The sequence below is a fragment of the Perca flavescens genome, chromosome 8 (assembly GCF_004354835.1).
Source record: "Perca flavescens isolate YP-PL-M2 chromosome 8, PFLA_1.0, whole genome shotgun sequence".
Lineage (NCBI taxonomy): Eukaryota > Metazoa > Chordata > Actinopteri > Perciformes > Percidae > Perca > Perca flavescens.
In genome coordinates this window covers 25,374,326-25,446,414 of record NC_041338.1, presented here as the reverse complement: position 1 = coordinate 25,446,414, position 72,089 = coordinate 25,374,326, and the positions used below count along the sequence as shown (strand labels likewise).

The 72,089-nt window shown below is 40.7% G+C and overlaps 2 protein-coding genes across 3 annotated transcripts in view; one reads left to right on the top strand and one right to left on the bottom strand.

Annotated features, from left to right (window-relative positions):
* The first annotated feature begins 36,292 nt into the window (after positions 1-36,292).
* On the top strand, positions 36,293-62,488 carry grm3 (glutamate receptor, metabotropic 3). Its single transcript, XM_028585098.1, has 11 exons — positions 36,293-36,704; positions 39,169-39,312; positions 42,784-43,053; positions 43,541-44,162; positions 52,127-52,369; positions 52,489-52,678; positions 55,826-56,135; positions 56,263-56,456; positions 57,439-57,571; positions 59,501-59,678; positions 60,528-62,488. Exons 1-11 carry the CDS (start codon positions 36,387-36,389, stop codon positions 60,602-60,604), a joined length of 2,679 nt encoding a protein of 892 aa, XP_028440899.1. The 5' UTR covers positions 36,293-36,386; the 3' UTR covers positions 60,605-62,488.
* Positions 62,489-66,220: 3,732 nt separating this feature from the next.
* Positions 66,221-72,089, bottom strand: part of elapor2a (endosome-lysosome associated apoptosis and autophagy regulator family member 2a) — a 19,931-nt gene continuing 14,062 nt past the window's right edge. For both annotated transcript variants that reach the window (XM_028585132.1, XM_028585133.1), the window contains 9 exons: positions 70,676-70,939; positions 69,794-69,967; positions 69,493-69,679; positions 68,556-68,652; positions 68,352-68,453; positions 68,115-68,241; positions 67,677-67,855; positions 67,074-67,242; positions 66,221-66,973 (listed from right to left, as the gene is read on the bottom strand). In XM_028585132.1, coding sequence (XP_028440933.1) covers positions 66,905-66,973; positions 67,074-67,242; positions 67,677-67,855; positions 68,115-68,241; positions 68,352-68,453; positions 68,556-68,652; positions 69,493-69,679; positions 69,794-69,967; positions 70,676-70,939 — 1,368 coding nt within the window. In that variant the 3' untranslated portion in view covers positions 66,221-66,904. The remainder of the gene's footprint in view (positions 66,974-67,073; positions 67,243-67,676; positions 67,856-68,114; positions 68,242-68,351; positions 68,454-68,555; positions 68,653-69,492; positions 69,680-69,793; positions 69,968-70,675; positions 70,940-72,089) is intronic.

Here is a 72,089-nt window from a genome sequence, read left to right as displayed (position 1 = left end):
TCTTTGTCTTTCTCTGTCCTCTTCTCTCCCTCAGTCTTTTTTATATGTAATCTCTCTGGCCCAAGTTGTCCACGGAGCAGAAAGTCATTAAATGCTGCATAGGCGACAGCGAAGTGATGGTTCAGCTTGAGAGAACACAGTCTACCTTGGCAGCCCTCACCATGGCTGCACACGGATTAGCTCATTACAGGTCGTACACTTACTCTCTGTGCAAAAGCCGAGAGGGAGTCCAAAGGGTGGCCAGGTGACGTTCTCAATGGGACCTTTTTATTTGCAAATCAGTTTGATTCTTTTCTTCATTGCTTGTACTTCTTTGTTGAGGCATCAATGATGAGTGATTTATTTTATTACACAAAAGTAAGCCTTGAAGTGTGCTGCTCAGTCCCCATTACTTATGCCTAATGTACCTACACACATGCATACACACAAACACAATTCAAGATACAAACCCAGGGGTGAACATACAAAAATAAATCCAACCCCCTCAAACTTTGCCCTGTCAAGCTTTATTAATTATACAGAAAAACACTTTTGCATACTAAAGGCCAAACAATCATTGCAGCTGAGTGTTGATTGTGTGTGTGTGTGTATATGTGTGTGTGTGTGCGTGTGTGTGTGTGTGTTTTTTTCTTGTCTTTCCTTTTCTTCCATGCCCCTCCCACCTCCCCCTTCTCTCTCCCAAACAAACACGGTCATTTGCATATTGCTTAATGGATTGCAAATCATCAGACCCCCCAAAATGAGCTTAATTGAGGTAATGCATCATATTGTCAGCTGATTTAAGAAGGATAATCATGTTTTATGTCATGTTCAAAAATTTTGCCTTTCCTTACTCATTTATTTACACTGAGCAAAGGGTCTTTCTTTAGGAGTTGAGAGCCCAGTCCTCAATGTTGCAATGCAGAACTATGAAACACAAAAATACAAAATCATTTTATTAAAGAAAATACAGCAATAAAAGATTTAAATGTGACTTTTGTTTTAATTGATGTGTTGTGGATTTCCTATTCAGACTGTGTAATTCTGTTTTCTAGGTTGGAGTGTTTTGATATGTGGCAGCATAACTCTGCCACCTATGGACACTGATATGGAAAGACATGCGTTATAGACCCCTATGTAGCTCAAAGTGTGGGGCCAGTGGCCCTCAGGGTCTTGGATACAGGTTAAGGCATGTATAGCTGCAAACTAGTTGGCAAAAACAAGTGGTGCTAATCTGCTCAGTGGAGTGTTGATACTGGGAGACAGAGCAACTGGGAGAAGAACCATGTCACACTACAACCTCTGATGTGTGTGTGCGTGTGTGTGTGTGTGTGTGTGTGTGTGTGTGTGTGTGTGTGTGTGTGTGTGTGTGTGTGTGTGTGTGTGTGTGTGTGTGGAGACCCTGAGAGAGCAGGTTCCCATGACCCATATACTCCAACTTGTGAAGACACTACTCCACCAATGAGCACACACACATAATTACACAATCATTCACACATATGCACACACACACACACACACACACACACACACACACACACACACACACAATGTGACCACAGTTCAGTCAATCCAATCAGATCTCAGGCTAATTTGGCAAACAAAATCCTCTCTATCTCGGCTCCCTTTTCATGCTGCTCCTGAAAGATTTAATCGCTCCCTGAGAATCCAGGCCTACTCATCTGCACTGCTCAAATTTAACTACACACACACACACACACACACACACACACACACACACACACACATACACAAATATACACAGGCATTTATCAAGCATTGAACAACCACAGCCCTAAACACACCAAGATTGTTGACTTAAATGCAAAGAAGTGTCTAACAAAATCATCCACCAAATCTTCAGTGCTCGATGAGATAAAGTTCAAAGAAACTTTTTAAGATATGTTACACGTCTGGACAGCAGAATCTTTGACAGAGAAGCCTTCTAGTCTGAAATCTTCTGAGGTTATCATCTGAAATGATGTGAATATTTATGAGCTGAGAGGAATGAGACACAGTCATATCTAAAATATGAATTTCCTAATCAGAGCTAATAAATATTTGACTTGTGGTGTCTATCGTGCAGATTAATAGATATTCAGGGCTAAATTCTTAATGTGAAGCAGGCCATACAGTATAGTTCCCCATTAGGACCCAAGTCATCTTTGTCACTTACTTGTGACGTTGTTTGCCTGAGCATATCATTTCAGTCTTTCAGTCCCATTTCTGTCCAAAAAAAAAGAAATCCTGGACAGCTCTTGTGTTTTACTCTTATATTAAAATCCACCAAGTTTGTGATGAATTAGTGACTTGTGAATTTAGGATTTTGCAATGCAATGAATGAAAGATTATTGGGACAGATTATTTCTCTGAATTCTAGCCTATTGTCTGGGATGCAGTGTCATTTCCTTGAATGTTACTAGAGCATCCATCCCCCTCCTTTCTCTGTATATCTTCAGTGAATAATGTGACAGCCACTAACCTTCATCCTACCATCGGTCACCTTGTAACTTCACCATGGTGAGAATTTTAACAGTCCCCTTAATGTCCTCTGGTCAGCAGAGGAACGGAGAGAAGAGATAACAGAAAACATTAGATACGATTGTATCCCTCTGTCATTATAAATTGTCAATCCTTTAGGGTGCTCTAATCAATATTTTGATATAACTGATCAAATGACCTATAATCACTTGTTAATTTGAAGGGGTTGCTCATCAAAAATAATCAACTGACTCGGCAATTCCTCTAAACTCTACAGAGCTTTTTTGTGTCTTAAACCTGTTTCTTAGGTTTTAGGATACGGTCGTTATAAGACGATTCATGTATTGTTTAGCCAATAAACAACCAAAACTGCAACCTGCACAAAGAAAAAGGCCATTTGTGACTGTCAATAGGCAAAAAGACAGTAAGCAGTAGAAATCCATGTCAAATCCCCTGGGGGTCTTCATCTTTCAAATGCCATAATTTTTTGCATGAACACATTTTAGGCTTTTCCCTGGCCAAAACAAGTGCACTCCAGCTACTTTATATTTTTAAGTCGTATATTTTAACAGCCTTTTATGATCAGCGAGGAAGGGAGAATAGCAGAGGGGAAACTAAGAAAATGTAGTCTGAGAGTATGGAGGAGGGAAAGGAAAGGTACCCAATCTCTTCGGGTCTAACAATAGAAACCCAGAGCCAGAGCGGAGTCAATTTGAATTCCCTCACAGGCTGCCTATAAACAGGACCACATGCTGAGAGAGATAAACCAGTGGATTTATTCATCCACCTCATCTTTACCACTGTAGAAGTCCACATGTTAGTATCCACCGAGTGAAGGAAACTTCAAAAACCAGAGAAGAGAGAGGCTGATAATGTAACTTAATTACTTTATAAAAATAGGCTTATTTTACTGTGTGTGTGTGTGTGTGTGTGTGTGTGTGTGTGTGTGTGTGTGTGTGTGTGTGTGTGTGTGTGTGTGTGTGTGTGTGTGTGTGTGTGTGTGTGTGTGTGTGTGTGTGTGTGTGTGTGTGTGTGTGTGAGTGTGTGTGTGTGTGTGTGTGTGTGTGTGTGTGTGTGTGTGTGCGTGCGTGCGTGCGTGAGTCCTTGCCTGCGTGTGTGTGTTTGTGTGTGTGTATACATGGTAGACACAACAGGGGGGCAAACCTCGCGTCAGTCATTTCAAAGTATGTATGTGTGTGTGTGTGTGTGTGTGTGTGTGTGTGTGTGTGTGTGTGTGTGTGTGTGTTTGTGTGTGTGTGTGTGTGTGTGTGTGTATACATGGTAGACACAACAGGGGGGCAAACCTCGCGTCAGTCATTTCAAAGTATGTATGAGTGTGTGTGTGTGTGTGTGTGTGTGTGTGTGTGTGTGTGTGTGTGTGTGTGTGTGTGTGTGTGTTGTGTGTGTGTGTGTGTGTGTGTGTGTCTAAACAAGGATGAGACCGGTGGATTGAGAGAAGCATCTTCCCTTTGCTGTCCATTTACAGTGGTATTCAACAAACTAATGTATCTTCTGTGTGTGTCTACAATCTTTGAAAGTAAAATATAAAGGAACAATTCCTTTAACCATGGATAAGTCACAAACACACAGGAAACTAAAGCTAAATTACTAATATTATCATAGTATAGAATCAGTGCTATGTTGTGGAAAATGGTGCTCAGCGCAAATTCTTGCAGGAAGACTTCTAAACGTAATCACATTTCTCTTTCTTCTAAAACTGAACAGCTGTTAGAGGCACTTTTATTTTAACCAGTCAGAAGCGGCCTTGAATTTCACGAGCCAATCACAGCATGACATCCCTGTTTTAAACCTGTCTCTCTCTGCCCCTCCGGTCTTCATCACGCACGGCTCCTGGTTCCTCCTCTGGCAAGACTGCCGTCGGCTCCTCGGTTCGGGTCTTCGGGTTCCTCACACCACCATCAGTGTCTAGACTCCATCGGGGGATCAGCTTCTGGCTTTCTAACCACCTAAATAGATATCATTCACAGTCTAATCTCCAAAGACTGTACATGTCATATCATGCATTCGTACAATAAATCTTTGCATATCTGCAACAAAGTCTCTCCTGATTGAAATGTATTTTTACCATAAAAAAGTTAAAAAAAAGTTAAAAGTTAAAAGGGTAAGATAATAAGCAAATCTGTGATGGAATTTTGACTTTTTAAATGAATGCATTGGTGGATTCAAATGAAAGTAAAATCACTGATGATCACCACATCTATAACAAATGAATTGACCCATTAGTCCCGTGTTCATATGACTTACTTTTTTAAGTTCAAGTAGGGTTATAAACCTGCACAAGGATGAAAAGAATATGCAATCAAATTAGATAAAGAAAGTGCTTGTGCAACACCTTTAGCTCTGACACACAGAGGAGTGAAGTCAGCCCTCAATCATGGATCAAGCTTACGCTAAAAGAGCCCCACTGTGCATAAAAGTGCATGCCGCCGTGGGGAAAGTAAATCAGTTGAATATGAAAGTATCTCCCCCTCACCCGAATCTTTTCATGAAGTCAAACTATAGAAAGTGCATGACTCATGTTTCCGAAAGTGATAAAAAAATTGTTGACAGGATTCTGCAATATTTTTCCTCCTGTACCTGCACATATTTTGACGTTTCTTAAAAGATGAATAGCAAATATTTTGAATGTAGCCTAATTCAAAATAGTTATGATACAAATTTGTCAAACATTTCCAGCTGTCTGGGTGTCTGAAGATGGGTACTTTTTTGTTCAGTGCTCCATCACACTGGAAAGAGAAAGTCTAGAACTGTTTAAAGGTGCAGTAAGCGATGCTGCGCAAAGATTGTTGATATTTAAACTCAGCTGCCAAACAAATACAACCCCCCCTTCAGAAGCTCCGCCGCCAGATTCACAGACAGATAACTACTGTCCGGGCGGCACATTCACAAGCTGCCTCCCCTCTCTCCCGCCCCTACCATCAACTGTCGCCGTCTGTTGCCGATTTGCTGGAATAGTGTTTTGTAGCTTGTGCGCTCTTTTCTGTTTGTTTTCCACTAAAGGCCGTTTTACACTATCCGCGCCATCGTGACGTCAAAATGATGTAGATCTTGCCAGCGCGCACCACTATTTTTTTTTCAGCGGCGTGCGACAAAGCGGAAACAGGAACCGGATGCCAGGACTCTCAGAGTGACTGCAAGTCTGTCTTGTAAACTTACTGGGTTAAGATGAGTTATTTTATGGTGAATGAAAGGCTTGATCCGACAAAGTAGGTCATCGAATCAAAGCATTGATATCAATGCTGCTGCCAGTTCTGCCGTTGTTTATCTTTTTCTTCTTCTTCTAGTCCGTAAAAAGAGCAAAGTCGATAGCCTTTCCTCATTAGTACCCCCGCTGTTCAGGAGAAGACTGCAACTAGTGTCGCGAGCACCAGCATGGGTATAAATAGTTACGGCGATCCCATGACGTCACAGCCAGCTTGGCTGCGGCTACTGTATAAGAGCCATTACACAGCCAGGGCTGTGTATTAAAATCAAAAATGTTTTGAACACAAAACCATCTGAGAAGCCGTCATTAGAAACTGTTTGGAAAAGGGCAGGCACTTAAAGTGCTCATATTATGCTTTTTGGCTTGTCCCCTTTCCTTTATTGTGTTATACAACAAAAATATGGTGTTTTTTGAAAATTAAACCATGTAAACCTATCGTGGTACATCTTCTAAATACAATTATGAATCTGAAAATGAGCATAATATGAGCACCCAATGTCTCCTTCCAGGCAGCGCTGTGACCATTGACTTCAAGGCACCTAACCATAACCATAACAATAACCATTGCCTAATCCTAGTGCCTTCCAGGCAGCGCTGCCTGGAAGGAGACGTCGGGGGCTTAAAACACAGATAAACATCTTCACTCCTCATGCAAAGGGATTTAGCGACTATTAGCCATACATAATAGCTAGTTGGGTATATACTGTATGTTTCAGTTGTTTGGTCTGGTCTTGGTCTTGTCTCGGTCTCAACCCTTCAAAGTCTCGGTCTTGTCTCGATCTCGATACACTCTGGTCTTGGTAATGACTTGGTTTTGGTCTAGTTGGTCTTGATTACAACATTGCCCGTAGCTGCCAGGTTCTCCTCTCCAGACACTGACTGGTTCGTTAGCTGTTAGTTCAGATACAAACACGATACTTGAAGCCTGGCAAGATGGATTTTTGTGTAATAAGTGATCCCGCGATTCTCGTGTGATCTCGTGATAACGCAAGAATCCAGCTGTCGTGCAAGGTAACAAAACAGTATCCTACACAAGCATTTATGCATTCGTGCACACTCAGAAATAATGACAAGGAAAGCAGCCTCTATGAAAGAAAGATATACTGTTGTTATCATTCTGACACAACATTAAAACTGCGCATTCATCTATAAGTATAATGCTTTAGCTTGGCATACTGACAGTGTTGTTTATCTGGAACTGCAGAGTTAAAGCACTCAGAAAGTTACTGTTACTTTTACCTTGACTCAAGTGTTCGGCAGAAGTTCAAGCAGTGACAATCAGGAAAGTTAAACTCCTCAGTTAAATTCTTGCTAAATTCAAAAGTGTGAGACACTGTAGGAGGGTTACTCAAGTTCAGCTCTGTCTCTCAGCTCTCTCTCTCTCTCTCTCTCTCTCTCTCTCTCTCTCTCTCTCTCTCTCTCTCTCTCTCTCTCTCTCTCTCTGTTTCATCTGGCAACAAAGCCATCCAACAGTATGCAACACTTGGCTTGGTGCTTCTGCACTTCAAACACACATCACCTTTTCCCTGAACATGTGCACAGGCACAAATGCAAAGATACATACAGATGTGCAATTGACACACACACGCACACACACAAGCCCCCAGAAATAAACTGACTCCTGTATAAAAGCTACACCTGTTTGGAAGTATGTGTTTCATTGAGACAGGAAACACATTGGTTATCTAATCCCTTCCCAAACTATGTGGGTGGACAGCTTTAAGAAAAATGTTGTCATCTGTTTGACAGGATGAAATGGTGAGTGGGGGTCAACCAGTCAGGTCACGGTCCCCTGAAAATATTTTTTACAGCAGATCTTAGGCTAAAAAGAAACACGATAAAAACGCTGCAGAGATACAAGAAATACACAAAAGGATGTGCACACATTTCAATGAAGCCTTGACAGTCCAACAGTGTACTCACAGAGATGAGTTGGCTGAGAGCTACATACTGTGTTGTGGACAGCAAAAAGAAATTATTTTGTTTGAAAGGACAAATTCAAGGCCAAATCATGGCTTTTATTCATCATTTTATCCACTGATGGCTTAATTTTGTATGAGTGCTAAATATATATATATATATATATATATATATATATATATATATATATATACACACACACACATATATATATGTATATATATATGCAGTGGTGGAAGAAGTATTCAAATGCTTTACTTAAGTAAAGGTACTAATGCCACAATGTAAAAATACTCAGTTACAAGTAAAAGTCCTGCATTGAAAATGTTACTTAAGTAAAAGTATGTAAGTATCATCAGGAAAATATACTTAAAGTATTAAAAGTAAAAGTACTCAATGCAGACAAATCCTCACATTACCAGTTCTGTCAATCAACCAAGTGTTTAATCGTCTAATAATTTCAGACCTTCATATATATATTTGAGGGTTTATAAACGATAAAAACACCCAGAGGACTTCAGAGAAACAGAAGGATGGATGGAACGAGCTTTATGCATTAATACTGATTTCTAATATTTTGAGATTTATCAGCGCTTCACGCATTGCAAGCTGCATCTTTACTTCTGCACTGACAAATATTGATATTGTGTGTATGTTATCCAGCCTGCGCTTGAACGTCAGTTTCCCCTCAAGCTATAAAGAAACACACACACACACACACACACACACACACACACACACACACCCTCACATGAAGGGTGGCCTGACAGCACAATGAGAAACTCAGTGTGTTATACCATGATAGTGAACATTCTTCTGAGGGATTTACTACTGACTGTTACAAAAACCAACAACAGATAACAAATTCTTGCGACGTATTGATTAGCAATACATGCCCAGATACACACAGATGCACATGCATGCACACACAAACACATTTGAACACAGTTGTAATGTAGCAAAAACACATCACCCTCTTCAATGCATTCTTATGAACGAGTTTGAATGACATTGTACGAAAACGTATGCATAACAATTCATATGATATCCTACGACACGACAGCGCATAACCGGTCACATGACAGTTACGTTTAGCGGTCTTTACAATTAAATTAGGCACCAAAACGACTAGTTAAGAGTTGAAAAAAGATCGTGGGGTGCCTTGGTAGCTCACCTGGGTAGCTCACCTGGTAGAGCGGGCGCCCATTTACAGAGGCTCAGTCCTTGACGCAGCGGCTCAGGATTCAAGTCGGACCTGAAGTCATTTGCTGCATGTCATCCCCCTGTCTCACCCCCCTGTTAAAGGCTAAAATGGCCAAAGAATGTATCTCTAAAAAAAAAAAAAAAGATCATGATTTGGATTAAAACACCGGTCCCCTTAAGTAGAACTCCCAGGATGTAAACATGCCTTTCCTGGGTAAAAGTCTTGTGTTTTCCCCGGAACACAAACTCCACTCCTCTGCTAAGCAAGAGTGTATGCATGCTAGGCCGCAACAGGTGGACAGACAGTGAAAGAGAGAGAAAACAAACATAGATAGACAACTCAACAGGAAGACAGGAAAACTCAGTCAGATTCCTTTATGCATTTGTTTTCTCTTTGCCCAGCTAAGCAGCATCCTTGTTGCTTGCTTTATTACCATAAGAAGATTAGCTGTAAGAGGTGACGCAACACTCCCAGATTACAGTTGTTGTGATGCTCTATTCAATATATCCTTAGGAGCCTTATTAGATTGGCACTCATCCCTCGAACATTTTACAATACCACTCTATTCATAGATCAGCTCCTGCCCTTTGAATACAGACATGCTTAATCTATAGACGGTAGAAAACCTCTCTTTTTTACACCCACAAGATGCACAAAAACATCAGAAGACGAGCATCCTCAGACACAAGCAATTAGAGTTGTTAGATTGACCGGCAGAAGAAAAATGTACTTCTGTTATCAAGCTTATTCTGGGTTACAATGCCTGCTCATTGAATTGCCTGTCACCTACAAGTTCATGCTCTCCAGCATTTGTGGTACAATTCCTGTCTGATATCATCCATACTTTATGGTACATCATTTGGATTCATACCCTGTTCCACTTGTTTATGTAAATGCTGATATGAGTATCTGTCACTCCACTCAATATCGTTATGATTAATGTATGCTGCCCCACATACTTAGCTAGCAGATCTCTAAGTCTTCGTGGCAGATGCTGCCAGCGTTTTTTTGTTTTCGTATTTAGCAGTATGCATGAGGATTGGAGGTGTTTTGCATGGAAGTCTAAAACAGAGAGATTTAGTATTCAGATGAGTCATGAGATGATTATTGCTGCTTGCAATAAAAGGGATGTTCCACTTTGACATATGGCATCTTAAAACAGTCGTTAACATGAGTTGTGTTCAAAAGTGACAAAAATGTGTGCCCCAAAGAGGACTACCTTGTGCTGGATACACCTTTTCTTTCGGATCTCCTAGTCAAGCTATATACTGTACATGCCTGGAGCATGCAATTACCTGTGTCTATGTGAATGACTGGTGGCAGTGTCATCATGGTGGTTGGAGGATATTAGCCCCAGCAGGAGTGGCTGACATCTCAGTGCTGCCATAGGGATGTCTAACAGTGCAGAAAATAAAGGCTGGGAAACTCATTAGGACTCATTTACAATGTGTTGCTACTGAGTGCTCTAATTTAGATATGAAACTGACTTCAGATATGCTCCTACAAACTGTGTGCTAGCATGCAAAACAGATTTATTTCCCAGCCCAGCTTGAACCACAAATCGTCCACTTGACTGCAGAAGAGGACAATTAAAAAGAAGAAGAAGCACATGCACCATATGTCACGGACTACATAACTCTCATTATTTGTTTTGAAGAATTGTTATTGATATGCATATTAATAAGAATAAATGTGTGAATAATAGATTTAAAAAATCGATAATACAAAGAACTTGGGGGAAAGAGGATTTTAAAAGGAATGTTTGCATAACTCTGGGTTTTTATTTTCCTGAATGAGAGCATCTCCTTACAGCAGGAAACAGCAAATTTTGGGTGCATTGAGGAATAAAAACTGAGGAAAATTCAGTTCTTTTAACGTGCTTATATTATGCTCATTTTCAGGTTCATAATTGTATTGAGAGGTTGTACCAGAATAGGTTTATGTGGTTTAATTTTCAAAAAACACTATATTTTATACAATGCTACAGCTCCTTTTTTTCCACCCTGTGTGTTGAGCTCTCTGTTTTAGCTACCGAGTGAGGCATCTCACTTCTGTTCCATCTTTGTTGGGAGTCGCACATGCACAGTACCTACAGTAGGTAAGCACTGCTAGCTAGTCAATTGCAGAGTATGAGGGCGTGCCACACTAGCAGCTAGGCGAGCATTATAACGTTCGTCACGGAAGTAAAGGCTGCACTACAACAGAGCTGTTTGGAGCAGTTTGTGAACAGTGTTTTCTGTTAGAGATGGTAAGTCCCTTTGGCGTGGACTTTGGGCTTTTTCACTTTGTAAGTCTATAACGTGCACAAAAATATATATAACACAATAAAGGAAAGGCAAAAAGCCAAAAAGCATAATATGAGCACTTTAAAACAAACTTAGAAATGTTGACACTTAGAAATAGTAAATAACAGTGGTTGTTGGTTCAAAGGTAACCATCTATTCAACATTTTGGCCCAATACCAATGCTTGGCAGCCAATACATCATGATATTTATTCACATTGGCTCGCCTGGTGCACCACAGTAACTGGCTGGTTTAACTTGATCAGTGATGAGGCCACCTTAAGGCTGCGATTTGAAATTGTACCCCCAAGGCTCTATGACACGGTACACACACACACACACACACACACACACACACCGGAAATGAAAAAAAAAATCTGAAATGGTCATGAGCAAAATGTGTGTACCCAGGCGTGCGCACACTTGACACTCATGAATAAAATAAATTCTTAGCTATATGTAGTTTGTCATCTCCAAGATTATGTGAGCAGGAAAATGTATTACCTACGTAACTGTGGTTCACTCGTGGTAGCAATCTGCTTGTGTGTTTGTGTGCTTGTGTGTGTGTGTGTGTGTGTGTGTGTGTACAGGATGCATGTACCACTTGAAAGCTTTGTTTGCATCTGTATATTAAGTGTTGTGTGTTTGAAAGTAGATGTCCATGTGTATCTTGTGTGCTTATATGCATGCAATATCATAGATGTGGCTGTTAATGAGATGCATAAATTAAAGGCAGGGTGGTAGGCCCCACGCTATTGTATTCTGTCTAAAATCAGCTTGGGATGTGTTGTAGAGACCCATACTTTCCATGACCTCAGAGGGTCTTTATCGACTCTGAGCTCCTCTAAAATTGAGGCAAACAAGGATTCCGAAGAAAGAAAAACACAGTGTTGCCCTGTGAGGTAACATCAGTCCACATTGGATCTATCCTTTGAGGGACTCGGAAAGAAAGAAAAGAGCAGCAGCTCTTGGAATTAACATTTGGTGCATTTTGGGAGCACCTCCGAAGACCTGTCAAGTGATGAGTTCACTTTTCACTACACCACATTGCCTCTCCACAGTGTCTTTGAATAGAACAGCACACATAATTAGACACACAAAATTACACACGCGCGCATATGGTCTAATCTGTAGTCTGGCTATGTTTTTACTGATTAGAAGCGGGGAGGCAAAATTAAGGGGGGATGGGAAGAGGAAACAGAAAGAGGTGGACTGAGAGAAGACATGAAGTCCAGAGAGAAAAATAAACTGTTAAAGCACTTAAGTTTGTTTTTTTCAGCTGTGTTTGAAATGGTATCAAGGGAAAGTTTCATACCAGAGCAATTGTCTTCCGCTTTTTCGTTTAGTCCAACTTGCTATTTTAATATGTGAAGGAACTGTGTGCGTGTCTGTGTGTGTGTGTGTGTGTGTGTGTGTGTGTGTGTGTGTGTGTGTGTGTGTGTGTGTGTGTGTACCTGAAAGAGTGTGCGCATATGCTTTGTGTATACAGTACTTGTGGGCATGCAGTTCTTAGTTCTGGTGTGTGTCTGATTTTAGTGTGGATTTGAGTATTATCCATAACACTGCAGGGCAATTTGAGTCTCTGAAGGGTACTCTGTGTTGTGAAAGAATAGAAAAAGCTCTGCCATTGCCAAGCTCTCACCTGGACAGCTCTTCAAAGCCCCCCTCTCAGAGAATCCATCCTGGTGCGACTGGCATGGGCAGAAATAGCAGAGTATACATAGCCAAGCGAGGGTTCCACTTAAAGAAAGGGAGAGGGGGGGTATAATCTAATGGCAGAGCTATAGAGTCATCCAATGTCACTGTCTGCTCAGGACTGATGATCTCCTGAGTTTTGGATATGTTCCCAGACATTTTTAATCAATTTGTCATAACTAAACTTCCTGTTTATATAAAGTGTTCTGTGCTACTGTCTTTTTGCCATGTTGCGAATGGCAACACAGTAAAGAAAGGAGAGGGAATGCAGAGGAAGAATAAGGGAAGCAGCAGGCAGAGGAGGTCTACTTCTGTTGAGAGGTTTGTAATTAGCAACTGTGATAATTAACCAAATGGGAGATTAATGGACAGGGATGAAATGATTCATGTGCTATTTAAAGCAAACATGCACAAACAGATAACAAAATCTCACGCTACATAATACTGATTAAGAGATAAATACATGTGGAAAAGTAAAGAACAACATGCTGCATCTCCGAGTAAACCAAAGCATAAAAAGGATGAGGCATGTACAATAGAAGTTTCAGAATCACAGTGCTGCGCTGGTTTGGATGACTCTTGTCTATCCGGGGATGGATCACCTCATTAATGAAACATCATCGTTTATCAAATCGCAAAATTAAATATTAAAACATGTGATAATGAACTGTTCTGCCTGCTTAACTGCTCTGAGTGTCAGGAGCTGAGACAGACAAGACACACTTGTATGAGCATAGGCATATAAACACATACACACACATACACATACATACACACGTACATGCACACACAGACCATCAGTTCATTTAACGGGGTGAGCTTGCCCGCTATTCATCATCGAGCACCTCTGTGAGTGGCCCCTGCCAAGTCCTGGTGAGTTTCATCAGCGCTGACAGTGGACATATCTCACTCTATTCTCCCTCTGATGAGCTCGTGCTCTGTCAGCTTGACTCCAGTAAGGAGACATCCAGCTCTTATTTTCGCTGCTAGATGTCATTATCCTAATTTTTACTCTTTGAGTGTCAGCATTAGTACTGTGAGTGTGTGTGTGTGTGTGTGTGTGTGTGTGTGTGTGTGTGTGTGTGTGTGTGTGTGTGTGTGTGTGTGTGTGTGTGTGTGTTTCAGATCCAATTTTCATATCGGCAGACATTACTACAGTGACTATGCAGCACTGTTTATAACTAAGGCATTGGTACCAAAGTTAAAACTTAATTTGTACTATTCTCACACTTTAAACTAGCCTTGTCTCTTTTGAACGTTTAATCAGGTTAATGACAGATAACTTTAATGAAACTATGTCTAACCACTTTCAATAAGAAATCCCTATCATTAGGGATGCTTGAAGGCTTTTAAGGGCCAAAACAATCAACATTTTAATGTCCTTGGCCAATTTGATACCAATCACAGATTGGTCCCGTTCTTAGACATGCAGAAAACCCAAAAGAGACACTTACAATGTGCATTGTGTCTTGCCTTAAGTGTTTTTTTTTAAATAGTTCCTGCCACTGGAAAATAGAATAGAATAGAGTGCCTTTTATTGTCACTATACACATGTACAATGAGATTAAAAGCAACTCCTTTTCCAGTGCCAACATATACATAAAAACTATTATACTAAAGTACTATTAATAATTTAAAAAGTATTAGGGTATATTCCTGGGAGCAGTGATTCATTAAATTTTTCCATGTTACATTACACCCTTCATAATCATCAGTTGTGTCCTTCCTTAAATTAAAAAAATCAACCAAAAGCCTTGTTTTGTCATCTTTGTCGGCAATGATGGATCAGGAAGTGGACATGATGTGCTGAAAGACAAGAACACATTGATAAAAGTATAGGATGCATACTGTATATATTGGGTCAGATGGGTCAACAAAATATTGGACTTTGACATGGGAGACCACTATTTACTGCCTGTTTCCTGCCGCCAGTCAGCGTTGGTATCTTTTAACCAAGAGCATGTTCGTACCCTATAGTTACTGTAACCCAACCCTAACCAAGTAATTTCTGTGCCTAAACCAAACCAAATCTTAACAAGGGGTGTCAAAGCGGAAAACTGTTTTATTTTGCAACAGTGATTTTTAATGGTTTTAGAAGGCACTAAGTTCCCTATCTTTGGTGATAGGGAACAGGGCAAATCTGGATTGTGGAGGTTGTGTATTGACCCTCCATCATCCTCCTTTTTTTGCCACAACATTGCAATCCAAACCACAATGTATCACAAAAACACATTCAGACAAAAAAATGCTGCAAATATTACTGCAATATTCGGGCGGCAATAATCACAAATACACACCATGAGTAGCCTACCTGTTGGGACTGACAAACTGCAGAGTGTTTGCTCAAAGAAATTGGGTTAGCGTTCTGTCTAAAATAAGATACAGCATCAACCAACTGGCTCTAAAACTAAGATTGATAGAAATCTTTAGGAGCACAAAGGTGGTAACATTATTATTTGACATTTAGTTCCAAATGAGGTTATCAGTCAATACTTTTCTGGCTTCAGAGGTCAACATGGCATTACAATTATTATGTACTGTACAGTGTGTTTACACTTGCTAAAAAATGTCTGTCACTTGACCAGTGATTTAATTAAATTGTGAGTGAGTGAGTGAGTGAGTGTGTGTGTGTGTGTGTGTGTGTGTGTGTGTGTGTGTGTGTGTGAGTGTGTGTGCGTGCGTGCGTGCACGTTGTATAGATTCAGCCTGTCCTTCCTCTCATCCATGCATTCTTATTGTCAGAATGCTGCTGCAGATCGCCTCATATCATTAATCAATTATTCACTAGTAGCCTGTTAATGTTTAATGAGTGAGGCTGCTGCGGTCAATTACTAATGAATTGTGGTCGTGGTGAGAAAGCTCAGAGGAGAGGCCAAATCGGATACTGTACACAGTCTGTGTGTGTGTGTGTGTGTGTGTGTGTGTGTGTGTGTGTGTGTGCGCGTGCGTGCGCACATTTGGACATGTTTGAATGTACATAACCATGTGCATGAAAACACACCTGGAGTGTTTCTGCATTTGCATGTGTTAAGTATAATTTAAATATAGAGCAACTACAACTGAGGGTCATCATTTTCATTTTGTTACTGATTTTCAACAATCATTGCACAGATTTTTTGTAACGCACAGTGGCTCACACTGATTCTCACCCAAATTCCAAAGGTCTTTGTATTTTCAGTTCTCTGCTATTTACAGTAAATGTGATACCAAGCTCAAAAACATGTATTTTTGAGGGAAATGCAAATTAGCTCCTTTGCACAAGTCCTCCAAAGAGAGAAGGCTATGTGGAGTAGCTAGACTCTCCTCCAGCGCGCTTTGGAGGAGGGTCTGGCAAAGCGAGACTACTGTGTAACTGACCAATGCGAAATAATTATGACTGTGAGATATATATTAATGACACTATGACAAACCATGTAATTTAGCCTAATGGGAAAAATTGAGACAACAAACAAATTGAGACATCAAACAAAGATATCATGTCTGATATCGAAATACGCAGCAAAGAGGACAGATATTTGTCCATCAGCTGTGATCTGTAGTGTGACTTGTTGTAGTGTATCACAGAAAAAGTTTGTTTGCACCCATACATGGAGCCAAACAAAAGCACCCTATGTGTCTGCCTGCGCGGGTTCAAAAACTGTGTTTCCTTCACTGAGCCGTAGAAGTTATCCAGTGTGGTTGTAGTAAACTTTTTCTCGAGAGCAGGTTCGCACTGGAGGTCATTCAGTTCTATTTGCGCATCCGTGGGGGCTTTCTCAATCTCGAATGGAAGGGGTTGGGACATCAGCTCCAGTTCTCGTTCAATCGTGGCAGAGTCAGAGAAACGTTGTTGAACTCTGTGTGGAGGTCTGTGAGAGTAGTAGTGTATCTGTCGGTGTGGCAGGTTGACAAATCCAGCCAGTGTTACTTCAGTCCAATCTAAATTGAGACGGCGCCCTATGTTGGAATAGCAGTACAGACTCATTAATGTCATTCCATTCAAGATTTTGTGTTTGGGGGGAGGTCTTTTTTTATTACAGAATGTTTGTGTTACATTTTCTTTATAACACAAAAAGTCATCTTTTCATCTGGATTTTTTATAATTGTATTGTTTTATATATAAGTTCACATGTTTTAGTTTAAAATGAACAAAAATAATGAGCCCTAAAACAGAGCAAGAACAGAAAGAAACAGTGAAAGCATGTTACAAAAAAGCTAAACTTGTAGTCGTATCAGTAACAACCATTTGTCCATCTGATCCTACATGGCAACGAATAAAGTTTGGGTGTAAATCACGCTGGGCAGAAGGTTGTGTGAGGTGAGTCACTGCTTAATAACAAAGCATTAGTTTTGGGTGCGTGATTATGTACGTATGCGCTTTTGTGTGTGTGTGTGTGTGTGTGTGTGTGTGTGTGTGTGTGTGTGTGTGTGTGTGTGTGTGTGTTGGACTGGCGAGCAGACGAACATGAGACAGGTCAGTGCACGTCCTGTTAAGAGTGTGTGGCCTGCAGCCTGTTGGCCATGCCTCTGTAACCAAGATAATTAGAGACCAACCCCCTGTTAGGAGCCATAAACAGCCCAAAACAACATTACCAACCTTAAGATATTCACACTTAAACACACACACACACACACACACACACACACACACACACACACACACACACTCACACTCACACGTTTTTACTTAGCCATCTAAAACACATTTAGGACAAATTTCATATGCGTCATGTTTAATTTCCAAATATGGCCGTGGTTTTCAATTGCCAGCTACACACTGGCAGACCTTTGTGGGTCATCAAACCATGATGATGCTCCTGCTATTCTCATAGACTGTACAGTCTATGACTGTTCTAAATGAACTATTTGGATTTTCTGAACCAGGTCAAAGGGACCAAAGAGAAGGAAGTAAATAGTGTTGGTTTTTTTTGTAGATTAAAAACTGTAAAGTAAAGAAAAGTCATTGATTATAGTTATACAGTGGGGATGCCAGGTTTATTAATGACATCTTTCTATTGAACTAATTTGTTTAGTAATGTTAATGGGGTATAGTAGCTTTCCTTTGATACTATACCTGCAGCCTGTTGATTTTGTGCAGTGTGATCAAGTGTGATCCTCTCTGCATGGTTCCTAAAACAGACATTTGGTATATTATGTTTTTCAAAAATATATAAAGTAAGTCTATACCCACTGTAGTGGTGGAATTCAGAGCTTGGTCCCCTAGACTTCAGCTCTTCTATCTGGAATGTGTTCATGTAAATATCTGTACCCTTTGACCTTAAAACCTAACCTCAACATTTTTGGTTTGTGTTTAAAGCAGTTGTATTTTATTTTTTTTTTATTTTTTTTTCACAAAACATACACAAATACATACAAACACTCTTTTTTACCCTGGAAAGACAAGTCCAGGGTGCTAAGGAAGTTCAGTCAGATGTTTGAAGGTACTCTTTGGGGTCGGGAATTCAATTAAGTGTAGATAAAAAGGAAAATCCAAGGCATTCTTCTTCAAAATTGTTTAAAAAGTCTTTATTTTATGGGCTCTTTCATAATTGAAAATTTAAAAGACATAGGGAGAAGCAACCCACGCGTAGCGGCGCAGACAGCCTTCTTCAGGGTGTGCTTCCCAGACAAACAATTTCCCCTTTTGTGTAGGCTGATTGGAAACACCTGAGTGACATTGGGAGTTACCACATGAAACATGCCAAAACTATCCACTAGGTGGCTGGCTGTAAATGTTCACATACAAAAGAACAAAAAAACAAAAAACAGTTCACTAGGTGACTATACATCGTAAATATCCACATACAGAGAGAGTCCACTAAGTGGCTACATTGCAAGTTAAGCCCAAACAAATATACACAGAGAAAATGATCACAACAAAGGACTGAAATCTATTTCTTCAATCAACCAAGGGTACACTGTGGCCTGTAAATCATATAAAATGTTTTTCTCTGTAATTTTAATCGGTCACCACCCCGAATGTTCTTTTTGATCGTTTCTAAACCCTCAACCGTTAGGCCTTTACTGTGGATTACTGCCAGTAAAATAAACAATTTTGAAGAAGATTGCCTTGGATTTTCCTTTTTTTCTACTCTTATTTACCCATTTACTGTAATTTGTCATAAGGCAAATGCGTAAGGCAAATGCAAGAGTACAACTAATATCTTCATCATATGTCAAATAGAAATAGCCTAAAATTGTATTATTGTCATAATGAAGATGTCCTTTCATTTACTTGGCCACATCACAAGTGATCACACTGACCAAAGCAAATGGAATCTTGCGGTTGTAACTTGCACTGTTGTCTGACCAACACTGGGCACACTTCTAAACACACTCACTCCTCTGTGTGAAGCTCCATCCATCACGAGGCCAAGACAGGACAGAAGACCATGGGAAATGAAGCATGGCTAATTCTATTAGCGCGGGGACACAAACAATCTGTGGGGAATCAAAGGAGATGGAAACATAATCCCAGTGGACCCACTTCCTGCTGCATGAGCTGGAGCAGTTCACTGTGATAAGGCAAAACGTTAAATTCCTGCACACTAGCTTTCCAAATGCACACTCTCTGGCTATATGGTTTCATATACTGAAGTTCAACTTCTCCATATACTATCTGTCACATTGGCATCTATCTCTCCCTCAATCATTCTTTCTTTCTTTCTTTCTTTCTTTCTTTCTTTCTTTCTTTCTTTCTTTCTTTCTTTCCTTCTCTGCCTCGGACTGTGAGGAAAGGCCGGGCACAAAGCTCTCTCGCTGAGGGACCCTTATGGGACAAAGCTGGCTTTCTGGGCTTTCTGCATATATGCATGTCATGCAGACAATGAGGCCTTTATTAGAGTAGCCAGCATCTCGGCAAGGAAGGGATGAGGGATGAAGTTCTGGAAACATGTGACTGACACTGGGCGCTACTGTGTGTGTGTGTGTGTGTGTGTGTGTGTGTGTGTGTGTGTGTGTGTGTGTGTGCGTGTGTGTGTGTGTGTGCTCTTCCCACCTCATGCCTGTGCATGCATGTGTGTCACAGAGGTGTGAAGTGGATGCTCTTACCCTTACTTCTTCAGTTAACTAATCAATCTCTGCCCATCCGAAGCTTATCCTCAGAGACAGTTGTCTTATGCCATATGGTGTCACACAGTAAATATATGAAAAACATAGGAGCAGTCAGAAACATCTGCCTAATCTGTCATCATACATCTGCATATAGAACAGTCAAAACAACATGCTGTGGCCTGTAGCTGCAATCAAAAAAATGCTTTAAGCAAGCCCTCAGACAGTGTATCTCTATGCACTTGACTAACCTTACAATACTGAAATCAGGACTAGAATGAGTGTGTGTGTGTGTGTGTGTGTGTGTGTGTGTGTGTGTGTGTGTGTGTGTGTGTGTGTGTGTGTTTCATAGAGAGAGAGGCCGCTCTCTGACTCAATCATGCGTGAAGCGTGTTCAATAGGAGCTGCACACTTGCATACTTGCATTCTAATGACTCCATGTGCCTAATCATACAAACAAGTACAGATGCACATATGTGTGTGCATGCACAGCCATTCACACAGACACACACACACACACACACACACACACACACACATCACTGAGTGCCACTGTTTCTGTTCTCATGATGGAAAAATAGGGGGAAACAAGGGAGAGAGAGAGAGAGAGAGAGAGAGAGAGAGAGAGTGTGTGTGTGTGTGTGTGTGAGGTTGCCATATATCATGCATCACGTCAGTGTGATGTATGATAAAGGCTTGAGATGTAGGCTTCTACTCGCAGCTTTAAGGTTGTTTATGTTTGGATGTGCTATATCTCTACCACTCAACCATGCAGCCGGTGCTAGGTTTTTCATGTTTAGTGCTGTTCTCACAGTTTATCTTTGCCACTGACATAGAATGTAAAATTGTAATACTGTGTTAAAACATTGATGGAACTTGCATGGAATAAAAAATGGATTTGTCTTTTTCTCTATACATGTCTTGAGTCAGGTTTCAATGACAGATGGATGGGAATTCTGTAACATTCATCTGTGATCTCACTCTCTCCTTTCTCTCCCTTCACTCAGGGAAGCTGGAGTTGTTGTTCTGAGTGGTAACCATGTGCTAAGGGGGGTGAATGGCTAAGTTTTCTTTTTATCCAATAAAAATGTCTCCTTGCCAGATCGATTGTTGTTGCTAGGAGACTGAAGCATCCTTTGGCAAGGGGCTACAGCTCTCCACGTCTGTTGTTTCTCTCTCTCTCTCTCTCTCTCTCTCTCTCTCTCTCGCTCTCTCTCACATGCACGCGCGCTCACACTCTCTCTCTCTCTCACACACACGCGCGCGCACACACACACACACACACACACACACACACACACACACACACACACAAAGATCCACGGAGCTGGCGCGCAGAGCAGTGGCGTCCATCCTCCCCCCTCAGTGCGACTCCTCCGAGGGATCAGGAGTAGACTAAGTCAAACTTCCAGCGGCTGAAGATTTGTGCGCAACCTTTAAAGGATCCAAGTCGTCAAGGTAGGTCAAATACAACATATTCCTTTCTGGCGGGCAACTGTGTTGCAGTGTTAGATTTCGTATTAGGCGACAGAGTGCAGAGAAAAATTGTCAGTCCGGGACCGTTCGAGCGCGCGTCAGCCAATCTTACGGTGTGGAACAATTTGCTTTGAACTTTGCGCAGGATTTAAACACCCAGCTATACTGCATAAATGTGGTTCCTATGTATTCTAAGCAGGTGCACAGATCACGGGTGTGACAAAGAAAAAAAAGCCTTAGCTGCTATAATCTCTGCAGCAGATGCATGATAAAGATACAGAAGGTGAAACAAAGAGTAGCCTATCTGCAGCTGCGTATTTAACGCTGCGTGGAGAAGTTATTTGGGTTCAGGCAGACCGCAACAAGGCATGTCCCGCGGCTTTAAGCTTTCTGGCGAAATATGGACGGGTAGTGCGTCTCTGGAAACAGGCATACAGGTGGATCTGATAAACGTATGTGGTCACTGTTTGTCAGTGGAACGACTTTCACTTTGCTTCTCAACATCTATTCCACACCTTCCGCCAGCCGCGCGTGGACCTGTACTAAAGGTGCAGCAGGACCAAAAATGTCTATTTTCACATCACATGTAAACAGACTTTAGACAAATGCTGCTATTGACGCACCAGCAGTTTCATTTCATTTTTCACCGACAGTCGAGCTTTAAGGTGTAATAGAACTTCTCACCTCACCAAAATGGTTTTACCTTACATTCAAACTGCAAATAACAACGTTTGAATTCTAAAGACCAGCAATAAATCAAGACCTGTGGGTTGTACTCCTGCAGAGCAGGTGTCTCCATAACACTCAACAGAGAGCTAAGAATGACCTTACATGTCCTAAAAATAAACAAACATTTAGTTATGCTTTAGTGCCATGGTATATTTGTCTTTGGTGATCACATTGGCATTAATTGTATAGGCTACACACTTCAGATGTTGTTCAGACACTATATTTCCTACCAAACACCACCCATGATGAAGTATATTCATTGATGTGCTGATCAGCCAGTAATTAACTGGCTTGGCTTGCACCTTGTTTCTCTTTTCCTCAATCAAAAGGTACAACTTTTCTGAAATGGCACGCAGCTAACAAAGAGAACATCATGCTCCTGTTTTATCAGAGAGAAATGGTTGGATTGAAATCTATTACTAAAATGATATGTCAAAAGATTTTACAAATTCATGGTGCACTTTCCTTCTGTGGTAATTACTTATTATGTCTATAACTGTATTGTAATTGTAATATCAACATTGGATGATAGGAGGATTTTAAAATAACTCTTATTCTTTGCATGCTCTATTAGAGAGTGAAAGAACAAACATTTACTCAGAGGAGGGGTGGGCAGTGCCTGTACCGCCATATATCTTAGAGGCTTCGTCCCATAGCAGATATACAAATAATGATAATAATAATGCATTTGTTGTGTGGTAGTACATAATAAAAACATTTAGTGATTACTGAATTTAGATGATTTTTTCTTTTATTCTCATTTATATTTAATATATTGTAGAATTTTGAAATGTTTGTATATTATGTTGGTTTGCCCCTTACTTTTTGCTTTACTGATACATTGCAATGTGTTTGTGTGTATATGCAGATTTCATGTGTTCATGCCAAAGTGTGTGCACCTGTAATTTCATTCATTTGTTTATTCCCACTTGTACAGTTTGAACATTGGTGAGTTTTTGTGCATTGGAGGGTCAAACATGGTGTAGGAGGGGGTCGCAAGTGTGGGTGTTCATTTGGTGGCCTTGTTAAACCTTAAAGACATGCTTACATGCTTCTTTATAAATGTGTTTGTGTGTGCATGTGTGTTAGAAGAATGTGCATCTATGTGCGAGTCAGTGGACAAAGTGAATAGATGGTCTTGAATTTCAGCAATTTTGTGTGTATGTGTTAGTGCATATTCTTTGCGTGTACATGCGTGTGTGTGTGTGTGTGTGTGTGTGTGTGTGTGTGTGTGTGTGTGTGTTTGTGTGTGTACTGTATGTCTGTACAAGTGGCCTTGTAGCTTCCACACAGCACCACTCACTGGACTGCATGCAGTACGGAACGTCATCGTTAGCAGTGTACTAGCTCAGTGGATAGGAAAAAGAAGCCCCTGCAACAGCGATGTCCTCTAGTTTCATTGGATATGTAAATTGGCAGACGACTTACGTGTCAATGTAAGCACGTGATCTGACATATCATTTAAAAGCATAAGCAGTGCTGATTGTACAAAATTGTGGGTTGACGGTTTTCCTGATAGTTTTCTGTGATTGATTTTATCTGTTTAGTAATGTGTTTCATAAATACAGAATCTGATTACCTGTTTCAACGTCACACATTAAGCTAAGTTTAATGATGTCTTATTGACTGCACACTTCCCAAATTAAAATCCTTAGCATAGAGTCAAAGTTAAAGAAGGAAAAAATACAATCAATTATGGGGTAATGCCGTAAAAAAAAAGTATGTAAAAGCCACACATTTCTGTGCAAGGCAGCTCTTTGGACACAGACATTAACATAACACTTGTTTGAGTATCAAATATTTTCCCCCTATAAGCCTGAAAAGTAAAATATGAGCGTCTGAAAAATACAGTAAGTACTGAGCATATGGATAGACATGCTGCAAGAGTGCTTTCTATGGACATTTTGTCACTAATGGAATTCATTCTAAGCATCCAAGTCCAGCTGACCACAGCCACCATGCTGCCTGAAGGACAAATCATTTTACTTTTCAAGCTTACGGAAGGAGGTTGATATGTCAAAATATATATTGGGTGGCGTAATTACAGTAATTGTAGTCGGTGGTGTGAGAAGAGCCCAACAACATTTTTGCACTTCTCAGATGTGGCTACTGGTAGTGCTTTAGTTCACACATCTTGATCTGAGATATGTTACGACTAGTGTATAGAGGTCTGGATCGGTTGAAATTTTGGGTCATATATTATACCCAAACGTCTCACAGCATACTATACCTCTTGTACAGAAGATCTGGCAAGAAGGATGCATGGTCAATGAAGGACTGAAGTATCATCCGGATTAAACAATGTAATGGATCAGTCGAGATCTGTAAGGACCAACTTAATGACATACAGCAACTTTTATCCTAGTTGACGCCAAAGCTGTCTTCTTCTGCTACTGATGGCAGAATCACCCATGTGGGTAAAATAGTTTTTGTTTTTGTTTTTTACAAATTTTAAAGCTTTAGTGCGTAATTTTCTGACATTAATAAACGTCCGTTACATTCAAGAGTCCATCATGTTTTTTTTATCCTCCGTGTCCTCCTTGGCTACTAGAAACTGCGTGGAGGAGGGGTGGGGGCTGTGCGTGGTCACGGAAGGCTTGTATCATGTGGCTGCGCAGACAGTTTTGTTGTCATTACTTAGAATTCCTCATGGGGGAGACAGACACTACGCACTATAGCTGTAAGTTTGTTAGAAATGTGTGCTATCATTTCACTGTATATTTTCTTTTTTTGGTACTTCTTATGTGCTTTTAATTAACACTATACTTACTGAAAGCATGCTACTTTTGAGTAAACTCGTAAGTGCTTGAGTTTGCGTACTACTTTCAATTCAATTCAATTCAATTCAGTTTTATTTATAGTATCAAACCATAACAGAGTTATCTCAAGACATTTTACAGATAGAGTAGGTCTAGACCACACTCTATAAATTCCAAAACCCCAACAATTACAGTAATTCCCTCAAGAGCAAGCATTAGCAGTGGCTGTTGCGACAGTGGCGAGGAAAAACTCCCTTTTAGGAAGAAACCTCAGCAGACCCAGACTCTTGACTTTGTATTCTAATTTATTATATATTATATTAAATATATAATATAATATAATATACTTAATCCTGAAAACTAAACTAACTGGTACAATAAGTCCTGCTGTTTTTGAGGATATTTTAACTCTGCTTTGGTATGGTTTAAAGAGTGTGTTAATATTGTTTCTTGTTCAATTGTATTACTTTTTTTTTTACTTACTTACATACATTTGCAATATTAATTCCACTCAGTGTTATTATGTAGTACTATGATAGCATATTGAAAAGTCTACTTAGCCTCAAGCCACTACATGGAGAAACTGCCTCTTTCAAAATATTTATTATTATAATATAACAACATGAATTTTTGTTTGTAAAATATGTAGTTTGTAGATTATAGACACAATCCCAAAAACAGGTGCAGTCTGTGTTTGCCATCAGCCCAGTCATCACAGTAGTGCCAAGCAGTGCTGTCTGCCACCAGGGGCACGAAAGTCAGAAATCTTTCAATTCTATACATAGCGGCTTTAATTTGTCATTTTGAATATAGTATACAAAATATGTCTAAATATGCTCATAAATATATGAAGTCATAAGCCTTTAGTAAACAATGAGTTCATGATTAATTGATAATCAGTAATACATGAATAACTTGTATAACTTACCATATTGAAAATCTGTTCAGCATTGGAAATGTTTGGTAAGAACACTTTATATATTTACAAATGTTTAGTGAAACATTTTTTTCACATTAATGATCAATGTAACAATTTATCAGCGTTTGTATGAAAACCTTTAAAGTTCTACAGGTGTGTTTCCAAGAACAGCATACAAGAGCTTCTTAATGTTGCTGTCCATGGTGCTGAATTGGAAAAAAGTAACATAACTGACACTTTTTTTTCAAATTCATTGAATATCTCCTCATGGTCACCTAGCTCTCTATTTTCTGTGTGGGCTGAAAAAAAATCTGGTTATAATAAGCAGCCCTGGCTGTGTAAATGGAAAACAAACAGAAAGGTGTGCACAAGCCACAAAACACTATTCCAGCCAATCTGCAACAGGCAGCGACAGTTGATGGTAGGGGCAGGAGGGGGGGAGGCAGCATTTGAATGTGCTGGCAAGTAGTTATCTGTCTGTGAATCTGGATGGGGTGGAACTTATGAAAGGGGGTGGGGAGGGGGGGGTTGTATTTCTGTGGCAATTGAGTTCAAATATCACCAATCTTTGCGCAGAATCTTTTTTAGCTGTTTGCATTAAATACAAATCCTAAATGAAATTAACATCACATTAAACACAATGCTTAAAATAGTCATACTAAAAAATAAAAATGAATGATGAATTGTCCTCTTTCACTTTATTCTTTCTTTTTTCTGGTTTCATGTGTTTATCAATGCTGAAGACCAGGGGACAGAAACATGGGATCTAGTCTCTGTAGAGCCAAGAGGAGTCTAATACACTAAATAAACAGGTAGGTAACTCAAAATCAATGTCTGGTCCACTCACTAACAAGATTGAAGGGCTCACTTGCCACCATGACATAGAATATTTCACACGGGTCTTACAGCATAGTTCTTTTGTGCATTTTTTCCACAAATTAGCATCTCTGTAAAATTCTATTGAAATTTTTCCCGGACATACTTAATGGGATGTAAGACAGTAACTAAAAAATTACATAAAGGGATGTATTGTTTTGTAACAGTGACCTAAGTTGCTTGACGCTTTTGAGGGATTGAAGAAAGACGGGGAAAAGAAGAGTTGAGACAGAAAACATGTTGTTCTTGTTGGTATTGTGACATATTTGTGTGTAAGTTGAAAAAAAGTTCAAGAAAGTTCAGACAGAACAGGATTGAAATATGACCTAAAGGAGCATTATTCTCCAAGTATTTCTGCAAAATAGTTTTGGGTTAAGTATTTTTTGCCAAGGCCGTATTATATAATATAAACTATTGATATTGTTACATACAGTTGAAATTGCCGGCAAAACATATACATTAATTTTATTTGTATATGTGGCCTGATGTGGCATGTAGCTATCATGCAAAATATCTCCATGATAACCATGGCAGCATGTGCAGATACACTGATCAAGCCATGATGCTGCTGCAAGTGTTAAGAAAATGTTTTTGTTACAGTAATCACAATTCTGAAATATAACTAATGTTTCAGATTAAGATTCACTATAAGAATCAAATGAATACCATAAATTAACTAGGTCCTTTGTTCTGTTCCTGAAGGCTTCCTTTCCTTTTTTTTTACTACAGTCTCTCCACTCCACTTATTTGTTACACTGTTATGCTCTGGTGAGGAAACAGCGAAGAATCTGGAAATCACTGCTGCTTCCCACAGCTCACCTCTCATCAGCAACAACAGTCACAATACACACTGAGCCACGCACACACACACACAGCTTTAGCACTGCACTCTGTTCACTGACATCCATCCTTCCCTACTTGCACAGACATTTACACACACACTCTCTCTCTCTCTCTCTCTCTCTCTCTCTCTCTCTCTCTCTCTCTCTCTCTCTCTCTCTCTCTCTCTTTCTCTCTCTCTCTCTCATACATACACTCAGGGGATGAGGCAGTGAAAGGGCAGTGGGATGTACAGCTGTGATGGTGTGTCTCAGAGAGAGATCAGACTCTTTAATAAATGATGAGCTTGAGGAGGGAAGCAGTGTGTGTGTGTTTGTGTGTGTGTGTGTGTGTGTGTGTGTGTGTGTGTGTGTGTGTGTGTGTGTGTGTGTGTGTGTGTGTGTGTGTGTGTGTGTGTGTGTGTGTGTGTGTGTGTGTGCATGCGTACGTGCATGTGTGCGTGAGATGGTTAAAGGTGATCGACTGGTCATGCAGTGGCTACTATGCAAAGCGCCATTCATAACTGCAGGTAACTCAGGAGCAACACTTCAGAAAACCTTTCTGTAAAAAATTATAGTGTGCCATTCTATATATTTGATGACTGCTGTTTTAACTGACTTAAGATATCTAATTATTCAAAATTTTGTCAGCTCAGCATGATATAATCCAGGTGAAGATGCAAAATTGGGTTAATGTTTGGGATGAGCAATCTGACCAAAAAAAAAAAAAATACAATCTATACGCATGTGAGTGCCAGTGATATCTTATTTGGTGGTGGTGGTGGTGTTGATGAAGCTTTTCACTTATGTGAGTGTATGTGTAATATTACACCAAACAAATGAAGGGTTAGGGTGTTCAGTTACAGCTCCCATTGGTATATTTTTGATCCATTGCTTCAGGCCCAAGGCACATCACTAAAAAAGTAAATAATGCACATACCAATAGTGTGGAGTTATACATCCTTAGGTCAGCATGTCACATGTTAAATTATTTAATCTATTGTGATTTATACTACATAATTGTTGCATGAGTTAATGAATGAAATTGTTTTGTGTGATCTATGGAAATGGCCCACCACTCAAGGGATCACATGAAACCACATTAATATCCAATACAAATAAAGCCTTCCGGTTCACATTCAAAAGAAAAACATAATTGCTGCATACCACATATGGCCTTAATCAAAAAAAGAAAAAAAGTAAAACATGTTACACATAAACAAAAAAGATATTTAAAACAAAAAAAAGATTCAGTTCCCATGAATTTCCCAAGTAATCTGGCAATGCAGAGCTTTCAGTCACACAGTATACTACAGTGTATACAGCATTCTGGAAAACATTTTTATTTCTAGTGTGGACGTTTTATTATATATTTTATTATCTCTCACATTTAGACTATCTTGGGATTTAGCATGACAAAAAATGATCAGTCATTACCAAATTATCAATTTACGGTAAATGCACACACAATACAAGCATTAATATAATATGAAATACTGTTGCTAATTTCCCACAAGTTTAGGTTTCTGCAAAGCATAAATAAAGGAATGAAACTAAAGAAGTTTGTTAAACATAAGTTCTGTTAGGTTTCATAATTTAGCATTGACAGACATTTATCTATATATACACAAAAAGAAGGAGCCCACAGATATTTCTGGTTCAACTCCAACTTTGAACAACAGACACATTGAACTATATACATTGCATAAAGCTCTTCACTACAAAGTAATGATTCATGATTCATTTTGTTTTTGAGGTACACTTACACAAGTCAGCAGAAAATGAATGACAACTTTGATACAATGTTCAAATAATTACCTGTTTTCTTTTTTAACATACTGCCGTGAGTCATAAACATTTTGCAAACTTAACAAGTATGTATTTCCTATTCCAAATAACACTGTTTTGTCTCTTTGACAGATGAAATCCTAGGGTCCGTGTTATACTACAATAGGTTGAGCTGCAGTGGGAACAAGTCTCCCAATTATGATGAGAACAAATCATCACTAATGTGGAAGAGCAAATCAAAAAGTTAGTACATCACTTACATTCTGATCATTAGTGAGGAATGACTGCAGTAATTGATTTTTACACATCACCACCTAACTTGAATCAACCATCATTATCTTTACTTAAGAGTCTTGTGTCTCTGTCCAAACCAATTATATTTATTTTTCAAAGTGTCTGAGATATACTGTGGTCAATACTCTCTATTATTCTTAACCTGTCCATTGTAATGCTCTGTACATCTAATGCATTGATCGCAGTGACGACAGACTGGTGGGGTGTGAACATGAATTAAGTAGGATGCAGCAGCACCTGTGACATGAAGAGGTTGAGTGATGCTCCATGATGACTCCCAGGGTCATTACATGACAGTTAAGTTGATATATGTCATCCACAGAGAGGTAATTCTCCTTCTGATAGGCTCACTGCGCTCTACAGTGATGGAATGCGGATCTGATGAATGCTTGCACACATTTTCCATCCTGGTCTGTTTTTAGGCTGAGCACCCATTTTTAATCAGGCCATGTCGGATGAGCTGTGGACCACCAAAACTCAGGGAAAACACACTGTTGAGACAATGAAGACAACTGACTGAAACTCAATGGTAAAGCCACAACAGATACATGTAGGGCTGCATATAAGAATTATTTTTTACAGTATAATACTGTATCTTGATATCTTAAAATTTTGGTTTATAAAATGACAGAAAAAAAACATAAAAAAAAAATCCCAGTTTTCAATTGCTTGTTTTGTGCAACCAACAGTCCAAAATCCATACATGTTCAATTTAAAATGATAAAAACAGAGACCAGCAGTTGTTTGCTTGATATAAACTTAAATGAATAATGAAAATAAAATTGAATCAGAAGAATTGATCAATTTTCTGTCAATTACAGCAGTTAATTAATAATTCTGATGTTCCAAAACCATTTTTGGAGGTCTCACTGTGGGTAAAAGAAGTCCACAATGCGGAGCACTCCCACTGCAGACTTTGTGTGGTGCTCAAAGGTTAAAAGCTCTTTTAGTGGAGAATCCCTTTGGAGTACTCACTACACATAAGAGCACAGTTAGTCTGTGTGCCCCTGAAGCACACTACTTCTTGTATGGGTTAATCCAATTTTCATCGTAAATGTACTTCTTTATCTATTACAGCATGTGGATTGCATGCTACAAAACCTGGAGCAGCAGTTCTTTTGTAAAGCAAAGATCAATGGTTGTGCAGTTAAATCTTTTCTATTTCAACTGTCTGTAAGATCCAGGAAATCAATTTCTATGTTTCTAACATGATACGGCATTTACCCTTTGAACCTAATGCAGGTCACGAAATGGACTGCAAAATCAATTCAGGAAAGGTTGGTTGCTATCTGACCTTGGGAACAGAACATCAATATGATCATTGATTTTGATTGGTAATTGGCAATAAAGGTGGTTTAACCCGAGTTAGCCATTGTCAAATTACACACATATATTTTATTACAATTTTCTTAAGTCTGTTTTCACTAAATGGGCAGAACCTGTTTTTTTTTGTATAACATGAGGATTGGTGTGCTTTAAAAGGATTGAGGGATGTGCATCATCTCTAGCTGGATGTTTGGCTGTTGTGTTTTGTGATATTATTCTGTCCTATTTATGGATCATCAGTCTTTCCTGCCTAAAATGCATTTCGTAAATAATTAATGGTCACAGCCCATTGCACCCGTTAGATTGTCAGAAGACTGGGACACCATGCCTACACACGCAAGTAATTGTTATGTGAGGGTCAAAATAAAATAAGTAGAAGGACTACACATGCTTTCTCCCACAATTCATGTGCCTTCAATTCACATTCCATCAGCACTTAAGAGTTGCACTGTACTTATTTGGCATTAGAGAGGGAGATATAGAGAAAGGAAGAGAAAGAGATGGAAAGAGAGTGAAAGACAAAGTAATTGGAAGAATGAACTGATAAACCTCTGATAGTGTGCTGGTCTAATAAGGGGTCTGTTGTTCTGCAATAACAAAGCTTCTGATACCCCACCCCCCACCCCTCTTTCTCAAAAATTAACATAAACAAATGAAAGAAAAAACTCACACACATGCACATAAAGTGTCTTAACATACTGTGAGATTCACGCCATTGGCGTAGCTGTGGGTTCTGTTAGGAGCAGATAAACAAGCACACACACACATGAACACACACACCCGCACAGAGGAGGAAAGAAGGAAAGAAAACAGAAAACACACACGGAGGGTTGGGTTGTGGGGCTATCTCTCCTCTCAGAGTACTGCGGTCCATCGACCCTGCATGGCTGCTCTCAGCTGGATACGTGTCATCCACAGCAGCCCTGCCTGTTAGAGGGAGAGCGAGGGCTGGGGAGGGTGTAGGGGAGATGGAAATAAATGGAGAGAGTGGAGTGGAGAACCAGCAAGAAGAGGGTGGAAGAGGAAGAGAGAAGGAAAGGATGCAGGGGCGATGCCATGGAGGAAAGGGGATGAAACAGTCCGTATGCAACCTACTCACTGACTTTAGATTTGAACAAGGTCAGAGGTGAAATGGGGTTGTCTGTCAGATGTTACTCTGCATCATAGCTCCCAGGGAGAAGGGTCAGTAGTCAGCCTCCTACTTTATCTGATTCTATCTTGTCCTCTTTCGTTGACAGTCGGGTTGTTTTCTGGCTGTTTACTCACCTCATGTGTGTCCCCATCTCTCTGTAATAGGTGTCTGTGGTGATGTTGCCATGCTGCCATTTGCTCTTATCCTTTATTCAGGTAAGACATTTAATGCGTATATGAAGAATGTATTTATGCATGTAAATAGGTTCTTCATTACTACATTTACTGAAAAGGAATAGCTTTTGGGGAAATATGCTTATTTGCTTTCATGCCTAGAGTTAGAAAAGATCAATGCCACTGTCATATCTGTCCATTTAATGTAAGGCTACCGCCAGCAGCTTGTTAGCTTAACTTAGCATAAAGACTGGAAACAAGTGGAAACAGCTAGACCGGCCAAAGGTAATTAAAGCTGTCTATACATTGGCCACACTGCAGCAGGCCGGGTTTAATTTCTAGAATGTACAGCTTGTGAATGGGATGCTGTTTTAAGACAAACCTTCACCTCTTATCACCTTTTTGAATATTAAAGGGATAGTTCAACCCAAAATCAAAAATAAGTATTTTTCCCTCTTACCTGTAGTGCTATTTATCAATCTAGATTGTTGTGGGGTGTGGTGCCTAGTGTTGGATATACAGTATCGGCGAGAGGTCTGCCTTCTCTCCAATATAATGGAACTAGATGGCACTCGGCTTGTGGTGATTCAAGCGCAAAAAAAAAGATACATTTGAAAAACTCAACAGCAATGTCCCTTTCCAGAAACCTTGACCCAGTTTCTCAAGATAATCCACGGACCTGGTGAGTAGTTTCGTAGTAGCTTAGTTTTGTAGGAACTAATTTCTTTTGACCAAACTTGTCAACCATATCACCGCGTAGAAGGAAGCATGCTCATGGACAAGAAGCTCATACTTGTGACAGTGCTAGATGTAAACATTAATGCCATCCTCCTCGGCTGAGCTGTAGCGTTAGCTAGCTCAGGTGAGCTAGCAGTCTCGGTTAGCTACAGTTACAGCTCAGCCAAGGAGCACAAGCTTTTCGTCCATGAGTACACCTTTCTTTTTGCACAGTGATGCGGTTGGTGAGTATAGTCCGGTAGAAAGAAAATAGTTCCTAGATGAAACTGCCTACAACCAGGTCCGTGGATTATATTGAAAAACTGGGTCAATAGGAAAAATATGTAGTTTTGATTTTGGTGTGAACTGTCCCTTGAAGACTGAATTTCCAGACAACAATATTTCCTGACAATAAAAAAACATATGTTCACTCAATAAACATTATCTGTAACCAGTGGCAAAATAAATGCTGCTTTCATAAAACAGACAGTATACTTGCTTTCTAATAAAGGGGCTCAAAAATGTAAAAATACTATGATCCTTAAAATGCCTGCAGTATATTCTATCCTGTACTTTCGCCTGCTTGGCTTGGCAATATTTTTGATAATAAAGGAAGAAGGGATAAGATGTGAAACATTTTCTGTTTCACAGTGTGTGCTTTGCTTGCACAGTTGCTCTTGAGACAGGAAGCTGGGTTTGGGCACTTTCCAAGAGGTTATAATGAAGCAAACATTGAATTTCAGTGGACAAAATAACAGCGGTATAAAATTGTTGGGAGATATTATTTGGCACATTTCTGTGAAATTGACTTCAAGAGCTGCCAATTACATTAAAGCATACTGTCATAGTAAGGCATTAAGTGAAACTGTTGTTAGAGTCTCAGCTCCATAGATATACAATTTTATATGCCACAACACACACACATCAATATGTATGCACTTGTACACAAATGCACACATACTCAAAACAAACACACACATCTCCAGCCTTGTCCTCAAAACTGAGCTCATTACAAAGTTCCCCTTTGTATTAGTTTAAAAAGTGGCCTCTAATAATGATGTAAGTTTGTTTGTAGAGTTTATTTCCAGGAACAGCAATTTCAGTGGAATACTGGAAATTATTCAAAGGGGTTCTGCCTTTTCTTTTCTCAACACACAAACACACATACAGTGGAGAATGGATATAAATCTTTTAAAGACACCATCAATTTCCTTTCCAAAAACAACAGGCATTAAGTTGAATTATATATTTATCAAATACATGTCAGATAGTGTCCTGTGGGATATTGACAGGAAACAACTTTAAATCTATTGTGATTTTAAAAGATAATTTAAATACAAATTTTCACTTGTGGTTCAAATAGTGTAGTAGCACTCCAATCCCTTCTGATATAATAATTTTAACATACATTCATCATATATCCTGATTCGTTGTCTCTTTGTTGGTTGATAGAGAAGGGAACTAAGACATAGAAATAGTCTGCTTTTAGGTCAACCCCTCAGAGAAGCAGAGGTGTGTAAGTGTGTGCATGTGTGTGAGTGTGCATGTGTGGGTGGGTGTTTGTCTGGGCTTGTGTGTTTGTCTGTACGTGTGTGTGTCATATTACACAGCAGAGTGGTAAAGGTATGGCAGCTGCCTGCAGAAAAATCTGAGCTGCCTGCATCTAAGAGAAGCTTTTATCCTCCTACCTGCCCACCAAAAAGGGGAAGCATAAACTCTCTCTCTCTCTCTCTCTCTCTCTCTCTCTCTCTCTCTCTCTCTCTCTCTCTCTCTCTCTCTCTCTCTCTCTCTCTTTCTTTTACACACTTACACACACACACACACACACACAAAACCCAAGGTTTAGGTTGGAGATGCAAGCAATCAACAGAAATTTCACTACATGCTTGCTCCTTGGTCTAGATTGATTTTCATAGTCTACACATCAACCTCCAGCTTCTGTCTTATCTCTCCTGAGGACTGGGGAGACTGCAAGGAAGGCATGAGAGACAGAGAGAAAAATTTTCCTACTCAGGGCTTTACTGAATTTGCATTAGCTAAATAGTTTCAAAGATATAAACACAGAGAGAGAGAGAGAGAGAGAGAGAAAGACTAGAGTAAGAACAGGTTATTTATTGTATCTTACAGCTGGATCTTGAAATCCTTGGACATTTAGTGCATTTGCATAAAGTTGTAGAACTTGCAAGAAAAGAAAGGTCAAAATTAATGCAGCAGGGGCAGGGGCTGGGATATATATCGTGATATAGTATATGAATAAGGAAAAAAGCAAGGTGTATAACGCATGCAGAACACATTACAATCAGAATGCAATCAGATCAGCCAGACCACATCTGGAGGTGGTGTTCATATTGTAACTGGATCTCTTACACGTGAAAATGCAATCAGTATTTTGCCAGAATCTACAGTCTTGCTACTCTGTGAGACTTTACTAAGGCATAGTAGAGCTTTGCGCTAAATGCTAATGTTACCATGCTAACACGCTAATGTTTTGCAGGTAGCCTATGTTTACTACCTTAGTTTAGCATGTTAGCATGCTAACATTTGCTAATGAGCACTGAACACAAAGTTGCCTACAGTTGAGTCTGATGTGAAAATCATGTTTTGGTGAATGTGAACAGGCATTGACAATACAGTTCTAGCTTTAATTGAGTTGTGAGCCATGATAGGTAGCATCAGCTGTTGTTCGCCTCATTGTTGTCAGTTAGTTTTTGTCGTGGTATAATGCATTTAGTCCTCACACTGTAATTATGCAGAGGAGAGGGGGAGCAATAAATCTGATATATGCGTTTGCACACACACACGCACACACACACACACACACACACATATACTTAGGGGTATAAACTCATGGACGAGCAGAGAATTGTTGGAACAGAGATCAGATTAGAGAAGCTTTTCTGATCTGTGGCATGAGAAGGCCGGGCTCATGTATCAACTAGCCATCTAAGCTGGCTTATCCTGATACAACCAGAGGCAAACACACACACATACACACAACTTACAAGAAGAAAGTTTACTGGGTGATGTAAGGGAGGGAGGAGGGGTTGGAGAACAGTGGGGTACAATCTCCAAACAATTCTATATCCCTTTTAGTCATGGCCAGGCTTTGGCTGTGAAGCGGAAACAACTTTGAGCCCTTGTTAACAGTGTCCCCAAACTTCACTAAAGGTCTACTTTGTTGTTTTTATACTTTATAGTAACACTTACAAAAGTATTTCATCGAGCAGCTTCTGACAGCTTTGTGATTTGTCCTGTGGCGCATGGATTGACTTGAGATATATCTCCTCTCCTCTCCTCTCCTCTCCTCTCCTCTCCTCTCCTCTCCAAGCAGGACTGATGTCCAGATGGTGTGCCCCTCCATGTGTGGTCCAGTTCAGCGCTCCCTGACCGTGTCATCGGCCACAAACCAACCCAAGCATCCACGCCCACTGCTTGATTCAACCCCAACGCGCACCACCCTTAACCCCTTACCCCTCACCCTCAGCCCCCCACCTCCCTCTGCCTCACTCTCTGCCAAGCCTCTCCTCACATTTTGACAATCCTAGCCCTGCTTGAGCCCAACATGGTGGCCTGCATTCCTATTCTAATCTTGGTCATGCTGTGTCGGGGCGTCTTGCTCTCTGTCGGAGACCCTCCTCAGTCCCGCCGGGAGATCCGCATCGAGGGAGATCTAGTGCTTGGCGGCCTGTTCCCGGTGCATGAGAAAGGAGCTGGAATGGAGGAGTGTGGGCGTGTGAATGAGGACAGAGGGATCCAGAGGCTGGAGGCCATGCTGTTTGCCATTGACAGAATCAATATGGACGACACTTTATTGCCTGGGGTCTCTCTCGGTGTCCACATCCTGGACACCTGCTCCAGAGATACCTATGCGCTGGAGCAGGTGGGTTAGCGTGGTCACTGTACATAAACTCTGCATGTTTCATAGTGGAAAATGATTCCGGATTTAAATACACTTTTCTGTCAAAGAAATACTTTTCTCATCTGCCTGCCATCCACTTAAAACACTTGTCACGTGTGTGTAGGGTGTAATAGATATGGTAATCAAAATCACTTAGGCTTTCATTTGCACAAGATGCTGTTTACTTTAAAACTGAAATATGACTTTTGCCAACAACCTTGTTTAAGATATATCATTGGTAATTCATCAAATTACAAGAAACCACTTTAAAAGCTAGTTTTGTGTGTGTTTACTGACAATATAGTAACTAATACTATAACTATCTTCTGCATTTCTGTCTATGCATATGTCAGTGGTGAAAGTACTGAAATCCTCAAAGAAAGTAAGACTAGAAGAAATTAGACTAGCACATCACTGAAATAATAGCTCAGTTAGAGCAATCTCATATTTTTGTGTTGAGTTGTATCTGCATTTACCTGTGAATGCTGATACAACTTTTTAGATACAACACAGTTCAGATATTTAGAGTTATATCAGAGTTTATTTAATTAGATCTGTTCTCTTGTGCTGCCGGGCGACCTGAACTTTTGCAACATTTTATATTTAAAAAGTTGCTTTGCAAAGTAGAGTTGTGGTTTCAGGAGTAAAAAGTGCAATGTTTCCATTTTAAATGGAGTAAAACTATATACTGTCTCATTAAAAGGTAATGTTCAGGTAAAGTAAATGTACCTCAAAATTCTATTTCATCCACTATGGGTAAAAGATCTTGCCTCAAATGATAACAGCAAATCCCTGATAAGAATGAGGGAAATGAGCCGGATATAAAAAATAAAAAAACACTTTCCCTCAGGGATTGTCATCTTCAAAAAATATATATTGTATCTTATTGCTGAGCTATTTAAGGATGATGTATCCAGTGATCTTATACAATGAGCTCTTTGACTGATTGTATACACCCTGGATTCTTGACATTTGGCTTCCTCAGTGGGTTGCAGATTAATTGCCTGTTTCTCCACATACTAGCAACTACAGTTTTTTTTCAATTGCTAAACGACAGTGGGCACAACTGAAGCCCCATGGGCAAAACTCAAACTACAGTCTGCACTACCTTTACTACAGTCACCTGAACTAAGCAGTTCACATCACCTGCAAAACTCATTCCAAGCAACGCAACTCTTAACACACGTCTCAAAACAGGCTCATTGCAGCCAAACACTCAGAACAATCCTCACTGAGATAACACACACTGTCACTCAGAGCACACTGAGAGTAAAAACACTAGCATCAAACACCAATACAGAAATTACAAACTTTTCATCTTTAAAGTTTGAAGAATTTGAATGACTTCACACTACTCAATAGTTTATTTAAAGAAAAGGTATAGATTTTATAATATACCAATTTTACGTAGGGTAAACAAGAAGGACTGATATTTGCTTCAATATAGTATTTTGTCTCTAGTAATTTATGGAATTACTGGAAGAAAAAAAAACTAAAGGTATATAACAGTAACAGTAACAAAGAATAGTGTGACTAATCCTGCCTCTCTCCAGCATCATGCAGCAAGTTTTCCTCATCACACTGGATGTCTGCATCATCTCTAAATACAAATGAATGTGGTGTATCCATTGCTTCCATTGCTTTCACCTCCATTACTTACAAGAACTCAGTTTTACTATTGAAAAGATATGGTGTTTTTCACTTTTTTTAGTGCTGTGTATGTAACCTCAGACATCTTACCTGGACATGTTGGTATCTTTGCTCTTTTATCTGTTTCTCTCAAACGGTACAGTGTATAATTGTTTCCTTCTAATTTGGTGTTTGTATACAAAAAAAGGCTGTCTGAGCTTTCTCTATATAAATAACGTATATATGTTCACTTACTAGTATAAAACAAGACACCTGTTTAGGCTTTCAGCTAAAATTGCAATCAGCAGTGTTTGATAAGCACCAGACTGAAATCTATTCCGTTTTGAATGTGTGGTTTACAGTTTTGACAGCAGTGTGTTAGCATTTGAACAAAGTGCTGTAAATCCAGAATGTTGTGCACATTGTGGTTAAAGCCATGGGATAAGTGTGTAGAGTTTTGAAAACTGTGTTCAAGCAATGAAAAACTAACTAGAGTTTGGTACACATGAACTGCTGCTGTGCAGACTGGAGTTAGAGATTTGCACGTGTCTCCAGTTGTGCCCACTGTTGTTTAGCAATCGAAAAAAAAAACTAGTGTAAAGCAAGGGACTTGTATAGTCCCTTCAAAAAGATAGAAATATTAATTCACAGAAAAGTATCAATCAGTCTATATTTATGTTGCATATTTTTTTTACAAAGAATGTAATTTAAAGTGTGTCCCAGGCTGATTAAGAATAAACAGATAATACAAACCATATGGTACCCCATATGCTGCACAGCATTTGAAATGAAATATCCATGTGGGTGTGTTTCCTAGGCTCTGGAGTTCGTAAGAGCCTCCCTTACCAAGGTGGACGACACAGAGTTCATCTGTCCAGATGGATCTTACGCTCTGCAGGACGACAGCCCGCTCGCAATCGCTGGAGTCATAGGTGGATCCTTCAGCAGCGTCTCCATACAGGTAACACACAGCATGCACGTATACAGGAGTATTTCTACAAACATATTTTATCATTATTATCTAACTTTAACTTCCTTGGTGGCTTCTTCTCTCATCTTTTACTCATGACAAAGTATGCAGAAGCTGACTTCCAGTGATATGGCAGTGCAAGTCCATGTGTGTGTCACTGCATGTGTGCGTGCGTGTGTGTGTGTGTGTGTGTGTGTGTGTGTGTGTGTGTGTGTGTGTGTGTGTGTGTGTTTGTTTGTTTGTGTGTGTACTTATTTCGTAGAATCAAGTTGTTCCATTGGTGTGTTCTTCTGTGTCTCCCTGGTTCTTGTAGCTCTTGTCACAGAGCTGGGTGATTTGCATAGTTTAGCATAAAACCTCCTTCTCCCTTACTCCTCTGTGACTGCACAAAAGCATCCTCCTATCAGTCCTTAAATCCCTAATCTCTGCAACTGTCTCTTTTTCACCCTCTCTTTTTCTCTCTCTCTCCCCATTTTAAGCATTTCTTTTTTTGTCTGTCCCTTAAATCGTTGCTCCCTTCCTTCTCATCACTGCCTCCTTCTCTTTTCTCCTTTATATGCATTCAGAGGCATCCCTCGTGGCTATTTGGGGAGAGCTCAGTGCATGCTGACCTCAGCCCCCTTCTTCTTCTCCTCCTCCTCCTTCCTGGGGCAGCCATTGTTAATACACTCTGTCTCTTGTCCTTCATCATACATAATTACCCCTTGTTTTCCTGCTGCTCATTCTTGTTGCCCTTTGTTGCTGTTGTTTTTACCTGTCTTTTTCGGAGGGCAGCACTGTTTACGAGACCAGAACTGTGCTCTGCTTTCTGATCTCTTGCCAGTGAAGCTAATCCAGCTACTCCTTTATGCCCCTCTCTCTCTTTACTTGGCTGTCTGTTGCTTCTGAATGAAGTAATGGGGATTTTTTTTGTTTTTGTTTAACAATGCACAACTAAACTCCAATGTTTTGAGGGCATTTACATAGCAGGCATCATTCCTCCCCTCCGTCTGTACACGTGTGTGTATGTGTCGCTCTGTGTGTGTGTGACTTGCATTCCAAGCAGAAAACACACAGCAGCCCTCCACTGCACCAATTTTTTCCTCCTTCCCTTTCATTTTTTTCTTTACTCATCTCTCATATTCAACTACATATATATATTCCTACAGTACATCTCTCTTCCCTCTCTCTCTCACAGGAAGGGAGCAGCTTTCACTAACAGAGTAAACTCTCTATGTCCCTACAGACAGGCCTCTTAACTAGCTGTTGTCATTGTTCAGTGGCAGGTAACGGAGCAATGCGGTTACATTTTAAAGTGTGACCTTACCTGACATTTAAGTCAACTGCCATCTTAAAACCATAAAACCAGCTTGAAGTACCATAAGCAGCCATTCATGTGTGTGTGTGTGTGTGTGTGTGTGTGTGTGTGGACCTGTTCTTGTGCACCAGTGTATGTATATGAGTGCATTTTCTAATCGTCTACATTATTAGTCTAATGACATTCTGACATGTTGTCAAAACAGCTCATCAACTGAGCTGTGAATGAAATGTAGAAAAACCCAGAGTGACGCGCTCTAAAAGGATTAAACTGAAGCGAGAACAGAATGGCTATGTATAGTGTTTGTTTATTTGCATTTGTGCGCATGTTTGAATGTGTATGTTTACATGTATTTGTGCATTTGAGAATGTGTAGCAATTCTATTTCCATTGTTTGTGTCGGCGTCTGTGACTAAAATTGTAATGAAGATAACGTGACCAAACCCCAATCAACAGTAAAAGGGAATATTTTATGGACATCAATAGACCCCAGATGATGTCCATCACTAATGCATAAGTCAGTGATTTATTGAACTGTGTGTGTGTGTGTGTGTGTGTGTGTGTGTGTGTGTGTGTGTGTGTGTGTGTGTGTGTGTGTGTGTGTGTGTGTGTGTGTGTGTGTGTGTGTGTGTGCGCGCCTGCGTGCGTGCGTGTGTGCGTGTGTGTGTGCGTGCGTGCGTGCGTGCGTATGTGTGTATGTGCTATTTTGTGTTTCTCCATGCCTTACACTTGCTGCATTGTCTTTTATCTTCAAATGATCACATTATGCATTAAGCAATTCCTATCAGCAGCAACCTTCTAAATTTGTTTTAATTTAGTCTTTGATGAAAAAATAAATATTAATTCCAATTATTTTTTGTGGGTTTTTTTTCAAGTTTTTGTCAATGTGCCAGACATTTTTGATCAAACGTTTAATACTTGGTTGTAGACTGTAGAGCTTGCCGCATATATATCTGCTCTCCAACACAAACCAGTCGGTCAAAGGGAAAATCTAACAAAAACTTCTTACACAACAACGCTACCCCTGCAGTAACTGCATGTATTTGAATAGCTGAGGATGAGCAGTTTTATTGCAGTTAATAATATTGTACTTGATGTGTTTTGACATTATTCACACGAACATTTTCTCTGCTGGCTGACAGTTCTTAAGCAGACAGACACTGACACTGACGCAGCAAGACACTAACTGATTTCTTTAGTCTTCTTTTGCCCCATTGGGCCTTATTCAAGACAGAAGCTCCCAACAAACCAAAACACTAGTTTATTGTGTAGGATACCCAATATTGATCATATGTTTCTGTCATCAATTCAGAAATGTTGAAATCAGATCTGAACTCTGAGTATCTGTTATGAAACTATTTATGGTTGCACCTTTTAAGCAAATCAAATGGACACATCCTTTGTAGCAGTATCTGATATGCAAATACCAGACAAAGGTTTCATTCTATACATCTTAGTGTGGCTCGTAGTGAAATCCACATTTTACATTTTTCATGAAGAGGTTTTTCATCCTGTTTAATACACACACACGTTTTTATTTTTGAGATGCTTCACCACATCTTCTGCATATCCTCCAGTTTCTTGCTCTCTGTGTACTGCTTCTTTCAAGTGCCCCATTAAATTAATTGTACAGTAATTGGCTCTGTAGCTGCTACCTCTCAAAACATTTGCATTGTAAACACTACAAGTAGCTGCTTGACTGCATTCAGTCTTGAGTTTAGCGCAGTTCCACACTGCAGATTATAGAAAAGACTTTTTATATCACTTTGCATAAATTAATCAGAAGTTAATGGGACACATACAAGATTCAGATTTGATTCAAATTTCAGTTGCACTGCATATCAAATTAGTGTGCACACAAGTCAACAAAACACACAAAATTGAGATCAAAATCAATCAGTCAATTCAAGTCCAACTCAAGCTACATGAAATCAAATGGACTAATTTAAACTAAAATTATGGGAATCATCCTTTAAGTTCTTATGCAGATAATGTTGATAGTGTTGATAGAAGTTGATAATAATACTTTTTATATCTTCATGAGCTGGAGAATCTGACAGAGTTATCAATCGCTCAATGTTCCTACGATTCCTTAAAAAGTTTTATTTCTGCAAGAGTAGGTTTGGATTTATTTTGCCTGACATTTTACCATGTCTCTCCCCACAGGTTGCCAATCTTCTCAGGCTCTTTCAGATTCCTCAGATAAGCTATGCTTCAACCAGTGCCAAGCTCAGTGATAAGACCCGCTACGATTACTTCGCCCGCACGGTGCCCCCTGACTTCTACCAGGCCAAAGCAATGGCCGAGATCCTCCGGTTCTTCAACTGGACATACGTGTCCACTGTGGCCTCAGAGGGTGATTACGGTGAAACTGGTATAGAGGCCTTCGAACAAGAGGCACGGATGAGGAACATCTGTATCGCCACTTCAGAGAAAGTAAGGCATTGGATAGAATATAACAGAATATGAGTTTATTTCTGCATGAACATAAGCAACTGTTGTTGCTCAAAGTAAGATACCAAACACCCCAAACTTTAATCAGCAGTGTCACACTGATATATGGCCCACAGCTACACCAATAACAATGAACGGGGCGCTACATTTGTGAGCTTATAAAAGTTTGTCTCTGTGTCTTATCTTGTCTTACACACAAATGGAGTTTATATTACACTGGTGTTATCAGTTGTGAACCAGAAAATGAAAGCTTATCTCCAAGAACTCGTTCTGGGTACTTTCACAGTCACATTTTTCATCTCATTTGCTACGGCGGTGCATGATGGTGTGAGATGGAAGTTCATTTTTAACTTGTTTCTTCTCATGAATGATGGTGATAAATCATCACAAATAGGGGCCACAAATCTATTTTGGAGTAGGAGCATTTCAATTACATCTGTCATAACAGTAATGTCCTCTTTCTGTCCAGGTGGGGCGGACTAATGCTAAGAAGTCCTATGAAGCTGTGATCCGCCAGCTCCTCCAGAAGCCCAATGCACGTGTGGCCGTCCTCTTCCTGCGCAGCGACGATGCCAGAGAGCTGCTGGCCGCTGCTGCCAGGCTTAATACCTCCTTCATCTGGGTGGCCAGTGATGGCTGGGGTGCACAGGAAAGCATTGTCAAGGGAAATGAGGTAACTGCTGAAGGAGCCATCACACTTGAGCTGGCAGCCAATCCTGTGCCAGAATTCAACCGCTACTTTCTCAGTCTGAACCCGGTCAAAAACCACCGTAATCCCTGGTACAGGGAATTCTGGGAGCAGCGGTTCCAATGCTCCTTGGGTGGTGTAGGAGCAGGAGGAGGGGGGGGAGGTGTTGGATTGGGAGAGACATCTCTCCCACCATGTGACATGGACTTGTCAATGGACAAGAGTAACTTTGAACCAGAGTCCAAGATCATGTTTGTGGTGAACGCGGTGTACGCCATTGCTCATGCCCTCCATTATATGCAACGGAGCCTGTGCTTCAACACCACCAAGCTGTGCGACAGCATGAAGGTATTGGATGGGCGCAGACTCTACAGGGATTACATCCTTAATGTCAGCTTCACAGGTAAGAGAGCTGGAGCAAGTGAAGAGATAAGGTGTTCAAGGTGGATGGAGAGTGAAAAGAAGTGAATGTTGGAGAGGGAGTTGGGGAGAAAAGAGGGAAAGATAGCAAGAAACAGGCAGGAATGTGAGTGCTGTGCCTAGTTAACAGTCATCTCATGAACAACACAGGGATGTTGTCCTTTTCCTCAGCCAAAGCAAGCAAACCACAGTACATAAAACGTACTGAGACAAATCCGCTTAATTGCTATGTATTGTCAGAGCCAGCCATGCCATTGACACCTATTACCCATGCGTAATTGATACGACACTACAAAGTTGCTTTGAGGAATGTGAGCTGCAGTTAATCCTTCAGCCATATTCTTCTCTCTTGAACTAATGAGATTGTGTGTGTTATAATAGCTCCTATAGCAGGCTGCCTGTCTGTCTGTCAGTCTCTGTATTGTTAGGAGAGAAGAGACAGGGGATTGGCTTGACTGACAGATGGCGTACAAAGGAAGCGTTGTAAATAAACTGCTGTGTCTCGGGGACTGACACAGGTTTAGAGGTGCTTATTCCTCCACCATCCGTGACCAGGAGTAGACATCAAAACAGCCTAACAAACAGCGCTAACACGGAAGCTTTGCCACAAGATGCTGGGGAGAGAGCAGGAGGGATGGATGGAGGACAAAAGAATGGCATCACATATGGAGGGAGGGGAAAGGAAGCTTACAGATAAGACTGACAGGCAGACTAGAATGAGGAAAGTGAGTTTTGGGTAAGGTAAAACGGAGGAAGACAGAAAAAGAGATAAGGAGGGAAGGAACAACGGAGCACTGAGGCAATGCTGGAGTGGGAGAGCGTGCGTCAGCAGAAGAAGAGGATTCTCTTTGAAATTCCCCATCTTCACTTCAGCTACAAATCAAAGGACTTCGAGCATTTCTGCATGAGAGGAGGGAGACAGAAAGAAGGAAAGAGAGAGAAAGAGTGTGAGTAAGATAGAGAGGAAAGGAGAGAGAGGAAATAGTCGAGGCGATTGCAGTCGCAGCCTCCAGTTGGCACAGATGATAACCACTCTCTTATAGGATGCATACAGAGAGGGATGGAATAGATATGCAGATTCACACATAGACACAAGTTTAAAAATGTGTGGAGTAAGTTGGAGAAGAGAGGAGGTGTGAATCCCACTGTGACTTCCCTACATTTGTATGTCTGATCATCTTTCTCCCTTGCATTCCCCTCTCCCGCTCCCACTCCCTTCTTTTCACTACTGATGTATGTCCATGAAGCGCATGTCTTTACTCCACGAAGTGAGTAACAGCATGTACAAGGATCTTGAGTTTTCTTTACAGCTCAGTGACGATGGTGTCAGCATGGCAAACAGCTTTATGGGTTAAAAAAAATGCATTCAAAGAATCTGCGTCGATGAGGATGTTGAATGTGGCGGTACAGTTACAAACTGGGGGAACTGTTGCAGCATTTGCTTTGAGTTGTTTGTTAATCCCCAGAATGACGCACTCACACTGCTGTACATATACATCTTTCCATCTACAGTATATAAGTAAAGGAGCTGAGGTGAGTTGAGGTTGAATGTGGGGTATAAATACTGCAGTATCACCATCCGCAGTGCTCTCAGTCTGAACTGTCGCAGACGGAAAACCAACACTGTTCCGCGCTCTCTATCTCTCTGCCATCTCCTTCTCTCACACACACATGTACGTTCATTATACACACTGATGGTGCACTGGGGCAGTATGTTGTGTGGTTAGGAGTGTGTTTTCATGCCGCTCTCTTCATCTAGTCTCATCTTGCTAGTTGCTATGGTAATGAAGCCGACACTATTGCCAATTGTTGAAGTGATCCGGTAGATCATGGGAACTGTTCCCTACCATCCAGTAATAGACACATGGGCTCATTTGTGCATTTTTATGAGGCTTCGCTACATACTTCGAACATAAAACATACATCTACGTACACGCAACACACACACAAACGCTGCAAAATAGTCTGCTTTTTTTTTTTACAAAGAGGCAGCTTGAAATGCTTGTTTTTTTTTACTAGCATGAAATTGCAGACACCCTCAACCCACACACTTCTCAAAGCCATCATTCAACTCCCACCCACCCACCTCCCCGATCTGCAGCAACCATATCAGTATATACACACATGCACGCAGTCTTCTGTTCAAATAGTAGTGATAGATGTGATATTCCCCCTTCTCTCTGCGCTTTTGTGTGTGTGTGTGTGTGTGTGTGTGTGTGTGTGTGTGTGTGTGTGTGTGTGTGTGTGTGTGTGTGTGTGTGAGATATGTGTGTGTGAGATATGTCTGTGTTAGCAGAGGCGGTGTGCCTTCAGGGCCATATTGAGCAGCGAGCTTACTGCAACGTTTAGATGCAAGAGAACAACCTTCACTCGCTCATTTTCTCTTCACACTCTTTTCCTTCTCTCTGCCTCTGTCACTATCTGTCTCTCTCTGTCTTTTTGTCTCTCTTTCTCTCACTCTTCATCACTCTGTCTGTCTCTCTATCTCCATTCTCTTTCTCAACTAGAAAGTGTCCTACTCTCTCTACATTTAAAAAGAGCACATCCCACTCAGACTTCACAAGGTTTCTCTCCTGCCTCCACCACCTCTCTGCGCCGGTCTGTTCCTCAAGTCCTACACTTTGCTCATCCCTTCATCCATCCTTCACCTTTTCTCTATTGATTCATCCGTCTAAAGGCTTTCCTCCGTCTACCTATATCTCTGCTGCCGCCACACCAGTTTCTTGCTGTTCTCTCTCGCTATCTCCTCTCTTTTTTCTCGTATTCTTCTCCCTCTTCTCCCTTGTCACTTCCCTCCTTTCTTTGCCCTTATCTTGTCTCTCGGCTCAGCCTTCCTTCCAGCACCTCTTGCTTTTGGCCTGCCGTTTATTTCTTTTGTCTCCTCTATCTCACCACCTTTCTTTCAGTCAAGCCTCAGCTCTCTGATGCTGCATGTTTCCTCCTATACATTTCTCCTCCCGTTGTTATAGACTTCCTTCTCTCCTCCCTATCTGTCCTCTGTTCCCTTGAGGCCTGTTGGTCCATGGCCCAGGCAGCGCCTCCGTCCCCAGCGACCAAATCTGCAGGGAGAACAAATATAGCTAATTTGATCTGTATGTGTGTGCGTATGTGACATGTGAGTGCATCCCTGTGTCCATATCTGTGAAAGCTCAGGGATGTGTGTCTGTGTCTCTGTGGGGCACAGATGTGTAAGGTCATCAACCCTCTGGAGGAAGGAAAAGAGGGACAAGAAAGGTTGTTCACACCATTAGCATGCAGAGCCGTTCTATCTTAATATTTTACCTGGAACAGGTGTGCATTTGTGCACAGACCTATGTGCAGTGTTTACTTTGTCAAGCTTAAATCAGTTTTAAATCAGGGATTCAGGTGAATTGATGCTTGGAAATATAATTATCTATTCCCTAGCCAACAACTAATCAACAGCCACCTTTTGAATTTTTAGTCACACACTCACACAAAGAAAAGATTTGCTCATGCTCTCTCTCTCCCTCTCCCTCTCTCTCTCTCTCTCTCTCTCTCTCTCTCTCTCTCTCTCTCTCTCTCTCTCTCTCTCTCTCTCTCTCTCTCTCTCTCTCTCTCTCTCTCTCTCTCGCTCTCTCTCCACTTTCAGATTACTTATTCCTACTTATTCCTCCCAAGCCCCTTTGCCTCCTCTCTCTCCCTGCCTTTAATACCCACAATCCCCCTTGGGCTTCGCTTTAGCCCGACATGGCCGAGAACATAATTAATTTCACAGCTTCTGAATGAAAAGCCTGTTTTCACAATGCTTGTAATTAAGCAAGAATAATAAGGTGTTTCTCGAGTTAGCAGGAATGCTAAAAAAGTGTCTCACAAAAATTAGGTATCTGGTAATGCTACGCAATAACCACAGTTTGTTTTACCTAACTTTATTTGCTTTTTTTGTACTATTATTTGTTTTACATTCTGTGGCTCCAGCTGTTTGATTAATTGCATTTTGGTCGACAATGCAATGAATCCTCTCAGAACAGCAGTATATTCACAGTTCGTCTGTGCAAAAGGCACTTTGTTTTGTTGAGTCTAAAAACTCCATTATTCATTGTATCAAGTGTACCTCAGCTACATAACGTGAATGATTTGGGGAGAATGTCAGTGAGAAGGCATGGTCCACCTTTGGATGTTGGTGACACCTCGCAGGCATGGGAAGTCACTCAAAGCTGCGAGTAGTGCCGAGGGCCGAGCCTGCTGTGGGTCTCAGCTGGACTGGACTGGACCAGCGGGATGTACTGTACAGACAAGGTCATCAAGAATCATCAATCATCACTATTTGAGGTTGTGTTATAGTATGTGCAAGACGCCGCAAGGAAGCCCATAAGCTGCTGTTAGGAAGCAGTCACCACGTTCAATTCTTCAAATGATCAAATTGGTTCAGTTCACGGTTCATCAAAGTTACAGTACATCACACAGAAACACGCTTTAGAAAGATGGTTGAGGGACAAACTTCCTTTCAGCTGCTCTACCCACCACTTGTCTAAAGAAATTCAAATGCTTTTTGGTCATGCTGTTTGGATGGCAGTGTCAATTGGTCCACCACTTCGCTAATATATCTGAACACCTATTGGATGGATTGTCATTTCAATTTCTTCAGACATTCATGAATCCCAGAGAATGAATCCTACTTGATTTCATGATCCTCTGACTTTTCCTGTAGCCCCATCATAAGGTCAAATTGTTCACTTGTCCTGTAAAATATCTTCACATCTACCCAATGGATTGGTGCCAAATTTTGTACAGACATACTTTATACCCAGACTATGAAGCCTATGACTTTGGTGATCTTTTGGCTTTTCCTCTTGTGCCAACTATTGAATAAATTGTCATGAAATTTGGTGATCCCCTAACTTTTAACTTTATCTAGCACAATCATAATTTCAAATTTTCAATTTACCCAATACTTTGGTTTATGACCAACTAGCAAAACTATTGACATTCCATCAGCCTCAGTTGTACTTTGTGTTTAGTGCTAATTAGCAAATGTTAAAATGCTAACAAGCTAAGCTAAGTTGGTAAACATGTTAAACATTATACCTGCTAAATCAAACATCAGCATGTTAGAATTGTCATTGTGGGCATGTTAGCATGCTCAAGTACAGCCTCAAATTGCTGCTTGGCTGTTGACACATAGGGCCCTATCTTGTACCTGGCGCAGTGCAAAGCCCGACGCAAGTGTCTTTGCTAGTTTAAGGCTGACGCAGTTGTCAAAAGCAAATGCACCTGCGCCCATCTTTGTGGCCATGGGCGTGCTGGTCTTACAGGGAGGTGTGTTCAGGTGCATTCTTGGCGTATTGCTATATTGAGGCAGCGGAAAGTGATCGCGCCATTGACCAACAAAAACCTCAAAGTCAATAACGCAGCATTTCATTGTTAATTTTACAGCGCATTAGTAAAATGCGCCTACGTTCATGCACAGCGCGTGCACATTATGCTTGTTACACACACAGGGACGCGCAGAAGCCCACAAACATGCAAAAGATAAAAAAATATATATATTACAATGTGAAATAGTATTATGATATGATCTGCTCACTCGCTTTCACTTCACACACAAGCAGATCCAGTTCTTCTCCTGAAAATCTCTCCTTCTATCTTAGCAAATCTGCCATTATAATAGCAATGCACCAAGGTACAAATGGTACAAAGGCTTTTAAAGGGAATGGGAGATGACACTCTGATTGGTTTATTGCATGTTACGCCCAAAACACACCGATGATTTATTAAGACACTAAGTACAACCCTTTTGAACCATGCGCCTGGTGCACAGACCCTTTTTTACGCCGTTAAACTAGCAAAAGCGCTTCACGCCATGTGCTTAGAACGTTAAAATAGGGCCCCTAGTCTTGTTTAGTCAGAACCAAAAATCTTTCGGCCGCTGGATTGCTAAGGTTTTTAAATTTAACTCAGGACAGTGCTGAGGGGAGAGAGTGGTGTCCATCAGTCAAGGACCTGGGCTGCCTGTCTCAGCTCTCTGCAGTCCCCCGAGGAGTCTTGGTGGCCTTCACCAGCTCTAACTTGCACCCTCATACACTTTCCCTGATAAGCTGCTCTGTCACGTCAGCAAGGTTGCTGGTGTGGGTTATAGGTAGGAATCACCAGTCCTCTGAGTCTATTGCTCCCAAATATGATCTGTTAGAGTGAAGTCAAGGACAATACAATGCCCTCAAATGGGTCTGTAGGCTAATGCCGTTATCTCTTTAGTCTGCATTACACGTAATTACCACATACAGCTAATTAGGCTTCAGCACACATCTAAGGTCCTAATAAGGTGCAGTTATGATAAATAGCTCGTGGCAAAGTGTTTCTGTGAGTGTGTATGGGTGTCTAAGAGGAGGAGGCTCGGCTTGTCTTATTGCTCAGTGTTATTAGCCGACTTTATTATCTGCCAACTAGCAATATAATGGATTCATATCTCTTCTTCGTCTGAAGATATTATCACCATCTTATTGAAATCATTTTAATTTAGCTGTCACCTAAACATTTAGGCCCAAAATATAAAGAAGACTTGACACTTAGAATTACCTGTGACAGAGAGAGGAGAAAGATAGAGGGTTGTGCTGTCTCTGTGATTTATGGATTTCATAAACCCTAACCCCCTCTGCTGCCATCTGACACGCTATTCTTCTCTGAACACACGGAGCCTTCACAACAATAGCACAGCTTTAGCCCTTGTCAGTGTAGCATTGACACACACACACACACACACACACACACACACACACACACACACACACACACACACACCACTAACAGCAGGGTCAGAGCTTTGGTTCTGTCAGCACAGCCTCCCACAGCGCTCAGAGCAATACCTTAACCATCGCACTGTAAACTAAAACTTAATGGAGCTTCCACAGGCGCGTGTGTGCGCGCACATCCTCACACAAACATATCCAATCTGTATTTTGATTCCTTCCACTAATCCCAAGCTGTACATTTGGCCCGTGATTTCTTCAGTTACCCATTGACACAGAGCTATGGAGAAGACAGCAAAGTATCATCAATGTTGCTGTGCACTGAAGACCGAGAGCCTTGTTAAACGTTGAAGACTGATGCTTTATAAACCCTGTGTACGCTGCACTATCCCCAGCCACATCATAATTTGACAGGGGAGGCAGCAGCGTGTAACACTCAGCTCTGTACAGTGTGTCAGCAGCACAGAGTTGATTGCTCCACTATAAGGATAGAAGTGGCACAGTAGGAGTGACATACACTTTGTCTATGTCAGAACGTCCAAGTGTCAGCACTGTCAGGTCCAACGCTGCCTGCAACACATCAAGAAGTTACTTTTTTCCCCCCGTCTCTCCTCTTTTTTTTTTGGTGGTTTCAGCATCCTGCCAATTTTCCAATCTCTTCTGTTCCCACATCCTCAGGGTAGATGGTAATCCTTTCACAACAACTTGTATACAAACCAATTTGGCAGTTTCAGCAGTGTACCTCCCTCACATAAGAGACCCAGAGGCTAATTCTATCAATGTGTGGGTAGCTATAGCACTGCCCAGAGATTCAGTCCTCTGCCTTCATGTCTATATGACTTTATGATCAGTTTGTTAATGATGCATTTGGTAATAAACTTTGTCAGATCAGAATTTAGAGCAGTGTTTTTGTCCTGATGTGACCTCAGGGAAGGATGGGAGGCCATTGATGCACACAGACATCACCGAGCATACCAGGCATTTATAGCCTCTTAGCAAATACTTTGGCAACTGGCTGGTCTTCAGTAATGAAAACACTGTTGTAATGCCCTTCACTGTCTGTTCTGGACTCCGAAGGCTTAACTGACCATGGCTTATTGTCTCTGTCCTCACTGTTGCGTCTAAAGAGGCATCAAAGAGACATCAATGGGATGATTGTTTGTGATTGTTTAGCTTTAATCTCCTCTTTCCACTCGTCTTATCTCTCTTTTTTCCACTCTTTGTCTCCTCTCACCCCCTGCAGCCCCTTTCTCTCCTCCAGGCAGTGAGACAGTAGTGAAGTTTGATTCCCAGGGGGATGGCGTGGGCCGATACAACATCTTCAGCTACCAGCACTCTGGCGATCGTTACGGTTACGTGCCAGTAGGTGACTGGGCAGAGAGTCTAACTCTGAGCAACGATCTGATTCACTGGCCCAGAGAAGTGGTGCCCACCTCGCAGTGCAGCGACCCCTGTGAACGCAATGAGATGAAGAAAATGCAGGCAGGTAGGAAGCTGAAATTCAACAAAGTTCTTTTTATCACAGTGACATACCGTACCAAGCAGCAGTGCCCTTTGAAAAATCTCAGACTGTCACATTCTGCTGTTCATATTCTTGTTTCCCAGGTGAGTACTGCTGCTGGATATGTACAGCCTGCGAGCCTCATGAATACCTGGCTGATGAGTTCACCTGCTCGCCCTGTGCTCCTGGCCAGTGGCCTACTGATTACCTGTCGGCCTGTTACGACCTTCCTGAGGACTATATAATGTGGGAAGATGCCTGGGCCATTGGTCCAATTACCATCGCCTGTGTAGGGTGAGTGATAAAAGGCTGTCAACATAATGTCAGACTGGTCCTGAGTGTGTGTGTGTGTGTGTGTGTGTGTGTGTGTGTGTGTGTATGGATGGGGGAATGGGGAAAGGGAATTGACTGTTCACTAAACCCCTCCCCCGAGCAGTGATTTTTTTTCTGATCATACCTTTGCAACCATAACAGCGAGCCTGTCAATAGGAGCAATACTCAGCTTTTAAAGAGCTTGCAGGGTGGCATTTTTTCTAACCTTTTCAAAAACAAAAACAGAGCAAAAGTGTAAGGAATGGATTGAACAGTGTGCTCATCTGCTTAAACTAAGCTGCAACTGTGAGCATGTCCAGTAAATAGTTCACTACTTACAGTAACAGAGTATTACTTCCAAGGCCAATGAGCTTATTGTTAGCTTATTCCATTTGTTTGTGGCTTTACATGTTACTTTAATAAAAATGATGGATGATGAGCAGTACATTCACTGTAAAGTATTCCCCCTCTATGTGTCTGTCCTGGATGCCATCAGAGTTTAGGATAATGTTAACAGTTCTGCTCTGCTTTTTATTGGATTTGTATGGTGGCCGAAACGGTTCAACACAAATACAAAAGCCTCAACACAAATACAAAAACTACAACACAAATACAAAAACTACAACACAAATACAAAAACCACAACACAAATACAAAAGCCACAACACAAATGCAAAAGCTACAACACAAATATAAAAGCCACAACACAAATACATAAACGACAACGGAAGTGAGATACATACTCACATAGGCCCTCATTTATCAACCTAACGTAGAAACCAGCGCAGATATGAGCGCAGAAATCATCTTACGACAGGCTTCACGTGGGATTCATGAAAAGTTCGTATCACACCAATCCGAGCGTAAGAACGGTCGTACATTGATAAATGCGGCGGCTGGAAACGATCGTCATTTAAATATCACGCCCCAATATAGTCTGGGTTTTGAGGCCTCGCCCCTACAATTTACGACATGGCGAGACGTAATCCGGCTGAGAAGCGGCACTTTTCAGAGGTGGAGATTGAAACCCTGATATCTCCGGTTCATTTGCACTACCGTGTGTACTATTTGGCAGCCTGAAAACTGGTATTAAAGGCTGTAGAAAGAATGCGGAATGGAAAGAGATCACCGATGCGGTCAACAGTGATGCCGTAGTAAATCGGACTCCATCTGAAGTTTAGCCTATTTAATTTATACATCCTTGACACATTTTCTATAGTCCTAATAGTAATATACAGGCTTCTATTGCAATCTATTAGGCCTACATGTAGGTGTACCTATAATTAAATAAACACACGGTAGCAGAGTTTATACAGTGTCTTTTATTTTACTCGTGTTCGTCGGAACGAGGCAACAGCTGAGGGAGAGCGCGTGTCCTCTGCCCCCCAGTGCTGGTCCCTGTCAGCAGAGGGGCTGGAAAAACAAGCCAAAATAACTCGGTCAATGGCAGAAATAAATCATTCACTTGAAAGAGAAACAAAAACCTGAAGAATAAATAAAAATGTTGTGCATCGTCATGTTTCCTGTATTGAATATCATTGCCAAACATAACACTATAGGCTACCTTTTAAAAGTGAGGAATAATATCCTGTCTCCTTCATATAGCCCTCAGTTGGGGCTGTTCTGGACACTGCTCTCTGGGCATCGGGTCATCTGGCTCCATCGCTACATTTATGGCACCGTGTCTTCCTGTGCGATGTTGTGCAGAACCCCACAGGCTAAAACAATGTTGCAGACCGGCGCATAGAGGTCTTCTAAAAGAGCCAGATCTGCCATTGCTGATAAGTGATCAACTGATGACTTCTCCTTCTCCTGTTAAACTGATTATATGCTGCACCGCAAGTCCACACTGACTCAAAAACTTGCGTACACGAGTTCAGACCAGACGTGAGATTTGATCGCAGCCTACGCTCACGTCCAAATTGATAAATGCCGAGCTTTGCGTAGGAATCGGCGTACGCCCGTCGTATGCCTGTTTTAGGTCGTATGCACGTTTCATAAATGAGGGCCATAGTGAGTACATACATATGAAAATACAAAGATTTTGAGCAACATTGCTTATTTGTGACAATCCCGTAGCGACAGTAATCATAATTAGCAAGGAACCATGTTTCACTTCTCAAACATACAAGAACTTTCCTCCTGCTCATCCGCCAGCTCCGTATGTCAACAACACACTCACTTCCATTGTCGCGTATGTATTTGTGTTGTGGCTTTTGCGTTTGTGTTGTAACTTTTGTGTTTGTGTTTTAGCTTTTGTGTTTTTTATTTTTTATTTTTTATTTTATTTATTTATTTGACAGGGACATTGCACAACAAATGTGTTGCACAGACCAGAGATAGCTACAAGCTTGGTGTTGTAGCTTTTGTATTTGTGTTGAACCATCTCAGCCACTGTAGATTTGGGGATGTTTACACTCCGGCAACGTCTACACACAAATCTTTCCTTTTCATACTTAACAATAGACAGTAGATCTTCACTTGATTACAAGAACTATGCTGCTTCTTTGCTTACATGTCTTCTACATGGATTATCAATGGTGAGGATGCTGACTTTTTGCATTTCTTGTTTTAAAACTAGTCAATTGAAAACATTACAAATTCAGCTTTTCAACCAACTCATGGAACTAACAGTGGCTTAATTAGCTAGCTAGCCACAGCTGATGAAATCTGCCAGTGACCGTTGTTATTTCAGCAAAATCAACGGTCGTCTGTCTTAAATAATAAATAAAACCTATAACAAATAAAACAAATCAACAGAACAATATTTCCTGTTAAGTAACCTTGATCCTGACCATAACTGCTATATAACTAACCTCAACCCAACAAAATGTAATCCTAAACTTAATGGAAGTTCAACATTTAGGCAAATGTGCTCATTCACTTTCATTTCAAGAGTTAGATGAGAAACAACAACCAGTCAATTTATTTGTGCTTTTTCATACTTTAACATTCACAAACTGTATTATTATATGGGCCTATAATGGAAGATTTGGTGATTATTGTGATATATTGTGTTATATTAAAAGCTCAGCCTGACTTGTTTATTAGCATTTAAGCACTTAACAAAACTGTGACTTCATGAAACTGCTTGTCTGTTTTGCTGCATAACTTCCCTCTTGTCCACAGGTTCATGTGCACAGGTCTGGTGTTCTGGGTGTTTATCCGACACAACCACACACCCCTGGTGAAAGCTTCAGGCAGAGAGCTATGTTACATCCTGCTCTTGGGAGTCTTCATGTCCTATGCCATGACTTTCCTCTTCTTGGCCAAACCATCTCCTGCCATCTGTGCCCTCCGGCGCCTCGGACTGGGCACGTCGTTCGCTGTCTGCTACTCCGCCCTCCTCACCAAAACCAACAGAATCGCCAGGATTTTCAATGGCGTGAAAGACGGAGCGGGTGCAGTGAGGCCACGCTTCATTAGCCCGTCCTCTCAGGTGAGTGATTGCACCATCATGTCCATCCATCTGACTGATGCAGATGGATGGATAGAGGGATGGATGCATAGACAGACAGACAGTGGATCTCGATGACCTAACCTTCCTCTCTTCTCTTCTTTTTCAGGTGTTCATCTGTCTGAGTTTAATCTCTGTCCAGTTAGTGATGGTGTCAGTTTGGTTGCTGCTGGAAGTTCCCGGGACACGGCGCTTCACGTTGCCAGAGCGACGGCAGACTGTCATCTTAAAGTGTAACGTACGCGACTCCAGCATGCTGCTGTCACTGGGATATGACGTGCTCCTGGTCATCCTGTGTACTGTGTAAGTGTACATAACTGATTTGATTTGACATGATAGTATATTTACAGTATGTTCTCCACCCCGGACCACTTCGTTCACTGTGTTTGGCGCCATGTTTTTATCAAGGGGGTAAGCCTCTCCTCACAACGCGTAGCTCCTATGGCGCCATTTTGATGCTAACAAGCACTCACCCGCCATTAGCATTCCATTGACTGCCATTTATTTTGATGTCACTTTGACAGCGAATAACTTTACATCTGAAGCGTTTAAAGACTCTATTTGTCCGTTGTTTATTTCTAAAGAAACATGACAATGTATAAAAGGCTCCATTACCTTGTACCTCACGTTATGGCTCTGTAGCAGACGTTTTTGTAAAGATAGGCTAACTATTCTGTCATAACCACGCAACTTACTGTTGCGTAGTAGAGGAATTACCGTATAGTACAGGAGAAGCTCGCAGGCAGTTTCGACTTGCATTAGCTGTTGAAGTTTAATTACTAATGTTAACTAGCATTTTAGTTAGCAATAATTAGCCTGTGCCTATGTTATCTCCTTACATATACCCATGCCCTCCGTCTCTGCAAGATTCGGAATGATTGAGATTTCTCTTGGCACAGCTACCAGAAGACTTACAACTTTCAAAAAGGTTGCTCACGTCACATTTATGTCGTCTCTCTCAGTTGGAGGCTGCACAGTAATGCTCAGCGCTCACCGGAAAAGTGCTTCTAACATCTTTCACTGGTCTCCGTTCAGAGCAACGGGATCTATGGGTCCATTTTATATACATACTGTCTATGGTTTTTATGCACACCAAGAAAAAAACTTATTACATTTTGCTGATTTAAAACTACACATTGTGCTGGGATGAATAAAAAAAAATCATAAATCAGTTTTTCTTTCGATTTCAGAAGTTTTGTTTTCATAGCAACAATCATTTCAGTAAAGTATGAGTTAGTTTTTCTATGGTGTCTGTCTAATCAGAAATATGATCCTCTCCCTCTAGGTATGCATTCAAGACCAGGAAGTGCCCCGAGAACTTTAACGAGGCCAAGTTTATTGGATTCACCATGTACACCACCTGTATAATTTGGCTGGCCTTTCTTCCCATCTTCTATGTTACATCCAGTGACTACAGGGTATATTCTTGAACACACACACACACACACACACACACACACACACACACACACACACACACACACACAATAATTGGCTCTGTCTTTTAGGAGGATGTTTCATTGACATACATTCAGAGTCAGATTCAGATTCAGATTGTCATTTCAATATGTTAAAACTTGAAGGAACGAAATTCATTACCCAGGTCTAGCAGTGTACACAATAAATAACACTGGCAATGTTTTAGCAAAAATAGACACTCTAAAACCTATAACAAATAAAACAGATCAACAGAACAATATTTCCTGTTAAGTAACCCTGATCCTGACCATAACTGCTATATGACTAACCTCAACCCAACAAAATGTAATCCTGAACTTAATGGAAGTTCAACATTTAGGCAAATGTGCTCATTCACTTTCATTTCAAGAGTTAGATGAGAAGATTGATACCACTCTCATGTCTATATGCTAAATATGAAGCTAGCAGCTAGCTTATTTAGATAACAGAATCACCCACCAGCACCTCAAATTAATATGTTGTATCTCGTTTGTTTAATCCATACAAAACATGAAGTGTACAAATGACAATTAGCCGTTTAACTGGAGGTTATGTTCCCACTTTTTTGTGGTTAGTCTGCTGGTTGTATATTCATATTTATTATACAGACATCTAACTCTCGGCAAGACAGCTTGAAAATGTCAAAATATTCCTTTATAACTTTATGATTTATCTTCTGGGGACCTTTTTTGTCCTCAAACAAGAGGGGGGCTACCTATAATGTAACTGTGTGAGCAGGTTCTTGGCCCCTCATCATGATAAATACATGCACACCGGTCACAAAACAGTAACAACCCAGGTGTAGTGGCAATTTAAACAATTTCTAATCCTGCTGGCAAATGTCCCAGCTCTGCAGTATTGGCATGACAAACAGACTGGCAAACTGCTGACACATGTCCAGATTAAAGGAGAGTGAGTGTTCACCTGATCCATAAAAAACCTTAGGCGTGCACACACACACACACACACACACACACACACACACACACATCTTAATCACACGCTTACAAAAACACACAGTGTGCACTGTATCAAAGGGCATAAGAGAGAGTGCTGATGCCAAGGCTGCTCATTTGATCCCTATAAAAAACATCTCTCTCTCTCTCTCTCTCTCTCTCTCTCTCTCTCTCTCTGGAAATCTCAGCATTTCCTTGGCCTTGTAATCTGACTTTAAGATTAGTCAGGTAGAAGCACAACATCACCAACATGCGCAACCACCCACTCATACAGTATACCCACACACACACACACTCACACACGCACATACACAGAGGATATGTTGAAGGGTTGATCACTCATGTGGTTCTCTGTAAAGTGATTCTACAGTGAGTTGCTGTTTTTTTAACCCTGTAACACTTTTCTGCCACACAAAGTTAGACAATGATATGGCAGCCTAAAAGGGATCTACAACGTACACGCTTCCAGACCTACCTGAGATTGTATTCATCTTGTACAATAAATCACAGAGAATGAAGTTAAAGCTACCACTCAGAAAATGTTAAGTCTGGCCTCTGTGGTCTCTGTTGATGAAGTCTTTTATTGATCCATCCTGTAATTGTTATCCTCTGAACTGTTGCAAGGTAACAGAGTCTGCCAATAAACAGTTATACTCTCCGTTTACAGGCCTCATTGGCTCTGTGTACGTATAGTGATTGGTAAATTACTTTAGGCATTTCAATGCTTTAAATTTATTCATTCAATTTATTATTGTTGCATTTTCTGTTAAGCACTCTGTAATACTCATTCAAAAAGTGCCTTTGAAAAATGTTCCTTATTAGAGATTGTTATCCTCAAATTAGCTCCTAATGGCATTTGCTTTGTACTACATTAGCATAAGATGTATCCATCAAAGTCTGGCTACTAATTACTGTCTCCTCTTTTCTCTGCAGGTTCAGACCACTACCATGTGTATCTCAGTCAGTCTTAGTGGCTTTGTGGTCCTGGGCTGTATGTTTGCTCCCAAGGTCCATATCATCATGTTCCAGCCCCAGAAGAATGTGACCAGCCACAGGCTTAACCTCAATCGCTGCAGTGTCAGTGGGGCTGCCACCACATACGCATCTCATGGTAGGTTACATGCGGTTACCTCATTTTTAAAGAGACAGGGGTTTAGAGCAGCACTCTCTTGCTCTTTTATTATTATGCCTCTGTCAAATAGATGTTTTCAGCATTCAATATTCAGCACAATGTACGGCTGTTTCAACTTTTGCTATAGGGGATACATAATCTTCAATTATAAACTATCTATGTGTTTGTTTTCTGTAGTTTTTGTATTTTTGTTTCTATAGTACAGGTTAGTTTAATTCTATGTCTCCAAATGTGGACTACTGTTACTCCAAAGGTGTTACCAGTTTAAATCGTAAGCTAGTTGGACTGTAAAGAATGACATAGCATTCACAAAGCTGTAGTGTTGAGCACAAGGGGAGGCCAAGAAAGAAGCAGGCCCCTAAGAAGTGGCTGGAATCTTTAAAATATATAATTTATACAATATATAATTTATATAATATTTTTATTCACAATAAAGATCATTAAAGGGTTAGGTGGAATTCCATGTTTTTACAAATGGCATACCAGCATTTCCACCACCTCTGATGTCATTTGCATCATGTATGTGACACTTTTCTTTTCATTTGCCTATAAGGGCAATGCTCTTTCTACACTAGCAGCTAGACCTCCATCACGATCATGACTATTTTTTGTAACTTTTTTTTAATGTGATTTCAGGTCAAATGTAATGGCATACTGTGAGAAATACATATTGATTCATTGCTAGTTTTAAGAAAATGTTTTTCATCGATTTAGCAGCGAAAATCATCAACTGAGGAAGACCTTATTAACGATTATACGCACAAATTTAATGTCAAAGAATGTTTGATTTTAAATTAATTATCTTTCTCGTTCTATCTCGTTTTATAGCCTCTGTCAGCGCCCACCACGTCCCAACCGTGTGCAACGGGAGAGAAATTGTCGACTCCACTACTTCCTCTCTGTGACCACATCCAGTCCACTCATTAAATCTGCCAGAGCGACTGTTAGCCAATCCATGAACATTATCCCCCTCAACCATCATTCCCCACCTCATTCACACACTGTATACACTAAAAAAAACACACACACATATGTACACATACACACAAATACAAGCACAAACAAACAAACAAACAACCTTCCTTGTGGACTAGAACTGTATTGTTTCAAAAATGTAGAAAGTGTGTAACTATAATGAAATTATTTTCTAGGGATGTACATACATGGAATCGACATTGTTGTAAGTAGAGAAACAAAAGAACAAAAAAAGTTTTTAGGAGGAATTTTTGGAGCCTTTGTTTTTGATAGCTTTGTTATGATGCGGTGTAAATAGACAAGCGTCATGGTAGGAGGGTGTGTGTCCCTCAGTCTGGATGCACATTTGTGGCTCTGCTTGCCTCACCTGCAATATCCCACAGACTTTTTATTCTCTTGCTTTTTTGTAGGTCTCATTGTAATAACCAATTATGTATGCATTTCTATTGTGTATCTGTACATTTGTACATTATACTACTGATGGTTCAAACAGCACAATGATGACAGTCTTGTAACCCTAGAATGAATGTGGACAAAAGCATAAACTGGATGGTAAAGGATGGCTGTAAAGGACATGTACAACAATCCACCCAACTCATCGACTTAGAGTTACACTGTGCCAGAACACAATTTTCAGTTTAAGAGTTCATCTATTCTCATCTTGATTGCTTTTCTTTGCATCTTAGATCCTTATAAATAACCCATTGTAGTTTTTTGCAGGAAAAAATATGTTTGCTTTTGATACAAATGTTCATTTTTCTATTTCTAATCATGGGATCCCTTTATCTTAACGGCCATAGTTCCAGACGTGTTCACCAAGGCAACAGTATGTTCACTCCCACTCTCAAACAGCCTATTTCTTTAGACAATTGCTGTAATGGATTTCTAATAATAACTAGTGACAGGGCTGAAAAGATATAGTACATCAAATGCATTTCTTTTGCTTCAAAACTGTCAACACAGACAGTGCTGCGGTAGTTCTGTCAACACAAACTGGTGTCTTACCCGGTAATTATGAATTTATGCTCAAATGACTCAAACACTAATGGAGGGAAACTATCTGCTTTGCTAAACACATGTTGAATTTTTACAACTACATGGGAGTGGTAGGTCATGTTTTCATGTCCCATAGATACAGTATGTGGTGATGTTTTGAATATGGCTATGTGCCTTAATGTATGTTTGATAGTGTTCCAGGTAGAGGTTTAAAAGAGGTCAGTTTTACATTACCAGCTGCAAATCCTTGTTTGGTAAATATAAAAGTGACCCCAGTATAGAGAACATGTTTCAGGGCAACACAATGTCAGTTAGTTTTATTCCCTAGCAAGCCTTCTGCCATTGATTGTTTACCTGACGTGTTGAAACAGTGAATCTGAGGAATCTTTAGGTTGAAATGGCTTTCTCTATACCCCCTTCTTTCTCTAGTCTGTGATTAAAAAAAACAACCTGAAATGGATTTTTCTGATAGACACCCATAACACTGTTTAGCGGCTCCAAGTAAAGAAGGAAGGGGAAGAGAAAAGCTCATATACCATTAAGATGAAGTCATTGACTCGTTGACTTATTGAAGTGTGCAGTTTACATGTCTGTGTTAAATGTGTTGACGTTGAGAGGCACAGTGGAGCAGCTGGCTACGGTGGTCCCAGAGAGGCTTACGCGGGGAAGCAGAGCACACAATGTCAGCTGCTGGCACATCTAACAAAAGGATGTTAGAGTAGAACTCATACATACATAACATTTATCCAAACATCTCATCAAATTCTCTGTTTGTTGCTGGACATATCCCAGACTCTCTGCTGTGTGACAGTTATGTAGTGGAGGGAAATAAATGACAAAAAACATGAATAAAGTTATTTATGAAAAACGATCTAAATAGTCTAAATTAGTGGACTAATTTATTATTAAATATTATCATATTTCATTTTAATGAGTGGCCTCTCATGCACGAATGTATCGCATTTAGGATGGTAGTAAATGATTAATAAACTCATCTTAAATGGTTGCATACTATACTATGCTGTTAACAATAAAGTGTGACTGTTATACTTGATTATTTCTAACAAAATATGTGATCAGAATCACTTATTTGCTTCCCTGGACAAACATTTTAGAGGAGTTTCTCCATGTTAAAATTAATTTCGTAGGTACAGGCAGAACTGTTGAACATACATCTCTTGACCGGTGTACACCTTTGCACAGCCGTACCCAACAGCACCCTGAGATTATTACACTAAATGATAGATTTAAAGAATTTTGGAGTATGCGCCAAGACGAGCCGACCTACATTGGGGCGTGTGTTAGGTGCAGAGAGCAGGAGGAGAGAGCGATGTGGCAGAGCAGAGGGGAGCTGCTGCTGCTGGATTATGTAAAGCACTCCCACAGCCCAGAAGTCACAGCGCTTCTATGGAAGTTCAAAGCATCTCAGAGATTCACAGTCTTTGTTAGCAGAAGGCTTAGCCATTCACTCAGTGGTCCTGCTCCCACAAGATACACCCCACATGGCAGGTTGCTATGGACAACCATTGCCACATCCGCTGCCGGAATGTCTATTTGTCTGCATGAAGAGGAGGGTGGGAGGAGGGGTGATGAGAGGGCGAAAGAAGAGGAATAGAAAGAGGAAAAACGGCTTGCTGGTTGTGATTCAAATTGGCAGTGACTGATGAGATTTGGCTCAGCAAGGCCCAGTACTCTGCTCGCAGCTTTTAATGGCCACACAAATAGAGCACTTAACCCTGATTCTCCTCTCATTTGGTCCAGGGGACTAGTCTCGGACAACAGTCTCACACTCTTCCTCTGACCCTCTCTCTCTCAACACACCTCACCCCTTCAACCTTTCCCCCGCCACCTTGTGCCCGCCTCATCTCCACTATGTGTGAAACTTGCTGCTGAGTTGGTCTCAGCCAAGACCACCTAAAGCCAGACCAACAGATTGGTAGCCCACACTTAAACTAAAGCACACAGAGCTGGGTGCCCAGTGCAGCACATGCCAACGAGGCAGCCTTGAGGAGGTTGGAGAAGGGATAAGAGGAAGGTAGATAAAGGAGTTGGAGACTGGATGAGGAAATGAAAATGGGACCCGCATCTAAAGAAAATGTATCACTTTGAAATACATCACCTTTCAGATAATCATCTCATGTACCCACTAACTCTATTTGGAAGCTTATTTAATTGGCTTTACTCATGAATATCCCTTTCAAACAGCTAGCCATCCACTACGGACATTGTTCCTCTATTCAGCCTCTGCCAACTGCCATGTGCTGTACAAAGGTCTCTGTGCTGTGGCCCCCTGCTATACAACAGAATGTGTCCTTGGCCTCTAGGCTTTGAAACAAGACAAGATCTCTGCGACGAAATGAAGCTGAGTCAAAGCTGAACTCTGGAACTGGTCAATCAAAGCAATAGTTCCGTGTTTATGAAACGTGCAATAAAGAGGCTGTGATGACATCATAATAAATAACAACAAGCAAACAGCTGGTGTCGTCTGCTCGTCCTTCTGTGTCCAGTCTGTCCTGCTGAGAAAAAGTGGTTCAGTTTGTCTATAAATCTCAGCTAAAATATATATGTCGAATGCTAGTGTAGATAGATTTGTCTCTACAGCAACAGCTCCTCGCCACACCTTTCACAAACACAAACACACACACACACACACACACACACACACACACACACACACACACACACACACACACACACAAACACACACACATGCTCTATTCATAGTTGTGTTGGCAAATGTTGAAAGACGTCTTTAACACTCCTGCCTAATCTGTTCCTTAAGTGATGGCACTCCAATTAAACCATCTACTGGAGTGCTCACTGCCTTAGGACAATGCACTCCAGTGTGTAGGCTTAGTCTCCTCAAAAAAGACTGAAAGACAAAAATAAACAAATAGAGAGATAAAGCAATGGTGTAAAGAAGGAAAGAAAGAAAGAGTTAGGGCAACGTTTGTCTGTAGTTTTCTGTCCTACGCAGTCAGGATGTTGATTCGGTTCATGAAAATATTGCAGTACTCCATGTTCTTAGGTCATTCCTGCACCTGTATTTAATTCCTGGCTCCATCATACTGCCTATAGTTCCTACTTTTGCAGAACTACATGTTGACTCTTTTCTTGTAGCCTGGCAATGGTCGCCCTCTGGTGGTAGGCTCAGGCCATTACACAAATAACATTCATACATAGAGACCGGAATTTCCATTCCCATTAAACTGTTAGGAAGCATGCATGGTTAATGGGCTAACATTGTTGGAAGGAGTACTCAAATCCTTTACTCAAGTAAAAGTACCAATGTAACAATGTAAAAATATCCCAATGTCAGGTAAAAATCATGCATTCAAGATCTACTTGAGCAAAAGTACAGACAGAAGTCCTTGTTCAGCAGAAAAATATGACTCCTGTGACATATATATTGTTATATATGACATAATACTGATGAGCAATATGCAAGTAGCAGTTTACTGTTGTGGAGGTTGTTAGATAACTAATGGTGTCGAAAGAAAACTGCAAACTTTTTACAGAAATATTGTATACTTTCACCTCTTTGGAACTCCCAAAGTTATTTAAATGAAACTATCTGATAAGTTTACGGAGAAAATCACGCTTTTGTAGAACTGCTAATTGTTAACAATGTGATACTTTTTCTTATTTTTAAATACAATCGTAATCTTAAAAAATGAACCAGTAACTATGGCTGTCAGATAAATGTAGTGGGGAAAAAGAAACCCCTAAAACTTGTGTGACTTGTGTTATGACCATTTTGAAAGTAATACATTGCGTTAAAATATTAGACTGCAGTGCCCTCAGCTTGTAGGATATATTAGGGGCTTGCTCATTTTAGGCCACCAACATATCACAGCTGTTATATAAAGGCAGGCCAAAGCACTGTACTTTGATAAAATGGTTTAGTGGCTTTTGAAGCATTGAATTATTCTGGACCACACAAGATACATTTGGATAGATGAATGTCAACATAGAACGTATACTATTAATCCCACAGACATTTTATCAGGTAATCATGAGCTGAAAATCCTGTAATATAAATCATCTTAACATTTATTTTGTCTATTTGCTATGCGGCTCAGAAACCATTGTGATTTGTTGAGGGGGCGGGGGGGGATTTGCAGAGAACTCCATTAAAAATGTTCATTGTTGTTAAGATGATCTTATGTTAGGCAAACTCTGTAAGTGAGCACTTCTCATTACAAGTCGAAATCTTGTAATTATGAGAAATTATTTGAAAGAAAAACCTGTCAATTTAATTATAAAATGTAGTATACAGTACAATATTGGACTTAACAGCTCAACTGTTGCCCAAAAAAGGGTCAACAATGCATTTATTCGTTAACATTTTCACGACTGATACTGAACTTTTTATTCCAAACAAAAGCCCAAATTTTCTGTTCAGGTTTTAACATTCAAAATTATTCAGCAATTAAATTGAATAGCTGAACTATATTTCTCAACCACAATGTCACGTAGATCTGTCTCCAAGCCCTCCAGAGGATTTCTCAAAAGAACTGGTTAACAATCAATCAAACAGGGTCCACTTATACATAAATACATCATAATTTATTTAACATACAAGGACAGTCAACACCCCAACCTCATCCGCATAATATGACATCTTAATTTTTAATTGGTCGCTTCTCCTCATTACAATAATTTCAACTAAGCAAAAGAACAAACAGATGAGAAGATAGAGGCTTTATATGGACACAATATAGAGCAGTCTGTGTAAACGTCAATGGGAAATGAATACACACTCACCATGCTGATCCTAATGGCAAATGACACCATGGCTGTCTAAAGAAACATTAGACACTACACAGACTGAAATTAATATAAACCAGAACATCAATCAAATAGGTCCTTGTCTTACCCTGAGCTCTTCTAATAGACTTTCTGACATCAGTTTGAATCAGAATATTACCAGGAAGTGTCTATCTCACGCACCAGCTTCACAGTACTATGCTTTGAGTTGGACGGCTCTGTCGTACCGAGCTTTAAGGCCACCATGTTCGTGTGACTTCTCTGAACCTGGCTCTAGGTGCATGAAGTGTGTGTGTGTGTGTGTGTGTGTGTGTGTGTGTGTGTGTGTGTGTGTGTGTGTGTGTGTATGTACACACAGTTGGTATTCCAGGTACCAGAGCTCATAAAGGGGGTGGTTGGTTAAAGGGGTCATTCCGTGGACAATCTCTTGAGGGTGCGATCTCTCCCCTCACTTTACCACCTCTCTAGCTCCATACCAACGCTTTCGAATGAGATGAGTTTAGCTGCACATGTTCATAGTGCTCTCCGTTCCCCTAAAAATCAAAAACAAACAAATACATTTTTCAATAGCTTAAAAAGTAAGCATAGGGAGATTTTCTTACTGTAAAAGTACAGTGATGCTGTGACTCGCACCTTGGATGCTATGGCTTTGAGTTTGCCAAGTAGAGAGGGTTTTGTGTACACAATTTCATCCTCCATGTCTCCCTCGTTCTCTCCCTCCATCACAGCACAGCTGTCAGCTCCTGGCATCTCACACTCCTTATTGGCAGACATCACCAACCTGGAGTACTTGTACTCCAACCTAGCAAAGAGACAAGCGGCAAAATCAATACTGCAGGAAAAGAAACATAATGCCGTTCTCGTGCATGTTGACAAAAACTGTAATGTGACAAGAAAAACAAAAGCAGGAGGGATGGGATCAAACTGGAGTTTGGAGGGGAGAGAGAAAGTAGGAAAGAAAGAAAGTTGGTGGGAAAAGAAAGGAGAGAGAAAGAAAAACGAAAAGAAATTAGTATGGTAGGCATGAAGATAGAAAAGGGGAAGTGATGGGGAGTAGGGAGGGAGAAAAGTGGGAAGGAAGAGTCAGAAAGAGGAGGAAGAGAGGGCATAGGGAAAGAGGTAAGAAGTAAAGAAGGAATACAGGAAGGAAGTAGAGGAGAAGTCAAAGGAGAAGACCGGTAAGAAAGAAGGAAGGGGGGGAAAAAAGCATGCAGGAAGAAAAAAAGTTATTCATACCTTTTGCTCTTCTTCCAAAAGTAGCAGATGAGGATGACGAGCAGCACTGCGGTGAAAACGCCCAGCCCTGCACCGAGCCGTACCCAGAACTCCATGCCCTCACATGGCAACGTTTCCTTTTCAGGCAAGGTCACACCTCCTATGCACAGCTTCGGTTCAGTCCACACATACAGCAGGTCCTGAGGAAGGACATACACACAAAGCATTTAATAACATTTAATAAGCCAGAACATACACTGAATATTGTTTATACAAATATCCCTCACATACAGTGCAGTCTGTAAGTATTTGGAGACTTGAAATAGACTTTCAAGTCTTTTGTTAGACTTTCAGCTTTAAGGGTGTTTGCATTCATATTGGCTGGAAGGGGTATAAAACAGGCTCGAAATTCTTATTATTATTATTCCCAGTACTCATGAAATAACTGTCCACACACACCTGCTGTGCTCCCTTGCAGGCTCCCTCTATCTGATGGTAGTCCCTCTCTGTGCATGTAGGACAAGCTCCTGAGCTCTCCCATAAGAAATGAAAGGTGCAGCCGTCGCATGTTCCCGCAGGGCACTGGCTGTAATAGCCAAAAACGAGCTGTCACTTCCACACCACACCACAGCATAGGTACGGGTTACATGGGATATTAAACAGGGAATGGGAGAAACCGTGACAGAGATGTAGTACCTGGGAACTGAGAGCTCTCCTTTAGCGTTTTTCTCTGGGTTACAGCGAAGTGTCACCACCGCGCTCCGACCTGACTCACAAGATGAGGTCGCCCCCAAGGACCTTAGCAACGAAAAAAAAAAAAAAAAAAAAAGAAAACAAGACAGAACTTTAGAGTACTCGATTTTTTGACAACAAAAAAAGTATCTGAAATAATAGAGGTACCTGTAGTAGAAGTTGACATCGGGGACTTTCTTGGAGGTCTGGGGGTATAGCTCTGATCTCGCCCTTATTCCATCAAGTGTACTCTCTACTGTCACTCCTGTTAATAATATACAGAGCAAGATTGATTTGATGTGTGTATGTACAGTTAGTTAGTTAGTTAGTTAGTTAGTTAGTTATGTTATATTTCTGTGTCGTGCCAAACATTTTGGCCCATCCCACATGGGATTACAAGACACCACAAATTTACTTATTTAACAAACATCTTCCTGTCGCATGTACAAATCATTCGGAGAAATACATGAATACAAATATATACATATACACACATATACACACATGTATATACACGTACACACATAAACAACAAATTCTCATCTACAATTCATCTCGATAAAGAGCTTTTTTCTTCTTCTCCCAAGCTTTATCTAGATAATTGGCTAATTTATGTTTCATATGTGAATAGCCATCTCAGTCTTTGAGCATCATCCATATTTACCAAATCAATCTCTGCTTTTATCCTACAAAACAAAAAATCACGCTGTTCACAATAAAAAGGACAACATAAAATAAAATGGAACTCATTTTCTATATCATTCAAACAACACATAGGACAGATCCGTTTTTCCTCTTCTACATTAACATATCGTCCTGTTTCAATAGTCAAAGGCAAAACACCAGATCTCACTTGAGCACATAAGGATCTTTGCCTTTTTGACAAATTATATACAACATAATTCTCAGCGCCATATTCTGGTTTTATCATTACAAAAATGTACAACTAATGTCTTTGGTTTACTCTCTGAACATAAGTTTTATATTGAAAGACCAAACCTTTTCTTGTCATTATACATGTATCTTTAAAAGCAATGTCGGCAGTATAAAACCCACCGAATGCGGCTCTCCGCACCACCACTGTCTGCATCTTACGCTCACTAACCAAGTAATGTGTCAGCCAGGTTAATGGACTGCGAGGCGAGTGCTGTGTGGAAGCCTCGTCCAGTAGCTGGGATTATTGTTGACTGACAGATGAAGGTCTTGACAGCGTTGGCTCCCTCGCCGTTCTCTCTCTGGGAGTCCGTGATGGATAGGTCTGTTACATTGTCTGTGCATTCCGCCAACTGACTCTTAAATGAAGAAGAAAAAAAAAAGAGCAAATAGCAAGGACATTGCATTCGTACACACAAAATTTTGATTGTATTTTCTCTGCTGCACGTGTGTGCGTTTCCATCTCTTCACACCTTTCCTCCACACAGGCTGATATTGAAGTGGTGGAAGTACTTTGTTCCTTTGGAGGTAAAGCTCGGACCGTTCATCAGTGATCCTACAGACCCAAGGAGGCTGAAGTCATAAGTCAGAGTGGCATTACCCTCTGCATAGGTGAAGTGACAGTCACTGTAACAAAAAGTGTGGTCCTGTAAAAAAATAAAATAACATAAATACAAGGCAAGGCAAGACAAGGCAGCTTTATTTGTATAGCACATTTCAGCAACAAGGCAATTCAAAGTGCTTTACATGAAACATGAAACATTAAAAACAGTTAGAAAACAATTAAAAACAATTTCAAAGCATTAAAACAATCAACAACAATTTAAGATCATTACAGCTATATGAAGCTCAGCGTAAATTATTTCAGGAAGACGTCTAAAGCTTTCACCTCTCTCTCTTTTCTAAACTGATCAGCTGATTTAGGGCATTCATTCTTCAGTTAAACCAATCAGAATTTGCCATGAATTCCATGAGCCAATCACATCATTGTACCCCTGCTTTAAAAAAAATCTGTTCTTCTCTCTGCTGCTGTCAGTTGTCATTATAGGCAAATCGAGCAACCCTCCTCATCGTCATCATTCACAGCACCCTGGGTCCTCCCCGAGAAGCCCCGCTCCCCTACATCCATCTAGTTCTTCGCTATGTAAAATTATTTAAATAGCGATGGAGTCTAATCGCCAAAGACTCTGTACATTTCAATCTTCTGCATTATGTGATGAATAAATAAATGTTTTTGCACCTGTCAACGAAGCCTCTCCTGACTGATATGGTTGCAGGTCATGAATAATTAAAAGTTTCACAAAAACAACAGAATCAGGATCAGAATAGGATTTCTCTCCACATCACCAACAAACCTTGTCACACTTGCTGGCCGGTCCGCAGGGTTTGCAGGCGTCGGGACCCGGTGTGGCGTGAGGGACGAGGTATGTGTTAGGTGGACACTCTGTGCACTGGCTGGTGCGCGTGTCTATGTAGTGTCCAGGTGGGCAAGGCACACAAGCAGAGCTCGAGGGTTGGGTGCTGAGAGCACAAGCCCGGCACCCAGAGGACACCCCATCGACAGCGTTACTCACTGAGATGAAGTAGATTCGCGCCACGTCGTTGACATACCGGCGTACCTGAGAGAGACAAACAGGTACAGATTGATGCTGCGAATAGGTGCTGTGGAGTTTAAAAGGTGCTGTACTCGATATTCAGAACTTTAATATAGCAGCAAACTAATATTTACTATGTAAAGATATAGTTGAGTAATGGTGTCCTGCGCAGAGAATGAAGTCACACTTCCTCTGTGTGTTGTAATCCAAGTTTATCTGTTATTTGTTTGATAGCCGGTCTGGCCGCATGCGCATGTGGCTGTGAAAAAAAGCGTAATATTTTCACATATGGGAATGGTCTATGAGAGCCGTGTGGAGGAAATCCCAGCCCGCACTTCTTTTCAGTATTCTGAGTACCGCCCCTTAAAAGGTACCCTGCCATACAAAACCGTTTTTACTTGTATTTTTTGAAATATGTTAAGTCCATATGTGTTTGTGTTGTATTGTGAATGTGAAAATGAACTGCTACCTCCTCTGTCAGCTCTAGCCACTGAAAAGAAATAAGCAGAGAAATCTGGCCAATTACAGAAGCTGGTCAGTCGGACATCATATTGCCTGAGCTCATTACTATTCATTAGCTTGCCCAGTTGGGCTGGGTAAAGGATTCTGACAGTCAGGCTCTCATTGGCTAGCTGTTAGCAAATCAGATTCAAACAGCTTAGCTTGTTGAATATTAATGAGAACTGGCAGAAATCGAGCTGAGTCTTCCTGCAGGATTTCTATACCACACTAGAATGACTTGAAACAAGGTAACCAAGGCATTTTTTCCACAAAAAATTTTACAGAGTCCATGGTAGATCTTCAGCACCTTTAAAGCTATAGTGCGTAGTTTCTGTCTCCCCCATGAGGAATTCAAAGTAATGACAACAATTATGTCGGTGCATCCACATGACACAAGGCTTCCGTGATTGCGCTTCACCCCCACCCCTCCTCCACACAGTTGCTACATAGCCAGCAAGGAGGACACGGAGGATTAAAAAACATGATGGACTCTTCAGAAGAGGTAATTTATCTTTACCTTTTGCCGGACGACACCAATTTCTAAACACAGCAATACTGAGAAATACAGAGAGAGTTGTGTGGAGCGGATAGTCTTAATTAGCTTTGTAGCAACTCATTTGGCAATGGCTTGAATGTACTGGATGTCCATTATTATAAAAAAGTTATGTACTAA

Coding starts and splice junctions, on each gene's coding strand:
- grm3 (XM_028585098.1), top strand. CDS start 36,387: ATGGTGGCCTGCATTCCTATTCTAATCTTGGTCATGCTGTGTCGGGGC. Junction 44,163..52,126: donor CCTTAATGTCAGCTTCACAG/GTAAGAGAGCTG, acceptor CACCCCCTGCAG/CCCCTTTCTCTCCTCCAGGC. Junction 52,679..55,825: donor ATTACCATCGCCTGTGTAGG/GTGAGTGATAAA, acceptor TCTTGTCCACAG/GTTCATGTGCACAGGTCTGG.